This window comes from Phyllostomus discolor, chromosome 1 (genome assembly GCF_004126475.2).
Source record: "Phyllostomus discolor isolate MPI-MPIP mPhyDis1 chromosome 1, mPhyDis1.pri.v3, whole genome shotgun sequence".
Lineage (NCBI taxonomy): Eukaryota > Metazoa > Chordata > Mammalia > Chiroptera > Phyllostomidae > Phyllostomus > Phyllostomus discolor.
In genome coordinates, this window is record NC_040903.2 from 120,870,484 (window position 1) to 120,942,572 (window position 72,089).

General features: G+C 35.9%; 1 long non-coding RNA gene across 1 annotated transcript; it reads left to right on the forward strand.

The window, feature by feature from the left end:
* The first annotated feature begins 32,805 nt into the window (after positions 1-32,805).
* On the forward strand, positions 32,806-43,484 carry LOC118500417. The gene is made up of 3 exons (XR_004902979.1): positions 32,806-32,937; positions 36,239-36,243; positions 43,473-43,484. It is a non-coding gene; the product is annotated as an uncharacterized LOC118500417 (long non-coding RNA).
* The last annotated feature ends 28,605 nt before the right edge of the window (positions 43,485-72,089 follow it).

The window sequence follows — 72,089 nt, forward strand, 5'->3', positions numbered from 1 at the left end:
TGAACTGAGTTGAGAATAAAGTTTTTTTGTTGTTGCTTTTTTTGTTTTTGTTTTTGTTTTTTTTTTAAGATTTTATTTATTTATTTTTAGAGACGGAAGGGAGGGAGAAAGAGAGAGAGAGACAGAGACATGAATGTGTGGTTGCTGGGGGTCATGGCCTGCAACCTAGGCATGTGCCCTGACTGGGAATCAAACCTGCGATGCCTGATTCGCAGCCCGTACTCAATCCACTGGGCTACACCAGCCAGGGCAAGAGAATAAAGTTTTAAAATAAAAACAACCAAATCTTTATATGAAAATAACCAAATAGCTACTGAAATGAGGTTGTTTCATTAACACAAAGTGACAGACGTTTTGTAATGGAGCCAAGATATCTTGATGCTTTCCTAGTGTGAAAGCAGTATTTATCAGAATACATTTGGAAAAAGTTATTAAAAAATCAATTTCATACTCTCAAGAGTTAAGACTGCCTACCAAATTCAAGAAAACAGACAGCCTTTCCCCTCACTCAGCTTGGGACACTATGGAATGGAACTCACTTCTTTGGCTTTAAGCCACAGAATATATTTTTAATTTCCCAGTTTCTCACAGCTGCCCAAAATTCTGCATCTAAGTAGAAAAATTCAGAGAGAAGGAAGGGTATGAATGAGACACAGATCATTTATTGTGGCATGGTAAAATTCCTTAATTTTAATTCTAAACCTAAGTAAATAATTCCTCCCTTCAGTTTCCTAGATATGTGCTTTCATTTCCAATTTTCCTGGCAACTAGGCAAGTGTGTGTGGTGTGTGACAATTTTGAAACAGCAGGTCTCGCATAGCAGGGAGCTTACCCATTGATTTATCATTGATTACACTTGTATTTTAAAAGTTAACTCTGTTTCCTTCTCATGCTAATGTTATACAAACTGACATCTGTATACTTTTAACTCATGCTCACTACCACACTTAGAGCCATTACTTGGTGTTTTTAAAGAATATTCTTTGGACAAATATAATGTAATTCACTGGTGCCCACAAGGAAAAAGGACTCAGGACATAGAAAAATGGCATTATTGACTGCTTCTTCAATCAATACAGCATCTCATATGCAACAATTTGAGTCTAAAGATTATAAGAAAATAATCAGAAACAAGAAACATACTACCTTAAATATACACAAATCTTAATAAAAACTTACTATTAACTAAAATTAGATACCCAGACAAGCTACAGAACTGAATCCAGGTGGGAAAAAAAATCCTTCAAACTAGATCAGCTGTATTAATGTTTGTAATCTGAATGAAGAAGTGACTAAAGTTAAGAAATTATTTTAAGATAAAAATATTTCTGTGTGTTGTGGCTGTCATCACCTTGACTAGGTGAACTGAATTTTTTCCTATCTTAAATGTTAAAAATTTAAATCTCAGTTCTACCTTTTTCTAGCTGTTTGAACTTGAGGTTAGTCCCATTTCTGTCTAAATTATTTTCTAATTATTTACTACCAAATATGGCACATAGGAAATCAACAAAATTCATTGTAAATATTAGAATATCAGTAAGATGTGATTTAATAGATAATGTTCACATACACACAACCTGAGCACAGAATTCTCCCATGCTGTGTTTGTGTGTGGTTTGTGGCTTCAGTCGGAATATTAGAGGTAGGTGGATGTGTCCTAAAATTTTAAAGAGGAGAATTGAATTACTTATATTTCATAAACTCCTGACTTATTACAGTGCTTTCAGAAGAATTTTGTTGAAAAATCAGAGTGCTACCTATAAAAACGCCATTTGAAACAGAAGTACATTAATGTTTATGCTATAAACATTATAAGCAAATGTAGTGAATTAGTTTTCTCTGTATTTCTGACATTATGCCCTTGGCAGTTATATCCCTGGATTATTACTAATACAGTTTAAGGCTCTATTTATATTAAGTGAACACATTATGAAACAATTGGTTGGTTGAGAAATCATAAAATAGCAATAGCAACCTCTAAATGCACTATGCCTCTATTGTTAAGGTAGAGGTTAGGTGGCTGTAAAAATAGACTTAAAATTTTCAATAGCCTAACCAAAAGGCATTTGTTTCTCTCTCACGTAACCAGCAGGGAGTAAGCATGCCTATAATCATGGCTTTTGTATCTGGACCCAAGAGGGCAGGTCCAATTCCATCTCATATCCAGGAGGAAGAGGAAAGAATCATATAAGAAAATATTCAGTACTTCTGAGAGCAATTTTCCCATTTGATACATGCCACGTCATAGATATTCTGAAGACTAGAACTTAGGCACCTGTAGGCCACAAAACATTTTTTTTAACTGAGTGCTTGGTAATGCTAGCACTGAAGACAGTGATGGTGAAAATGTTGGCTTAAAATCTGTGTGCAAATAAATCTTGAGCTATGGTTACATTACTAAGAACTGATTGAAAACAAGATAAATTATAGAATGTCTGAGTTTTCAGAAGAATTATATTGCCAACCACACCAGAAATTTGGCACTTGATGTCCAATGGTTTCTACATCTAAAACAACCTCACGCCCCTAGCCCACAAAAACAATGTGTGAAACTTGTAATGTGGCAAAGAAGGTCATGTTGTATAATATCCAAGACATATGTGATATGTGAAACATAGAAAAGGAAGGAGTATCCAGATGGAAAGTCTAGTGTTACAAAGTGCAATGAATGAAAAGGTCCCGCTCTGAGAGCAGAACTCAGGTCTCAAAGAGGAACTTGTCTTCATGGCCACAGAATAAGGTCCTCACGGTTCTGCTCTATATGTTCTCAGCCAATGACAACCATTTGAAAGCCTTCTCTTTTCTAAAGAAGAAAAGTTTTGTTTTGTTTTTATTTATGGTTTTATTTTGCTGTTCTCTTTTGGTAGTTATCCTTTTTATTCCCCACCATCCCCTATCACTGGATGTGATAAATATTTAATTTATAACTCACTGGACCAGGAGGAGCCAAATCCAGATTGTAGGCAAGGGAGGCTGTGACTGAGCAGATTTCAGGATGACATGGCCTCATGACCAGCTTCCAACCCCTTAACTGTAGATATCATCTAGAGACCCATGTGATGTGTAAACAAACTTTAGCATTTTCCAAGAGTGAACTGCTTTTGACAAATGCAAACACCCAGGTGGATTTTCTGGGTAGATGGAGATAAGTCCGTTACCAAAGGAGCCTACCTTCTCTGATTTATTTTTATAGTGCTTTTAGTATTCACTGTGACCTGGGAAATGTCACAGTGACATTCATCCAGGAAACTTATTATAGACCATTGCTACATTTTGATCAGAGTCTACTGAAACCTTGAAGGTAGCATCTTTTTCACCTACATTTTTAGTTGCCTCACTATGGTCTTCATCGAATGTGGCTGTATCTTTGGTGTAGAACAGCACACATGACCTTGAATCTTCATAATCAGTCTGACTCCTTTTATCATACATAACATCAATTCCATTCATTTTTACGATTATTTCAGTTACCTATTTCTCACTCTAAGAAAATTCTGCCATCTGGCCACTTTATAAAGCCAATTTAACAGTTACAGCACTATGTTAAATTTAATAAAATATTCACTTTGTCTTTTCAAATTACTGTCACATACCTAATGTAACTGAGAAGATTGTCAGGAGAGCAAACTCCTTCAATACATATATTGAAAGCCATAAAATCTAACCTTAATTAGCACTTGGGAGTAATTGCTTCTCTGCATTACTAGGGAAATGCTGGGAGTTAGTTGTCTTCTTTGCAGGGTGGATAATCTAATGGTGTCTTATGCTGGACTCTTCTAAAGATAATGAGTTCATTATCTTTAAGTTTTTAACATTTAATTCAATCATTGATACACTTAATGCTCTATTGAATTTTTATTGAAAGCTTTAAAAAATAAATAGTACTGTACCATCTACAGTTTCTTCTGGTTGAGTTGTATTTCTTAGGCACACTGCCTTAGATTATGTAATAGCTGAAATTTTCCAACAAACAGTATCTGAAAGAACATGTTAAGGTCAGCAAACATAAAGAAAATTAATGAGTGAAAACTGGATATAAATCAGGTTGTATGGAAAGCACACACTGAATCCTTTTTTGAATTTTTGAAATTAAAAAAAAAATTAGATTTGGTCTCCATTTCTGTGCTAATACATCCTATTAAACTCAAAATGATTTAGGACACACTTCGGACAATTTTGCATATAATATATTTTATCAAAAATATTTTAAGCTTGATTCCTTAAAGCACATGTATTATACTTGAGTAACAGTTTGCAGTTTATATATTATTAAAATAACTTAATTTTTTTCTAAAAAGGTTTATGACCAGGACAAAATAACATAAAATATCCAAAAATAGCACCATTTACATTTTGACACTTGTCCTTTGAGACATTATAGGTATGAATATTTTAATATTTTTATTTACTTTTATTGTTGTTCAAGCACAGTTCTCTCTATTTTCTCCCCACTACTTCACCCTGCCCCACCCATCTCAGCATCCCAGCCTCAATTCTGCCCCCATTAGCTTTGTCCATGTGTCTTTTATATGTGTTTGTTGATGACCCTTCCCTTATTTTCTTCTGTTATCCCTCTCCCCTCTGGTTACTGTCGGTTTGTTCTTTATTTTAATGTCTCTGGTTATATTTTGCTTGCTTGTTTCTTTTGTTGATGAGGTTCCATTTAGAGGTGATATTATATAGTATCTGTCTTTCACAGCCTGGCTTATTTCACTTAGCATAATGATCTCCAGTTCCATCCATGCAGTCACAAAGAGTAGGAGCTCCTTCTTTCTTTCTGCTGTGTAGTATTCCATTGCTGCTATTAACATTGGGGTGCATAGGTTCTTTTGAATTAGTGTTTCAGGATTCTGAGGGTATAATCCCAGCAGTGGAATTATATTAGGCTGCATATATATTATACTTTTTCAATTTTCCTACATGATTAACACTTTCTTTTCTTCTTATAACATTGAGCTAAAAATAATACAAAAGATGCTTCGTTTATGCAGACCTGATGAGCATAGAATACTGGCAAGGTTAAGGAACTAGCTCAGTGATCAACAGATGCTGAGTAGTAAAGGTGGGCTTCAAAACTGTTCATCAGATGCCCCCACCTGCATTCATAACTACTGTCGTACTTGTTTTTCTTAACTTTAATTCTATATTCCCTTTTTCTTGTGAAGCATAGTTGACATATAACGTTACATTATTCTTAGGTGTACAACAGTCATTTGAAATTCATGAATCTCATGAATTATAACCTTTGTAAGTCAAAAAGCCATCTATCACCATACAAAGTTATTACAATATTAGTAACTATATTCTTTATGCTATACATTATATCCCAGTGATTTATTATTTTAAAACTGGAAGTTTGTACATTTTTAAAAATACTTTTTATTTTTCAATTATAGTTGATGTACAATATTATATTAGTTTCATATTATATTACTTTCAGGTATACAGGATAGTGATTAGACATTTATGTAACTTATGAAGGGATCAGCCTGATAAATCTAGTAGCCATCTGACACCATACATAGTTATTACAATATTACTGACTTGTTCCCTATGTTGTACTTTACATCCTGTGACTGATTTTATAACTGGAAATTTGTATATCTTTAACCCCTTCCCTCTTTTCACCTATCCCCCCAAACTTGTTCCCAATTTGACGACTATCAAATGTGCTTTGTAGCTATGACTTTATTTCTTTTTTGTCTGTTTATTTTTTTCAATTCCAAATATAAGTGAAATCATATGGTATTTGTCTTTATTTGATTTATTTTATTTAGTACTGTGTATTTTAGGTCCATCCATGTTGTTGCAAATGTCAAGATTTCATTATTTTTATGGCTGCATAATATTCCATGTGTATATGTATCACATCTTTCTCCTGTTTGGATAAATTTATTTATATTTGTTTTATTTTTTTTTGATGCAGTTGAAAATGGTATTTTTGATGCAGTTGTAAATGGTATTTTTTCTCTTTTTCTATCATCACTTTCATTTATTTTAAATTTTATTTACTTATTTTTTATTTTAATCATTGTTCAAATACAGTTTTCTCCTTTTTACTCCCAATCCAGTCCCCCCTCCCACCCTCCCCACTTCCCTCCCATTACCACCCTCCCCTTAGTTTATGACCATGTGCCCTTTAAGTTTGTTCCTGTGAACCCTTCCCACTGTCCCCTTAAATTCCCTCTTCTCCAGTCACCGTCAGCCTGTCGTCTATTTCAGTGTCTTTGGTTATATTTTGCTTGTTTCTTTGTTTTGTTATTTAGGTTCCTGTTAAAGGTGAGATCATATGGTATTTGTCTTTCACTGCCTGGCTTGTTTCGCTTAGCATAATGTTTTCCAGCTCCATCTACACTGTTGCAGAGGGTAGGAGCTCCTTCTTTCTTTCTGCTGCATAGAATTCCATTGTGTAAATGTACCATAGTTTTTTGATCCATTCATTTACTGATGGGCATCTTGGTTGCTTCCAGCATCTAGCTAAATTGTGCTGCTATGAACATTGGGATGCATAGGTTCTTTTGAATTGGTGTTTTAGTATTCTTAGGATAGAGTCTCAGCAGTGGAATTGCTGGGTCAAAAGGCAGATCCATTTTTAGTTTCCTGAGGAAGTTCCATACTGCTTTCCATAGTGGTTGTACCAGCCTGCAGTCCCACAAGCAGTGTACTAGGGTCCCAGTTTCTCCACAACCTTTCCAACACTTGTTGTTTGCTGCTTTGTTTATGATGGCCATTCTGTCTGGTGTGAAGTGGTATCTCATTGTGGTTTTAATTTGCATTTCTCTGATAGCTAGTGATATTGAACATTGTTTCATGTGTCCTTGGATTTTCTGTATGTCCTCCTTGGAGAAGTGTCTGTTCAAGTCCTTTGCCCATTTTTAATTGGATTCCTTCTCTTCTTACAGTGCAGTCGTGTAAATTCTTTATATATTTTGGAGATTAAACCCTTGTCTGAGGTATCATTGGCAAATATGTTTTCCCATACAGTTGGTTCTCTTTTAATTTTGATACTGTTTTCTTTAGCTGTGCAGAAGCTTTTAATTTTGATGAGGTCCCATTTGTTTATTCTTTCCTTTATGTCCCTTGCTCTAGGAGACACGTCAGTAAAGAAGTTTCTGTGTGAAATATCTGAGATTTTCCTACCTACGTTCTCCTCTAGGACTTTAATGGTGTCACGTTTTATATTTAAGTCTTTTATCCACCTTGAATTTATTTTTGTATATGGTGTAAGTTGGTGCTCAAGTTTCATTTTTTTGCACGTGGCTGTCCAGTTCTCCCAACACCATTTGTTGAAGAGGCTATTTTTATTCCATTTAATGTTGCTGCCTCCCTTGTCAAATATTAATTGACCATAGAGACTTGGGCTTATTTCTAAGCTCTCTGTTCTGTTCCATTGGTCTATGTGCCTGTTTTTATGCCAGTACCAGGCTGTTTTGATTACAGTGGCCTTGTAGTATAGTTTAGTGTCGGGTATTGTGATCCCTCCTATTTTACTCTTCTTTCTCAAAATTGCAGCAGCTATTCGGGGTTGTTTATGGTTCCATATAAATGTTGAAGTGTTTGTTCTATGTCTGTGAAATATGCCATTGGTACTTTAATAGGTATTGCATTGAATGTGTAAATTGCTTTGGGTAGTATGGACATTTTGATGATATTAATTCTTCCAATCCATGAACACGGTATATGTTTCCATTTGTTTGTGTCTTCCTTGGTTTCTTTCTTCAGTGTTGTGTAGTTTTCTGAATACAGGTCTTTTACCTCTTTGGGTAGGTTTATTCCTAGATACTTTATTTTTCTTTTTGCTATTTCAAATGGGATTTTTTCCTTGATCTCTGTTTCTGCTGTTTCATTGTTGATATACAGAAATGCCTTTGATTTCTGGATATTGACTTTGTATCCTGCTGTTTTGCCAAATTCAGTTTATTAGGTCAAGCAGTTTTTTGGTAGAGTCTATAGGATTTTCTATGTATACTATCATGTCATCTGCAAACAGTGACAGTTTTGTTTCCTCCTTTCTGATTTGAATGCCTTTTATTTCTTTTTCTTGTCTGATTGCTGTGGCTAAAACTTCCAGTACTATATTGAATAGAAGTGGTGAAAGTGGACAGCCTTGTCTTGTTCCTGATCTTAGTGGAAAAGATTTTAATTTTTGTCCATTGAGTATGATGTTGGCTGAAGGACTCTCATATATGGGCCTTTATTATGTTGAGGAATGCTCCCTCTATTCCCACTTTGCTGAGTGATTTTATCATGAATGGGTGCTGTACCTTATCAAATGCTTTTTCTCCATCAATTGATATGATCATGTGGTTTTTGTCTTTGCTTTTGTTTATGTGATGTATTACATTTACTGACTTGCAAATATTGAACCATCCTTGCATCCCTGGAATGAATCCCACTTGGTCATGGTGTATGATCTTTTTAATGTATTGTTGGATGTGGTTTGCCAGTATTTTGTTGAGGATTTTAGCGTCAATGTTCATCAGTGATATTGGCCTGAAGTTTTCTTTCTTTGTTGTGTCTTTATTTGGTTTTGGAATTAGGATGATGTTGGCCTCATAAAAAGAGTTTGGAAGACTCCCATCTTTTTGGATTTTTTGGAATAGTCTGTGAAGGATAGGGGTTAGCTCTTCCTTAAATGCTTTGTAGAATTCTCCTGTGAAACCATCTGGTCCAGGGCTTTTGTGTGTTGGGAGTTTTTTGATTACTGCTTCAATTTTTTGTTGTTGTTATTAGTCTGTTCAGGCTTTCTGCTTCTTTTTCATTGAGTTTTGGAAGATTATATTCTCTTAGAAAGTTGTCCATTTCACCTAAGTTTTCAATTTTCTTGGCATACAGCTCTTTGTAGTAATTTCTTACAATCCTTTGTATTTCTGTGGTATCTGTTGTAATCTCTCCTCTTTCATTTCTGATTGTGTTTATTTGGGTCTTCTCTCTTTTTTTCTTGATGAGTCTGCTTAAAGGCTTGTCGATTTTGTTTATCTTTTCAAAGAACCAGCTCTTGGATTCATTGATCCTTAGAATTGTGCTTTTAGTCTCTATGTCATTTAATTCTGCTCTGATCTCAGGTTATTTCCTTCCTTCTGCCTGCTCTGGGATGCCTTTGTTGTTGTTCCTCGAGTTCTTGTAGACGTAGGGTTAGGTTGTTTGTTTGGAATGTTTCTAACCTTTTTAGGTGGGCCTGTATCGCTATGAACTTCCCTCTCAGGACTGCCTTGGCTGTGTCCCATAAGTTTTGGGTTGTTGTGAGTTCGTTTTCATTTGTTTCAGAAACCTTTTGATTTCTTCCCTAATATCATTCTTGACCCATTCATTGTTTAATAGCATGCTATTCAATCTCCATGATTTTGAGTGTTTTTGTTTTTTTTCCTTCGGGTTGGTTTCTAGCTTCAGTCCCTTGTGGTCTGAGAAAATGCTTGGTATGATTTCAATTTTCTTGAAATTGTTGAGGCTTGTTTTGTGTCCTATCATGTGGTCTATCTTTGAGAATGTTCCATGTACATTTGAAAAGAATGTATATTTAGATTCTTTTGGGTGGAGGGCTCTGTGTATATCAGTAAAGCCCCTTTCATCAAGGGTATTGTTCAATGCCACCATATCTTTGTTGATATTTTGTTTAGAAGATCTGTCCATTTTTGATAGTGAGGTGTTAAAATCTCCCACTATAATTGTGTTGCTGTCCATATCTTTCTTGAAGTCCTCTAAGATTTTCTTTATGTATTTGGGTGCTCCTATGTTGGGTGCATATATATTTACAATATTTATGTCTTCTTGATGTATTCTTCCCTTGAGTATTATGAAGTGACCTTCTGGGTCTTTCTTTATGGACCTTTTTTGGAAGTCTATTTTGTCTGATATGAGTATTGCTACCCCGGCTTTTTTTTCCTGTCCATTTGCTTGGAAGATTTGTTTCCAGCCCTTCACTTTCAGCCTGTGTAGGTCTTTTATCCTGAGGTGGGTCTCTTGTAGACAGCAGATATGTGGGTCATTTTTTCTTATCCAATCAGCTATTCTATGTCTTTTGATTGGAGAATTTAATCCATTTACATTTAAGGTTATTATTGATAGGTACTTATTCATTGTCTTTTATGTACGTGTGTTCCTCTCTCTCTCTCTCTCTCTCTCTCTCTCTCTTTTCCCTCCCTTCCTTAAAGCAGTCCTTTTAGAATCTCTTGCACAACTGGTTTGGTGGAGGTGTATTCTTTTAGACTTCTTTTGTCTGGGAAGCTTCTTATTTGGCCTTCTGTCTTGATCGAGAGCCTTGCTGGATATAGTAGCCTTGGTTGCAGCCCTCTGGTTCTCATTACTTGGAGTATTTCTTGCCATTCTCTTCTGGCTTGAAGTGTTTCCATTGAGAAGTCAGCCGTTAGCCTTATTGGGGCTCCCTTGTATGTTACTTCCTTTTTCTCCCTTGCTGCCTTTAATATTCTCTTTTTGTCTTGAAATTTTGTCATTTTAATTATGATGTGCCTTGGGGTGGGTCTCTATGGGTTCCTCTTGATTGGAACTCTCTGTGTTTCCTGGATTTGTGTGACTTTTTCTCTCATCAAATTAGGGAAGTTCTCCTTCATTACTTGTTCAACTAGGTTTTCGATCCCTTGCTTTTCTTCTTCTCCTTTTGGTATCCCTATTATATGGATATTATTACATTTCATATTGTCTTGCATTTCTCTTAATCCCTCTTCATTCTTTCTGAGCTCTTTCCTTTTCCTGCTCTTTCTGGATGCTGTTTTCTACTTTGTCCTCCAGCTCGCTAATCCGATCTTCTACTTCATCAATCCTGCTTTTCATTCCTTTTACTGTGTTCTTCAGTTCAGAAATTGTATTCTTCATTTCCTCTTGACCTTTGTTGAGAGTTTCTATTTCCTTTTCATGGTTATGTAGTTTGCAGTGAGATTGATGTAGTTTCCCTCTAATTTCTGAAAGCTCATTGTGAGTTCATTGAACTTCCTGGTAATCATTGTTTTGAACTCACTATCTGATAGTTGAGTTGCCTCTGTTTCATTTAGCATTTTTCCTGAGGCTTCCTCGTTTCCCTTCATTTGGGGGTTGTTTCTTTGTTTTCTCATTGTTTGTGGGTTTCTTCTTTTTTCTTCTTGTTTGTTAATTTGATCTGTTCTGATTCCCTGTAATTATGGTGTGAACTTCTGTGGTAGAATACTTGTGAGATTCAGTGGTGCAATCTCCTTCGTGTATCCTGGTGCTCACAGCCTCCCCCTATTCTTTTTTGTGATCAGTTGGAGGAGTAAGGCAAAATGGTTTAAAACAGCAAGACAGTATACTATGATATTTACTTTAGCGGCCAGTAGAGAAGAGATAGGTTATCCTTTGGCTCCTTATAGTGTTAACCGTGACCCTCCACCCCACTATCCACGTTTTAGAAAGGATGGAAAGAAGGTAAGACTCTTATTGGGGACGAGAGGATTTTTAGTTGGATCTAGAAAGCTGTAAGGCTGTGGGAGGTCAGATTCTAAGGTAGGGTTTGACTAAAGATTAGTATATAGGAGTAGTGAGTAAAAGAATAGAGACTACCCCCACAATAGTATAGTTCAGAAAATTGCAAAGTGGGCTGAGATCAGGTAGGGGTATTGAGAAGCATTTACAATTGTATAGACTAGGTCTTACTAGCAGTAATAGTAAAGTGACAGTCCTGTGGCAGAATTGATGAGGTCTAGATAACAAGAATAAAGAGTATAGAACCTTGAGAGGTGTGTTAATGGAACACAGATGAAGGATAGTAACTTATCAACACCTTGTGACTGAGATACCAGGGGGAACCTATCAAATGACATTATAACCAGCCATGCAAAGAAGATTATACAGAAAGAAAAAGAATACCAAAATATTATTAAAATAAAAAATGTTGGAAGAGTGAGTAAAAGATAATACAAATTTACAGTACCTTGCAAGATTAAAAAAAAAAAGGAAAGAAAAGCAGAAGATGTAGTGCAGGAAAGATAAATTTGGAGTGGAAAGAATAATATTAGGATGAATGGAAGAGAAACATAAGGGATTGCCAGATAAAAATAATAAGAATTGAAAAATAAAATGTCACTTAAAACACAAGATAAAATCAATCAACCAACAACAGCCAGAGAAACCAAACAAATCCAAAACAAACAAACAAACAAACAAAAACCCTCTTGTTGGTTTCTAACTGGCCAGACCAGTTTTTCTGATCTTGCTGGCTTCAGCTGGCTGAGGGACCTTTGAAATGCTTCTCTCTCTCCCAGCCAAACCTCAGCAGGTCTGTCATGTAGCCTGGGTGCTCCAGAACACACTGGCTCTTTGGATCTCACTTCCAGGTTCTTCTGGACTCCGGGGTCCTGCAGGTTTCCAGCTCTATGATCTCAGGAGGCACCCACGATGTTTTGGGATTCACTGCGCCCTCCCTGGGGATCCTAAAAGGGCATGCCCCTTCCCCCAAACTTTTGAGATTCAGGGTCTAGGATCTCCCTAAGTGCCTCACCTGCAACCCTTCCGGGATCAAAGCTGCACAAGAGTCAGTCATCCTGACGGCGCGTGCCAAGCCATTTCCAGCTCCTGTTCCCCGCCGAACCGCACTCCGACTGGGTGTTGGCGCCTTTCCCTGCTCCCCTGGTTGGGCTGGCTGGAAATTTCTGAGCCACCACTGTAGGAACACACCAAGCGCCACGTCCCTCCCAGGATCGCAGCGCTTGATTCAGGCCTCCCTATGGAGCAGTGAGTGGAGCGCAGCCTGGTTCTGTACTCTCCACTGATCTGCATTTCCACTGGGCTAGGGTTGCAAGCACCCTTCCAGGCTGCCCCTGGTTCTGTTGGCTAGTGTCCCTCACTCCTCCCAGGCCTCTGGGTGGGTGTTCATAGTCCCTGGGCGATTTTTTCCCAGTCCAACTGGCCAATCTGTTCCTTCTAGCAACACGTTCTCCCCTGGAGTTGCTCACCCCCCGTATTGGGGGGGGAGGAGCAGCGACTTCCTCTCTCCGGGAGCCCTGAGGCAGACCTTGGAGCACCGGGCAGGCCTGGGGTCTGCACACCCCTAGACCCCGCGCTGATCCCTGGGCCCCTTTTGTCCTGTAGCAGACTCCTTACCGTCTGGTTTTCCAGTGAGTGCAATAATTTTTGATGTCCTGCTTTCAAAAGTGATTTGGTAATCTAGCCCACTTGCTCTGTTTCTCCACCGATCCGTGAGTTTCCCCCCTCTTCACAGAAGCCGAGAAAAACGCTGCCTAGGGTAAAGCTGCCATCTTCCCTCCTTATTTTTAATTTTATTGTTGTCCAGTTACAGTTGTCTCATCTTTTCTCCACTGCCCTCCCCTGTTCCATCCCCCTCCACTCCCATAGTCAATCCCCGCCACCATTGTCTGTGCCTATTAGTCCTCTGTTTGTGTTTCTTGGCTTGTCTCTTCCCCTTCTTCCCCCGTTATTCCCCTCACCCCTAATTTCTCTTTCTGCTAGTTCTTTATTAGGTGTACAGAAATGCAACAAGTTTTCATATATTACATTTTTGTCCTTTAACTTTACTGATGTTCATTAGTTTTAATTTTTTTTGGTGGAGTCTTTAGGGTTTGGTGGAGTCTTTAGGGTTTTCTATATCTAGTAACATGTCATCTGCAAGTGGTGACAGTTTTACATCTTCCTTTCCAACCTGAGTATCTTTTTATTAGTTTCCTGTCTGATTTCTGTGACTAGAATTTCTATACTAAGTTGAATAAAAGTGGTCAGAATGGGCATGTTTGTCTTGTTCCTGATCTTAGAGGAAAGTCTTTCAGCTTTTTATTGTTGAGTATGATGTTAGCTTTGGGTTTGTCATATACATCCTTCATTATGTTGAGGTATGTTTCCTCTATAAACATTTTATTGAGAGTTTTTATCATAAACCAGTGTTGAATTTTGTTAAATGGTTTTCTGCATGTATAGAGATGATCCTGTAAGTTTTACTTTTGCTTTGGTTATATGGTGTATCATGTTGATCAATTTGTGGATATTGAACCATCCTTGCATCTTTGGAATAAATCCCGCTTGATTATGGTCCATAATCTTTCTAATATATTTTTAAATTTGGTTTGCTAATATTTTGCTGAGGATTTATGCATCCATGTTTATCAGGATATTTTTTATCTAGTTTTTTTTATGTAGTCTTGTCTAGTTTTGGTATCAGGGTAATAGTGGCCACCTAGATAAGTTTGAAAGCATTTATTCCTTTTCAATTTGGGGGGCTAGTTTGAAAAGGATAAATATTGACTCTTCTTTAAATGTTTGGTATAATTCACCTGTGATGTTATCTCTTCCTGGACTTTTGTTTTTTTGGTAGGTTTTATATTACTGACTCAATTTTATTACTAAAAGTTGGTTGTTTATATTTTCTTTTTTTGTTAAGTATATGTTATTGATTATGCTCTTACAGTTGTCCCACTTCTCTGCTTTGCCCCCTATGCCCACTACACTTATCCCTCCCTTAGTTCATGTCCATGTGCTGTTCATATAAGTTCTTTGCTTTTTCCACTTCCTATACTATTCCCAATACCCTCTGTCTATTCTCTACCCTCCAACTATGCTTCTTATTTCCTGTACCTTCCCCCCCCCATTCTCCCACTACTCCCTACCTACTGACAACCCTCCATGTGATCTTCATCTCTATGACTCTGCTCTTGTTCTAGCTGCTTGCCCAGTTTGTTTTTGTTTTGTTTAGATTCCATTGTTGATAGTTGCAAGTTCATTGTCACTTTACTGTTCATGGTTTTGATCTTTTTTTTTCTTATATAAATCCCTTCAACATTTCATACAATGAAGGCTTGGTGATAATGAACTCCTTTAGCTTTACCTTATCTAGGAAGTGCTTAATCCGCCTTTCCATTCTAAATGATAGCTTTGCTGTGTAGAGTAATTTTGGATGTTAGTCCTTGTCTTTCATGACTTTGAATATTTCTTTCCAGCCCCTTCTTGCTTGCAAGGTTTCTTTGGAGAAATCAACTGACAGTCTTATGGGAACTCCTTTGTAGGTAACTCTCTTCTTTTCTCTTGCTGCTTTTAAGATTTTCTCTTTATCTTTAATCTTTGGCATTTTAATGATGATGTGTCTTTGTGTGGCTCCCTTTGGGTCCAACTTGTTTGGGACTCTCTGTGCTTCCTGGACTTTTATGTCTCTCTCCTCCACCACACCAGGGGAACTTTTTTTCATTATTATTACAAATAAGTTTTCAATTTCTTGCTCTTCCTTTTCTCCTTCTGGTTCCCCTATGATTCAGATGCAGGAACATTTAAAGTTGCCCCAGTGGTTCCAAAGCCTCCCATTTTTTTTCAATTCTTGTTTCTTCTTTCTATTGTAGTTGACTGTTTATTTCTTCCTTTTGTTTCAAATCATTGATTTGAATCACAGCTTCCTTCCCCTCATTGTTGGTTCCTTGTATATTTTCCTTTATTTCACTTTGTACAGACTTCACTTCTTCCTTTATTCTGTGACTGCACTCAGTCATTTCTCTGAGCATCCTGATGACCAGTGCCTTTAACTCTGCATCTGATAGGTTGGCTATCTCTGTGTCATCTACTTCGTTTCCTGGAGTTTTGATCCATTCCTTCATTTGGGCCATATATCCCTGTATCTTAATTTTGCAGTCTCCCAGTGTATCTGTGTATTAGGTCAAGCTGCTTTGATTCCCATGCTTGGCACCCTTACATTGTTACATTGTTACATTGTTACATTGTAACAATGTAAGGGACAGAGCCTTAAGTATTTACCAGGGCAGGGCACCTACTTCGCCACTTTTTGGCAGTATATTTTCTACTTCTAGTGTATTTCCTACTTCTTCCTGCCTTAGTCTTGGAAAATTGTAAGTTTCTAGGAATTTATTCCTTCTCTATTGTTCAGTCTGTTGACAAATAATTGTTTGTAGTATTCTCTAATTATTCTTTGTATTTCTGTGGTGTTGGTTGTAACTTTTCTAATTTCTGACTTCATTTATTGGATTGCATGCTTTTCTTTCTTGATGACTCTTACTAACAGTTTATCAATTTTGTTTATCTTTTCAAAGAGCCAGTGTTAGTTTCATCGATCATTTCCTTTGTTTTTAGTCTCTCACTTATTTTTACATGATATTTGTTATTTTTACTATGATCTTTGTTATTTTCTTTCTTATAACTGTGGGCATTGTATGTTCCATATTTTCCTAATTCCTTTATGTGTTAGGAAAGATTATTTTGAGGTTTTTCTTATTTCTTGAGATAGGCCTGTATTGCTCTAAACTTTCTTTTGAGAACTGGTTTTACTGCATCCCTTACATTTTCGATCATTGTGTTTCCATTTTAATTTGTCTCAAGGTGTTTTTGTTTTCCTCTTTGATTTCTCCATTTACCCATTGGCTGTTTAATAGCCTGTTGTTTAACCTACATGTGTTTGTATTTCTTCCAGTTTTCTTTATGTAATTGATTTCTAGTTTTATATAACTGTGGTCAGAAATGATGCCTGATATGATTTTAATCTTAAATTTATTGAAGCTTATTTTGTGATCTAATATGTGATCTATCTTTGAGAATCCTGAATGTACACTTGAAAAAAAGTGTACTCTGCTGTTTTAGATGACATGTTCTATATACATCTATTAAGTGCATTTGTTTTAATGTTATTCATTGTTTTTGGACAAGCCATTGATGTAAGTGGGACACTAAAGTCCTTTGCTATTATTGTTAAACTGTCCATTTCTTTCTTTTATGTATGTCAATATTTGCTTTATTGAAATAAATAGCCTATTTTTTTTAAAGTCTAGTGAATTGGTGTGTGAGCTCTGTAGTTCCATAATTTTCATGGACATATTCTACTTTGGTTTTCAAAGCCAGGTGTTTTGAGTGGATTACCTCTCCCATGCAGATTCACAGGGCCTTTTATAGAGCTCGAATCTCATTGCTCAGAGGAAATTTCCATACCCATAAGATACCTCTTGACAGTAAAATACCATAACTGAAGTGTGGCTATTTTTCTTAGAAGAATCACGTCTTTGCCTCTGCTACCCTTCTTAATGCTGTCCCTTTTGGGGGAGGCTCTGTTCATTCAGTTTCCAGGTTCTCTTTGGAGAAAATTAATCTACATGTAGTTGTAGCTTTCTTGTGTCTTAAGATGAGATGATCTCAGGATCTTCCTACACCACCATCCTAAACATCTTTCTGACATATGTTCTTTAACTTTAACCCAAAACTTGAATATTTTTTATATTATATAAAATGTTGGCATGAATTAATGAATACATTACATCATAGATATTTGCTTATGTTTCTTTTTAATACATTTTTGCATGTATGTTATTTTGTATACTTTCTGAAATAATATCAAAAGTCTAGTTATGATTAATAGTGTACATCAGTAAGATTCTCTACTCAAGATTTAAGAAAGTAATGTTCTAGCAAGGAACCTGGACTTGGTACTGATATTTATTGTATGATCCCTTAAAATGTAGACACAATGATGACCCTTTTGAAAATATTTTTTGCAATATTTATCTAACATTTGATTTAATATCTTAGCTGCAAAGGGCAGTTACAGAGACTTTCACTTGATATTTTCTACAATAATAGCTCTTATTCTAAACCCACAGGGAGTTCTTATAAAAAATACTCACTAAAATTAAGGTCAAAATATTGCATCTTGAAGTATTAACTATTAAAAAGCATAGGAGTACATGAACATTTATGGATTTTCAAAGCATATTTCAAGTGAATTTAAAGCTTGACAATTTAAGCTGTAACTTCAGTCAAGGGAAGCTTATTCAGTGAGGTCTAAGCTGTGGTGTAAGATTGCATTCAATCTTACAAGAAATATCCATGTTGAATAAGTATTCTCTGAAAAAACTCAACTGGAAAGTCACAACACAGATCTTCTAAGTTCTAGAAAAAGACCATGGCTTCTTCAAGAGAAAACTACTCACTATTTGAAACTACTTTCAGGCATGCTACTAAGCACAAATTGAGACTTAAACCCTGACCATTTGACATCAAGTGGCCATGTGATCAGGGTTACTCATTGAAAAGTGGCTATTGTAAGATTCATCAGGTAATCATTTTGGGCAGGAGCATAAACAATCCATTGTATGATGAAAATCTTGCTATTAGAATTAGATTCAAGCACTTACAGAGGACCCAGAATATTACATGCACAATGGGTTCAGAACTGCATTATTTCCACTGCAATGATCTTTCTTCCAAAATTTAAATCTATGACCTCATGGGGCAAAACCCAAACTTGATTTACAGAGAGGAGATATGGCCTCTTATAAGAATACACAGGGTAGTGCAAATGCCTGATTGCTCAGGACACAGAAGAGCAAAACTCAAAGATCAAGGAAAAGACATACTGGAGCAGAGGCATGTTATGGACTTGGTAGAGAGGATACAAATGCAAAAGGTCATTTGACAACATGGTGGACATATGACATATCCAATGGATACTGGTCATGTTCTATGCCCCACTACACTACTGATTATAAAATGAATTCATAAATAAATGAAGTAGCCACATTTGTATAGATGGAGACTATATGTATTGCCAACAGTGAGTGCTTCCTTTCATCACTGCTGATGTCACTACTGTTATATTGGATGTTTCATCAGCAGAGAGTCTGAAGGAGAACAACTAGTCATCTAGTGAGAAAGTTGAACATGTTAGGTCCCTTCCAGTCTGGCATGGTAGCAAATTTCTTTGTTAGAAATAATGCTTCACTACAAACATGATTTTTTCCTCTACTCCAAGTGTTTTTGCAGTGAGCACTATTCAAGAACTTAGACAATGGTAGATATATTGACGTGGAATCCAAACTAAGTCAGCCTCAGGCCAAAGGAGTAACTTTGTAGAAAAGTATGTGCAGTAATGGAAATAGGCCTAAACGATCCATTCTCTCTACCACATATTAAAATGCCAATAAATACCTTGGCTAAAACAGACATTCAAGTAGGGCATTAACTTAGGGATTGACCCTATGGATGCTGTCCTCTAGGGTGTTCCACATTCATTAAGGCAACTTCTAATATATTGTGCTATATCCTCTATATTTAGAAGACATGGCATGAAAACCAAATGATGGCATTAAGATTGGCTTCTTTATCTACCACTCTTAGTGACTGACTTGTAGAAATATGTTCTGTTTCTCTACAAACTGAGCTCTGCTGGTTAGGACTCTTAGTCCCCAGCACAGCAACGTTATAGTCAGTGAACACAAGTTTGAACCTGAGGTTTTGAATGTTTCTAATAACTCTTTTAGATCACTGAGGGAAGAGAGAGTTACACTGGTGGGAGTATTGGATTCCCATGATTATGACGGGGTAAAGTTGCTGCTACATAGTAGGGTCAGGGAAGATTAATTGTGAAACTTGGAGAATCCAATAGAGATTCGTTGGGTTATTCCATAGCTGTAATAATAGTGAATGAAAAATGTAGTAACCACAACTTGAGAGAGACAAGGCAATCAAAGCTCAGCTTCCTCAGAGATAAAGATGTGAGTTTCCTAGTCATGTAGCATACATTTCAGTTAGCTTACTCAATTGTGTTTTTATCTTTTTAAAAAAGTACTGTCTAATATTTATTGACAAAGATTTTTTTTGTTTCTGTTGGTGTAAGATACATAACTAAGTATGTTCTTAATTCATGTTATGGTGCCATAAATCTTAATCCTTTCAACAAATAAAGAATTAGAAAATTCATACTCATATATCATTTAAAAGAAGATATTTGGAGATAGCTCAGGTATCAGGTGATGCCTAGAATGATATTTATTCAATGCCATATGGATTACAATTCAATGGCACCCACACCCACACCTTTTGTTGGTGGACATTCATTTTTTGGAAAGTCATGTCTATAATTAATGTATTGACTATTATGATACTCTCATTGAGATTTTATTTTTTGCTCTCACATGCTTCGGTGAACTTTGCCCAATGTTAGCTAGGTAGACTCTCCAGAAGTACCACTTCACTTTTAAAGATATTTTATTGTTTGTACTATTACAGTTGTCCCTCTTTTTTCCCCCTTCACCCCTCCTCCCAACCCACTACCCACTTCCATATTCAGTCCCCTCACTATTGTCCATGTGCACGAGTCCTTCATGTATATTCTTTGACTAATCCCTTTACCTTCCTTCAGTGGATCCACATCTTCCCTCTCCCCTCTTACAACTGTTAGTCTGTTCCATGATTCTATTCCTCTGGTTCTCTTTTTCTCATTAGTTTATTTTGTTCATTATATTCCTCTTACAAGTGAGATCATATGGTATTTTTCTTTCACTTACTGGCTTATTTCACTTAGCATATTAGTCTCCAGTTCCACCCATGCTGTCACAAAGGTAAGGGCTCCTTCTTTCTTTCTGCTGCGTAGTATTCCATTATATAAATGTACCACAGTTTTTTAACCAGTCATTTACTGATGAGCACTTAGGCTGTTTCCATACTTCATTATTGTATATAGTGCTGCTATGAACATGGGAGTGCATTAGTCCTTTTGAATTGGTGTTTTGCGAATCTTCAGGCATATTCCCAGCAGTGGAATTGCTGGATCAAAAGGCAATTCCATTTTTAGTTTTTTGAGGAAATTCCATATTGCCTTCCACAGTGGCTGCAGCAGTCTGCATTCCCACCAACAGTGCACTAGGGTTCCCTTTTCTCCACATCCTTGCCAGCAGTTGTTTGTTGATTTATTGATGATGGCCATTTGGGCAGGTGTGAGTTGATATCTCATTGTGTTTTAATTTGCATTTCTTTGATGCTAGTGATGCTAGGCATTTTTTCATCTGTCTATTGATCATCTGTATGTCCTCTGTAGAGAGGTCTATTTAGGTCCTTTGCCTATTTTTTAAAAATGGATTATTTTTCTTCCTGGTTTTGAGTTGTATAAGTTCTTTTTTCTAAATATTTTATTTATTCATTTTTAGAAGGTAGGAAGGTAAGGAGAAAGAGAGAGAAATAGCAATGTGTGCTTGCCTCTCACATGACCCCCAACAGGGGGACCTGGCCTGCAACCCAGGCATGTGCCCTGGACTGGGAATCAAACTGGCAGCTACTCGATTCATAGGCCAGCACTCAACCACTGAGCCACACCAGCCAGGGCAAGTTCTTTATATATTTGAACTACCATCTTACACCATACATCAGAATAAAGTCAAAATGGATAAAAGACTTAAATATGTTGTGATACCATAAAAATCCTAGAGGAATACACAGGCAGTAAAATTTGGATATCTCATGTAGCAATATTTTTACCAATATATCTCCTAAGAGAAAGGAAATAAAGGAAAAAATAAACAAATGGGACTACATCAAATTAAAAAAGCTTCTTCATGGCTGAAGAAACCATCATCAAAACAAAAATAGGAACTGATTTTATGGGAGAATATATTTGCCACTTCAATTGTCTTTATTTCACAAATTCATAAATACTAAATCGTTGATTCTCTACTTCCCAACAAATTTTAAGTATCATTTGAATTGTCAATCTCAATATCCCTAAAATTGCTCTTCTTGCTTTATTTCAATTTATTCAATAACTCAAAATCTACATATTTTTAATATATGGCTCTCTTGAATTGTACTTATGTTCACATCTCTATTTATATAAATATGTTCCTGTCTCTAACCTCCAACTATTATCTAACATCATCCTAATTAAGATTTATCTTAAATATTTTCCAGAAGATTCTTCTTTTGTGAATCTGATTGAATATTATTCACCCTGGGTTTTATCTCTGTCACTTAGATTTTTATAGCCCTTAATAGAGGGCTATTAATAGCTGTTTATATAGCCCTTATCACAGAGTATGTTATTTCTGCTACAGTATATTGATAACCTATGAGAGGCTTTTTAATTTTATATTCTTTATTTTTAATATATGTTACATTCACAAGTCCAAGTTAACCACAATGTAACATGTATTATAGATTTCAATATTTGTTTCTTCTTTCATCCTACATAAATTCTAGATTATAAATTATTTGAAGGCATTTATGAATTTTGTTTCAATATTTTGTTGCTATGAAGAATCTTCGAAGTTTTATGTACATCTACTGAATCAATGTAGAATAAATGAGTCCTTAATGTTCATAAAGAGTTTGCTTTTGACAAATGGGTGTTAAAGTATGTTTCCATTACTTAACATAGTTATACTATGGGGGGACTCAAAAAATATTGAATTATCATCTGGAGGGTAGAGCCTTTGTAGTACAGTCTTCTTTTGTTAGGTGAAAGTTCTAGGAACCAGTCTGTATCAATGACCCAGCTGGTGTTGTGAGAGGCTGTATTTGGCTTCAGTAAATTTTTCTTGAAAACTCTTTCAACGTGTTTGCCCATTTCATGATGGGTCATTTAGGAGCACACCTGCCCCCACTGTGCTGAGTGTTTGGCAGTTTTTGACCAAAAATGGCATGACCCCCATGCCCCACCCTCCCTATTTACTGGATCTTGCCCCAAGACATTTTTTTTTGTTGTTTCTTCAGGTGAAAAAAATTCCTTCAAGGAAAACATTTTACCAATGGAGAAGAGGTAAAACAAAAAATGGAAGAAGCACTAAAAGACATTAAAACTGACAAGTTCAAAAACTGTTCTGAGCAGTGGAAAAAATGTCTCAATAGGTGTATTGCATCAAATGGAGAGTACTTTGAAGATGACTGAAGTTTAAACATGAAAGAATAAATACATATTTTTAAAAATAAATTCCAGTTTTCTGGGTCCCTCTCATATTAATATTATGCTACTATTATAATAGAACATAGTTCTTACTATATTTTTTCAAGGCTGCTTAGATATTGGTGTAGTGGAAATATAAAGGAGGAATTTATTATTTCTTGTAAAATAGTAAAAAATAGTAAGTGGAATAAGATATTAACTTATTCTAGACAATTACTTAACCGTGAAGAACAGATTTTTGTACACCATCAGAAATATGACAGAAAGCCTTCAAGAGTAATATGAAAATGTTGAAATCCATTAGTACTCAATTTGGAATACTAATTATGTCAAGTCTATTTGTTGCAATATAAATATAATTATGCATAGAGGATTTATGCATAATTTTAATATCCTTTAAATGTCATAAAATGTTCTTTTGAACAAGATTAAATTAATCAGATTTGAAAGTCAAGCAATGACATATATGTTAATGTAAGATTAATCATCTTAAATGGGATGATAACTTTTTATCTAAAAATAAAACAGCAAAGTCCAGCTAAAAGACAAATAAATGAGAAATGATATAAATGCTAGAAATTTTGAAAAGAAATACACAATATTTTGCTAGTTTGTTGAAATACATATCTTGAAAACTTTAAGCCATGTGTAACTGTATGTATGTCTGTAAATTATACTATCTATAAATAATTATTAAAATTTTAACATATTTTCCAAACCTGGGGTTATAATTTTTAAAAGCCTTTATTCTTATGAGCATGATAAATTTGAAAAAAGAAAAACGTAGCAACATAGAGGTTATTCATGCTCACTTGCAGACTGTGGATGGTGACATAAGAGTACTAGCCAACAGAAACTGCAGCTGGGAAGTAGGCCAGGTATAAACAAGTTTTGAAGATACATTAAATTAAATACATAGTTCAGTGGAGAAGCTCAGAAAAAAATAATTAAGGGCAGAAGGTAATTACATATGCTTACTCAACACTCAGGAAAAAAATTGAAGAATTAGCAAAATTAGTATGATGGTTGTGCGTTTTATGTGATACTGGCAGAATTTGAAGAGGAAATGGCAGAATTTCAAGATGGTGACCAAGTTTGAGAAGGATGTTACAAAACATCCAAGTGGAAATGCCCAATAAATAACCTAATATGTATCTGGAGTTCAGCTCAGATATTAGAGATGACCATCAGTATCTAAATGACAATTGAAGAAAAAGAAGACAATGGAGATCAGAAAATAATCAGAGCAAGAAGGTAAAATTAACTAGGTATAAAGAGTACCACTCTGTAAAGGAGGAAAGGGAAAGCTGAATCATGCACAAAAGAGATTGGGTAGGGCTAGCTACAGGAATCAGGAAAAAATTAGGAGCATGGAATATCAGAGAGGACAAAGCTCTATGTTTTTCAAGAAATGCTTAAGAGGGCAAAGCGTGTATATCATGATAAACAATGTAATGAACATAGGAGTAAAAAGACCTTGATGATCTTGGTGAGAATGATTTTAGTGAGGTGCCATGAACATGAAAGTGAGAACACAGTAGAGCAACATCTCTAAAGAATGGAAAAGAAAAAATGACAACATAAAATATGTACCTTTTTCAATATCTTTCAAAAGTTAAGATGAAATACAGATATTTTAAGACATCAAATCTGAAAGAATTTATCAAAAACATACTATTATCATACAAAAATTTAAGAATAGCATTTAGGCAGAAAGAAATGATGCCAGAAAAAAAATTTATCTCCACAAAGTAATGCAGAGCTCTAAAATGGCAGTTTTTTATTTTATTGATTATGTTATTATGGTTTTCCCAATTTTTTTCTCCCCTGTATCTCCCTCCTTCATGCACTGACCCCCTCACTCTCCACCATTCCCCCCTACACAGTTCATGTGGATGGGTCGTGAATGTAAGTTCTTTGGCTTCCCCATTTCCCATACTATTCTTAACCTCCCCCTGTCTGTTTTATGCCTACAAATTATGCTTCTTATTACTTGTATCTTTTCTCCCATTCTCCCCCAACCCGCTCCCCACTGATAACCCTCCATGTGATCTCTACTTCTGTGACTCTGTTCCTATTCTAGTTGTTTGCTTAGTTTGTTTTTATTTTTGTTTTTTTAGGTTCAGTTGTTGATAGTTGTGAGTTTGTTGTCATTTTTCTTTTGAGAAATCAGCTGATAGTCTTATGGGAACTCCTTTGTGGGTAACTGTCTCCTTTTCTCTTGCTGCTTTTAAGATTATCTCCTTATCTTTAATCTTGTGTAACCTAATTATGGTGTGTGCTGGCGTATTCCTCCTTGGCTCCAATTTCTTTGGGACTCTATGGGCTTCCTGGGCTTCCTGGAAGTCTATTTCTTTCACCAGATTGGGGAGGCTTTCCTTCATTATTTGTTCAGATAAGTTTTCAATATCCTGTTCTTCCTTTTTTCCTGCTGGCACCCCCCATGATTCAGATGTTGGAATCAAGTTTAAAGTTGTCCCAGAGGTTCCTAAGCCTCTCCTCATTTTTCACATTCTTGTTTCTTCATAATGTTCTAGTTGGATGCTTATTTCTTCCTTTTGATCCAAAGGAAGAAATAAATTTGATTTCTGGGACTCAAAATCATTAATTTGAGTCCCAGTTTCCTTCGCTTCACTGTTGGTTCCCTGTGTATTTTCCTTTATTTCACTTTGCGTAGCCTTCATTTCTTCTTCATTTTGTGACCGAGCTCAATAAGTTCTGTGAACATCTTGATTACCAGTTTTGAACTCTGCATCTGCAGGTTGTCTGTCTTCTTATCACTTAATGCTTTTTCTGGAGTTTTGATCTGTTCTTTCTTTTTGGCCATATTTCTTTGTCTCAGCACACTTTCTGGATGAATGTTTCTTTAACTCCTTGGTTGTTGGACTTCTGTGCAAATGTTCTTCTAGCAGTTCTGGTTGTTGTTTGTTTTTAAATTGGTTGTTATCCTTCTTCTCATTGTGCACTGAAGCAAAGTGTTTCTGCCTACATCTCCATCTTCTAAAATGGCAGTTTTGTATGTTTCAGCCATTGCACTCTTAGGTTTTTACTCAAGATGAAGTATATATACATACAAAGGGTTGTGCAGGAGTGTTCATAACATCTTTCTTTGTAATATCCTCAAACTTTAAATATTCCCAGTCACCATCAACAGGCAGATGTATAAACAACTTGTGGTATGGAACACTGCTCAGCAATACAAAAAAATGAACTATGATACATGCATCAACATATATTAATTTTAAAATAATGATTATGAATGAAAGGAACTAAATGGTAGAGAGTACAGATAATAAAATTTCATTTTTATAAATTCTATAAAGAGCAAACTAATCTATTGTATAGAAAACAAATAAATAGTTGCTCCCAAGGCCTGCATTATTAATTTCAACATCACATAAAGAATCATTAAAAAACATTTAACCAATAGAGAACAAAGACAGTTGTCTAATTAAAAGATGCCTTACAGTTTTAAGAGTGTAGGGCTTTGAAGTTCAAAACCTGAAGGAAAAGGGACTGCCATAGAGGAAGTTTCTTTGATAAAATGGGAGATTAAACACATCACCCCCAAAAAAGAATATAATTAAAACAAATATTTGGCTGCGAATGCATTTTATAAATAATTAAATCCTGTACAGATACAGGCATTGGAGCCTTTAATGAAATATTAATGTAATTTTACTTTAGCTAAAAGTTTACTAATTTCTGGGCTAGAAGTGCTTTTGATTCACTTCATCACTGTCTGTGCTGGTTGTCCAAATGAACTTTAAAATGACTTGTTTTTTCATGTGTTTCCCTGGCACACTGAAATTAATATGTATATCAAATGGGAAAATAATGTATTTCTAATTAATATCTTGTACTTGTAAAAAGTATCAGGAAGTAATGTAGTGAAAATGTAATTTCTATAATTTTAAATAGGTCATATAAAATGTGCCTTATATAAAATATAGATGTAATGGCTGCCCTATTACTTAGAATTTAAACTCAAAAATAATAAATAATCTAACATTAATTTCTTTCCATCCAATTTTAGAACATCTGAGTAATGATCCAGGTCTATTTTTAGATGCTTTCCTGATAGTACAATAAAGTATAAATATTATAGACTATTTTTTCATCTACTAATTCTTTCCATGAATGCCTCAGGGCAGGAACTCTGACTACAAACCACAAAATTATTTTCATTAATAAACTCACAGTGTGTCAAATCTCTTTATCCAGGTATCTGACAATTTCTTGAGTTTTTATGCACAAGGAAATCTCAGTGATATAATGACTTTTTAAAAATATATCAGGGGCCCTGGCTCATGTAGCTCAGTGGATTGAGCATGGGCCTGAGAACCAAAGGGTGACCAGTTCCATTCCCAGTCAGGGCACATGCCAGGGATTGCAGGTCAGGTCCTCAGAGGGGGCGTGAGAGAGGCAACCACACATTAATGTTTTCTCCCTCTCTTTCTCCTTCCCCTCTCTCTAAAAATAAATAAATAAAATCTATTAAAAATGTATTGGGATAGCATTGGTTAAAAAAATTATGTAGGTTTTAAGTGTATAATTCTAGAATACATCATCTACAATGTATTTTATATTTCATTGTTTACCACCCAAGGTCAGATCTCCTTCCATTGTCATATATTTGACCCATTTACCCATTCCTATCTCCCCACCCCCTTTCCGCACTGGTAACCACAATACTGTTTGGGTCTATAAGGGTTTTTTGTTTGTTTGTTTGTCAGTCTCATTCATTCATTTGTTGAGTTCAGTTTTATTGTCCATATATGAGTAAAATTAGATGATTTTTTATTTTTCTGTCTGACTTATTTTGCTTAGTATGACATTCTTACGACCCATCCATGTTGTTGCAAATGGCAGTATTTCATCTTTTCTTGTGACTGAATAATATTCCATTGTATATACATACCACATCTTCTTTATCTAATCATCTGTGAAAGGGCAATTCAGTTGTTTCCATGTCTTCTTGGCCATGTTCATATCAGTAGATTGGAAAAATCACATAGTCAAAATGGCCATATTACCCAAAGCAATATACAGATTTAATGCAATTCCCAACAAAATCTCAATAGTATTTTTTTAAAGACAGAACAAAAATAGTCATCATATTTGTGCAGAATCACTCTGAATAGCCAAATCAACCTTGAGAAAAGAAAAAAGCTAAAGTTATCACATTCCCTGACCTCAAATTATACTACAAAATGACAATAATCAAAGCAGCATGGTAATGACAGAAAAATAAACAAACCAATGGAACAAAATTGAGAACCTAGAAATAAACCCACATATATATGGGTAAATAATCTTTCATAAAGGAGCCAAAAACATACAGGAGAAAAAGAAAGCATCCTCAATAAGTGATACTGGAAAAATTGTAAAGCCACAAACAAAAGAATGAAACTAGACTGATATTTTCACCATATACAGAAATTAACTCAAAATGAATCAAGGATGTAAATATAAGACCTGAAACAATAAATTACATAGAAGAAAACATAAGTAGTAAGCTTATAGACCTTGGTCTTAGAGAGGATTTTATGATTATGACTTTAGAGGCGAGGGAAGCAAAAGTAAACAAATGGAACTATATCAAACTAAAAATCTTCTGCACAGTAAAGGAAATCATAAATAAAGCAATAAAGCAACCAATAAAATGAGAGAAGATAATTTGCAAGCAATACCTCTGTTAAGAGGTTAGTAATCATAATATATAAAGATTTCATGCAACTCAACAACAACGACAGTAACAACATCCAAACAATTCAATTAAAAGATGGGTTAGGACTTGAACAAACTCTTCTTCCAAGAAGACATACAAATGTCCAATAGATATATGAAAAGATGCTCAACTTCACCAGCTATTTGTGAAATTCAAGTAAAAACTATAATGAGATGAAACAACTTTTGACTTCCTCACTCTCCAGTTTCCCTTACTTGCTATTCAACCAAGGAGTGTAATAACTGTCTGCATGTGAAGCCAGATGTGATTGTAATGGATTCACTGCTCTATGTAGGGCTGAATCACATTATGCACAGAGACTATATAAATTAGCCAATATATTACCAGTCAGTGTTTCATCCTGAGAAAGCAACAGAAAGACTAGAGTGAGTATTAATATTATGGTATTTCACAGGAGCATGGGTGGTAAAACCTAGATATTCTCCAATAGTTTCACTGCTAGTGTGTCTGCTCCCCCCAACACACACACACACACACACACACACACACACACCAAAAAGAAGCATAGGAAGATACAGAAGGAACATAAATATACATGCTATATATTTTTAAAAGATGAGGGGAATGAAAAGAAATGCTTAGCTATCAGCTTTCCTACCAACTCCAGTTAAACTCTAGTATTATAATTTCTTCTGAGCCTTAGCCAGTGTGGCTAAGTTGTCTGGGGTGTTGTCCAGCTCTGGGCACCTATGAGTGGCAACCAATTTATGTTTCTGTCTCACTTTGATGTTTCTCTCTCTCCCTTCCTTTCTGACTTATTCTCCCTATAAGCAATGAAGAAATGTCTTCAAGTGAAGATGAAAAGAAAAAGAATTTCTTCTAATTCATTTAGTAGACTACCTCTTCAATAAAATAAGGCCAGGCTAATGAACACTCTGGAAAGAGCATCCCTTGGGTTTAGAAGTATTTCACAAAGTAAAAGATATTTTTTCAGGTGTTACATAAAGTGAATATTCTGACTTACAGAAAATCAGATTCTTTTTAAAATATATTTTATTGATTATGTTATTATAGTTGTTCCATCCCCCCCCCCTTTATTTCCCTGCATACTCCCTCCCATCCATACTCCCTCCATCTTTAGTTCATTTTCATGGGTCATACCTATAAGTTCTTTGGCTTCTACTTTTCCTATGCTATTCTTAACCTCCCCTCATCTATGTTCTACCTACCATTCATGCTACTTATTCTCTGTACCTTTTCCCCCTTTTTCCTCCTCTCACTCCCCTGTTCATAACTCTCCATGTGATCTCCATTTCTGTGATTCTGTTCCTGTTCTGGTTGTTTGCTTTTGTTTTTGTTTTAGGTGTGTTTGTTAATAACTGTGAGTTTGCTATCATTTTATTGTTCATATTTTTATCTTTCTCTTAGATAAATCCTTTTAACATTTCATATAATAAGGGCTTGGTGATGATGAACTCCTTTAACTCGACCTTATCTGAGAAGCACTTTATCTGCCCTTCCATTCTAGATGAAAGCTTTGCTGGATAGAATAATCTTGGATGTAGATCCTTGCCTTTCATGACTTGGAATACTTCTTTCCAGCCCCTTCTTGCCTGTAAGGTCTTTTTCGAGAAATCAGCTGGCAGTCTTATGGGAACTCTTTGTAGGTAATTGTCTCCTTTTCTTTTGATGCTTCTAAGATTCTCTCCTTATTTTTAATCTTGGGTAATGTTATTATGATGTACCTTGGTGTGTTCCTCCTTGGGTCCAACTTCTTTGGGACTCTCTGAGCTTCCTAGACTTCCTGGAAGTCTATTCCTTTGCCAGATTGAGGAAGTTCTCCTTCATTATTTTTTCAAATAAGTTTTCAATTTCTTGCTCTTCCTCTTCTCCTTCTGATACCCCTATAATTTGGATGTTGGAATGTTTAAACATGTCCTGGATGTTCCTAAGCCTCTCCTCATTTTTTTGAATTCTTGTTTCTTCATTCCTTTCTGTTTGATTGTTTCTTTCTTCCTTCTGGTCCACTCCATTGATTTGAGTCCCAGTTTCCTTATCACTATTGGTTTCCTGTACATTTTTCTTTATTTCACTTAGCATATCCTCCATTTTTTCATCTAATTTGTGACCAGATTCAACGAATTCTGTGAGCATCCTGATTACCAGTGTTTTGAACTGTGCACCTGATAGGTTGGCTCGCTATCTCTTCATCACAAAGTTTTACTTTTTCTGGGGCTTTGATCTGTCATTTCATTTGAGCCATTTTTTTTTTCTTAGAGCGCTTGCTATGTAGTTAGTTAGGGATGTCGGGACTTTAGATATGGTACCCCAGACTGGACAAAGGGGGAAAGGAAGGACTATGTGTGTTTGTGGGTGTTTTAAGGGACTTTGGGATTTTGATGAAGACACTAGGTCATTACTTTAAGTTTGTACAGCATTAAATAAACACTACCTTTTCATGAATCTCTGGCATTGAGAAATGTCTTTCCTTTAAGGTGGTGGACATAACAAACCTGGGGGGTTCCTTTCGGTAATAGTATATCGCCCTTGGACCCCTTTGTTCTGTAACACTACTGGTCTGGACTGAATGTTTCTTCTTTAACACATTGTTTGCTGGTAGTTTTTATCGCACTCTCTACTACTAGTCAATGTAAAATGTATAAATACGGTTCCCACATACAATGTGTTAACTCCTTGGTTGTCAGACTTCCATGCAGTTTGATTTCCTGTCAGTTCTAGTTGTTTTTTTAATTTTTAAATTGTTGTCCTTGTTTTGGTTGTGTGAGGAGGCACAGCATGTCTGCCTATGCCTCCATCTTGGCCAGAAGCCTCAGAAAATCAGATTATTTTAAAAATGCATTTCAGAGCACTACATGATATAGGAGACCCTTCTTGGAAACTCAAAATGTCACCATGCAGATAAATGCCTATCAGCTTTATGGTTTTCCAGAAAAGTCTAGAATTATTATTTTTTGATTCTGAAATGTAAGTTGTAAAATATAAGTTCATGAACTTTTGAAGATCCTCTTTCTTTTTTCTTTTTATTTTTTATTGTTGTTTGAGTACAGTTGTCTCCATTTTCACCCCACCACTCTCCCCCTCCCCACCTATCCCCGCCTGCCACCCTCATACCTAACCCTTTCGGCTTTGTCCATATGTCCTCCACACATGTTTCTTGATGGCCCTTTTCCTATTATCTCCTATTATCCTTCTCCTTCCTCCTCTCTGGTTACTCTCAGTCTGTTCTCCATTTAAATGGCTCTGGTTGTATTTTTTGCTTGCTTGTTTCTCTTGTTGATTAGGTTCCACTTACAGGTGAGATCATATGGTATTTGTTTTTCACCACCTGGCTTATTTCACTTAGCATAATGTTCTTCAGTTCCATCCATGCTGTCACAAAGAATAAGAGCTCCTTCTATCTTTTTGCTGCATAGTATTCCATTATGTAAATGCACCACAGTTTTTTGATCCACTCATTTACTGATGGGCACCTAGGATATTTCCAGCAGTTGGCTATTGTAAATAATGCTGCTATGAACATTGGGGTGCATAGGTTCTTTTGAATTGGTGTTTTGGGAATATTCAGACATATTCCCAGCAGTGGAATTGCTGGGTCAAAAGGCAGTTCCATTTTTAGTTTTCTGAGGAAATTCCTTACTGCCTTCCACAGTGGCTGCACCAGTCTGCATTCCCATCAACAGTGCATTAGGGTTCCCTTTTCTCCACAACCTTGCCAGCACTTTTTGTTTGTTGATTTGTTTATGATGGTGGTGTCAAGTGCTATCTCATTGTGGTTTTATTTTGCATCTCTCTGATAGCTAGTGATGCTAAGGATCTTTTCATATGTCTCTGGGCCCTTGGTATTTCCTCCTTGGAGAAGTGTCTATTCATGTTCTTTGTCCATTTTTAATTTGGGTTTTTTGTCTTCCTGGAGTGGAGTCATGTGAGTTCTTTATATATTTTGGAGATCAAACCCTTCTCTGAGGTATCATTGGCAAATATGTTTTCCCATATAGTTGGTTCTCTCTTTATTTTAATACTATTTTCTTTAGCCATGCAGAAGCTTTTTATTTTGATGAGGTCCCATTTGTTTATTCTTTCCTTTATGTCCCTTGCTCTAGGGGACATGTCAGTAAAAATGTTTCTGCATGAAATATCTGAGATTTTCCTACCTATGTTGTCCTCTAGGACTTTAATGGTGTCACAGTTTATATTTAAGTCTTTTATCCACCTTGAATTTATTTTTGTGTATGGTGGAAGTTGATAATTGAGTTTAATTTTTATGCATGTAGCTGTCCAGTTCTCCCAACACCATTTGTTGAAGAGGCTATTTTCACTCCATTTTATGCTTCTGCCCACTTTGTCAAATACCAGTTGACCATAGAGACTTCAGTTCACTTCTGGGCTCTCTATTCTATTCCATTGATTTATGTGTCTATTCTTATGCCAGTACCAGACTGTTTTGATTATAGTCGCCTTATAATATAGTTTGATATCAGGTATTGTGATCCCTCCTACTTTGTTCTTCTTTCTGGAAATTGCTGTGGGTATTTGGGGTTGTTTACAGTTCCATGTAAATTTTTGAAATGGTTGTTTTATATCTGTGAAATATGTCACTGAAGAACCTCTTTCAAATAAATTACTATATAGTGTAAAAACAATAAAAATTAGAATGTCAAACATATTCAAAATCTTTGGAAATTTAGTAACTTTTTCTATCTCACTATAAATCTTAATACTGAAAATTCTGCGACTCATTCAGTTTTAAAACTAAAATAATTATTTTAATGGAATTAAAATAATCATTAGTAGGCATGTTTCTAATATTTTTGCTCTGGAGTATCTTAATATTAAAAATTTTTAAATATTAATATTTTTAGATGAATTGTCTCTCATATAAAGGTTTACCACAAATGTTTTTACATACACATTGCAAATGTATATGAGTTTAACAGAATACAAAGTTATATTCAGATGAATTTGGAATACATAGTTCAAAAAATGGGAAAAATAACATTGCATTAAATCCATCTGCTAATGTATCTATTAAATTAGAAGTGTTATATTCTTTTTGTCTCACTCTCTTTTCTAAACCAATTCCAAAACAAAATGTACTAAATTGTTAAATCAATAGTTTGAAAAAGCACATTTCCATATAAAACAATACAAATGATGACTAGAGTAAATAAATCTCATTATGTTATTACTATAAAAATATCTCTGAGACCAGTAAGGCATACATTAATGACTAATTGCTTTTGCATATTTAAACAAAAATGTTTAATAATTCAGGAAGCTCATAAGAGTTATTTTATCACTAACAGATAGATAGTAAGGCAGAAAGTTTATTTCTGTATTTTCACCATCCTGGGAGTTACTACAAGCTAAAGTCCAATTATTTCAATGCATACATTTTGTGCACATAGCTACATTCCATTGAGTTGCAAGAATAAATAGATAGGCTAGGAAAATACCTCTTTTCTGAATTCTGAGAAAAATAACACAAGATTTTCAAGGCCAAATAATAAGGGCATGTCTGCTTAATTTAGGTATCACCAAAGATATATTACATTAAGATTGAGATACTTTTTGTTCTTATTTACTCTATTACAGTAGTCCTAATTTTTTTGTCCTCCTCTGTCCAACCCACCTCCCTGCTCCCACAGTCAATCCCCACACCATTGTCCATGTCCATGGGCCATTGATATATGCTGTTTGACTAATCCTTTCCCCTTCTTTCTACCATTCCCTCTACCCCCTTTTTCTCTAGCAACTTTTTAAGGATCTACTTGATTAGGGCAATGATACAAGCAAAAAATTGAAAAGGGCCTATCAAATATAGAGAAACTTACAATGTCATGAATTAAACACCAGATACAGAATCACATTCCTCTAAGCACTGTGATAATCATGACCAAAGCAAAAGTTTTGTTTGCCATGTTGAAAGAAAGGTTGAACCCAGCTATGGTGTTGAGTTTCCTACTAGCTCTGGGTGGTTTAATAATTCAAGAATTATTATTAGTTACATAATGTGAAAGTGAGTGGTGATTCTGTGACTGCTGATATGAAAGCTGTGGACAAATATTTGGAAACACTAGATAAACTGATTGTGGAGGAAATTACTTACCAGAGCAAATATTTAATATTGATAAAAACTGCCTCTTCTAGAAATGGATTCTCAGAGGTTTTTCATCTATAAAGAGCCCAAGTCCATGTAGATTCTAAGGCTTTCAAGGACAGGATAATACTTTTGCATAGGGGCAGTGTTGCAGACTGAAAATGATAACTCTTATGATCTGGAATGGTGAGCACCCCAGGGCCTTTAGGCATTGCCAGGGAACTCCAGGAATGATAAGAAGTCATGGGCGACTCCTCTATCTTCCAAGATGTCCTCCTGAATTGCTATGCCAGCAAAATGGAGTATTATCTGAAGAATAACATACTTTATAAGATTTCACTTATTATTTTTAATGCCCAGGACTTCCTTCATTTTTTGGTGATCTTTATCCCAATGTCAAGGTGGTACTTCTCCCTCCAAATAGTACCTCTTTGATCTAACCAAGAAATCATAAAGTTTTAGCAGCTTTTAAGACCTACTACCTGTGGGGGGGAACTTTGCCCAGACTATTGCTGGAACTGAAGAAGACACTGATACAAATCTGGAAGGATTACAACATCTACGATTGCATCAAGAAACTTTCTTGAACTTGGGGTGATATCATGAAGGAGTCTGTGAATGACATCTAGAAGAAGACACTCAGGAGGTTTGCCCATGACTTCAATGAATGTGCCAAGAATGAGGAGGTTGCAAAAATCAGTAAGGCTATGGTTGAGATGACAAACAATGTTAGCCTGGGTGTAAATGAGGGATGAGTTTGAGGAGCTCCTAGAGATGATTCCTGAGGAATTGACTAATGAGAGTTGTTGGAACTGGAACAGAAACACATGGCTGATGAAGAGGCAGGAGAAAAGGAAACTGCAGTGGAAGAAACAGAAGAACCCTCAGAAAACTCACAGTAGGGCATTAGCAAAAGAGTTTGCAAATCTAGATAAGCTCTTTAAAAAGTTTAAAAACAATGGTCCTAACACCAAAGGTTTTCATTAATAGAAATATTTATGGCGCATTATCTAAAAATCTACGATTAAAAAAAAAAAGAAGCAAACCACCATGGACATATTTCTGAAGAGTGATACCACCTCAACAAAGCCTTGGACAGGTCCTTCAGAAGGTTCTAGAATATGGAACATAAGACCTCCATGCATGTTGCTGTTCCTGAAGTCCTTTCAGTGGGACAAGATGTAGAGGTGGAAGATAGTGATATTGTAATGGGTGTGGAACAAGGTTCAGAATGGGGTGTTTGAGCTAGGGGTCTCCTCAAACTGGAGAAGACCCCCTTCCCCTGAGAATATAAAAAAATACAAAAAAAATCCCAAAGCCTCCACAGCTATGGCTTGGGGATGAGAAGTTGGAGAGGTACTTTGCATATCAATAATAGCTGGCCAGTGTTATAGTTATGTTAAATATGGCAGCAGGGCAGGCCAGGGAGATGGGCATGACTTTGATTTATGATGTATCCAGAAGAGTGTTCTGCACCTATGTGAGAGGCTTGAAGGAGGTTCCTCTGTGTCATGGGGCCCTGCCTGCCTGGAATAACAATGGCAGCTGGAAAAAGGTGGAAGATATTGGAGGACTAGAAGAAGACACTGGAGGACTGACAGATGTAGCCCTTTGTGGGAGGAGTCGGAAATGGGGTCACAGAGGACGTTCCATGCCAGGATGTAAACTCAAGTGCAGCAGCCATTCACGGTTGGCTATACAGGGAGTAGTAGTGAGAAGGAGCGAGCCATGATACAGCTTGTAGTGAGAAGGGAGAACAAAGCAAGCAACTATGTAGTTTATAGTGAGGAAGGAGGCCATGTGGCCTGGACTGATACGAAAAGAGATGCTGCTACTATGATCTTGTCTGCTCTGGATGACTCCAGAACAAAATACTACCTTGCAAGATCCTGATCTGCTATACCTGCATTTTACCTGGACTTTAAGACCTGTGACATTCCTGAGTTTTGCCCTGATCTAGAGTAACACGGCACATGGTTTTATGGACTATTACCTGGAGGCTGATGACAGACATACTCCAGATCCTGAGGAAGAGAGCTGTTGCATGACGATGGCGACTTTGGTAACTTCCAGAGGAACCAGAGAATGGTTTACACAGCCAGCTTATGATAAGTAAATGGAGCACTTCCACTTTCAGGGTTTCTGGCTTATTGCCTGGTGGGGAGCTTGGGAAGTGCTGGATCTCATGGGAAAACTGGACTCAGAACATGAATACTCTAGGCTCTCCCAAGCTCAGAATATTGTAAATAAAATCCATTTCTACCAGCATTAATTGTTGGATCATTCACCAGGCCACCATGTGGATGGGCCCCAGCAGTGCTTGGTAACAACGTTGATGATCCTGACCCTGTCTGTGTAGGCCTAGGCTAATGTGTGTGAGTCTTAGTTTATTTATTTTTTATTTTTTTAAAGATTTTATTTATCTATTTTTAGAGAGGGAAGGGAGGGAGAAAGAGAGAGAGAGAGAGAGAGAGAAACATCAATGTGCAGTTGCTGGGAGCCATGGCCTGCAACCCAGGCATGTGCCCTGACTGGGAATCGAACCTGCGGCACTTTGGTTCGCAGCCCGCGCTCAATCCACTGAGCTACGCCAGCCAGGGCTAGAGTCTTAGTTTATTTTTAACCAAACTATTTGAAAAGTAAAAAAAAATAAAATAGAAAAAGTTTACAAAATAAATATATAAAGAAAAACTATTTTTGTACAGCCATACAAAGTATGTTTTGAGCTAAGTGTTATTACAAAGGAAAGGATAATGATGGGGGGAGGGGAAATGGTTGTCAGGAACATGTGTAAAGGAGACATGGACAAAACCAAAGAGGGTAGGATCAAGGGTGGGAGGTGGGGATGGCTGGGGTGGGGGCAAGTGATGTGGGGAAAATAGAGACAACTGTACTTGAACAACAATAAAAAATGTGAAAAAAATAACACAAAAGAAAAGTACAAATTTTTAAAATTAAATAGTTTATAAAGTAAAAATATTGCAATAAGGCAAAGCTAATTTATTATTGAAGAAAGAAAAATATTTTTAATAAATTTAGTGTAGCCTGTGTATATAGTGTCTACAAAGTCTACAGGAATGTACAGTAATGTCCTAGGATTCGACATTCACTCACTACTCACTCACTGACTCACCCAGAGCAACCTCCATTCAGTTCTGTAAGCTCCATTCGTGGTAGCTGCTCTATGTGAGTATGTAATTTTTTATCTATTATATTTTTATTGTACCTTTTCTTTGTTTAAACATACAAATTCTTACAACTGCCTGTAGTATTCAGTACAATAACAAACTGGATGTTTGTAGCCTATGAGCAATAGGCTATACCATATAGTCTAGGTATATACTAGGTGTATGACTCTGTTTATACCAGTTAGCTTGTAGGAAAGGCATTGTGTGATGTTTGCACACTGACATAATTGCCTAATGGTGCATTTATCAGAATATATTCCCCATCATTAAATAGTGCATAACTGTACTTCCATATCTGTCTCAAAACACATACACACAAGCTTCTTTTCAGCATTTTCTATAATATAAAATATTACAAAATAATTTAAATGTACATCAACATGGTAGTAGTATAGTATATATATATACTACATATATAGTATATACTATTATAGTACATACTATACTATAGTATAGTATAGATATTCTATTCTATACTATAGAATATATATACTATATATACTATATAGATATTCTATATATTTATATATATTCTATATATTTATAGTCTATATCTATAGAATATCTATATCTATATAGATATTTATAGAATATTCTATATATTCTATATTATAGATATTCTATAGTATAGAATAGAATATCTATACTATTCTATAGAATAGAATACTATACTATACTATATCTATACTGTACTATAGAATAGTATAGTTTAGTATACTTTAGTATAGTTTAGTATAGTATAGAATATAGTTTGTATAGATTATCTATACTATAGAATTCTATACAAACATGAAGTATATATGTTATATATATGTATGCTGATATCAAACATTTAAAGATATGCTGATGAAGTAGAATAAAGTAGTTATCTATATTAAACAAATACACATATAGGTTTACTAACATTTTCAGATAAAACTTTTGGAACTTTGTATGACAGGTATTTATCAGTGGTTACTTCTTCAGGTGGAGAAATAAGGGAATGAGTCAAGGTTCAAATTTGGGTCTAAAATGAGAGACACTTTTTTAACACTAACCTTTTTTATATTTTTAAAATTTTTATATGCCATAGTCACATATTTTTTACTAATACTATTTTAAAATTTGGGCATATATACTTTGCCATAAATTATATAAAAACTGAAAGCGAGAGAGAGACAGAGAGAGAGAAAGAGAGAGAGGGAGACTTAGACAAAGTGAGACAAGGGCAGGGAAATGAAATAGGGAGAAAAAGGCAATAGATGGAAATAGCTTCTCTCTGACTCTGGACACACACCTGATTGCATTGATTCTGTGTCATATATACAGATACTATTAAAATTCCATTAGAAATCTGGAGAAAAAATGAACTTATCATTCTAAATAAAGAAGATGTGATCATCATTTTCATTAGGATACTAAGGTATCTTCATTGTACCTGAGTGAAGAATCTGTTTCTACCACATAGAATTGAATTCTAAAAATAGTCATGAAAGAAAACTAGTTATAATTTTCAGCATTTTACTAGAAAACAAATTATCCCTACAAAACCCTATTTCAATTCTGCTTCTATGTCTCCTCCAATGGATTATGTAATTATGTAGCAGACTGTACAATAAAGTTTTCAGCTGCTTCATGTTTAAAAAATCAATTTTTAATATTAAAGGTTTTAGAAATGAAATATATTTTTATGTGCCCAAAATACCAGTGTACTTATAAACAGAAGGAAAATTTTATAGATATATCAAAATAAACTATTCTTTCTATAATTCATGAATTAAATATTATTCTCACTTTATAGAATGATTAAACTATGAAGACTATTGCATTCCAAGGATAAGAATTTCCTGATGTAACCTAAGTACTGGCAGCAGATCATAGTATAAAACCAAATTAGAATTTTGTCTGGTGATTTTCTTGAGATTAAGAAGTACAGTGAAAAACCTAGATATCTATTAATCTCTGATTAAAATGTACTTAACAAGATTTTTTCCTTTAAAGTCATTTGCTTTGAAAATAATGTATTATCTACTGTTCTTGACATAAAATCAATCTACCCTTATTTCTACAAATGCTTTTCAAAGTACAATATGACAGTAAGCCATAAAATGGAAAAGGATTTACTCTGAATATCAGCATAAATCCATGTGCTTATTTTGCAAACACTCTTCCATTCTCCATTGCCATGAGATGTAAGATACTTTTTTATGCTAATGAACATCTCTGTTCTATTCTCTGTTGTAAAAAAATTCACTGTTCCTATGAGACAAAACAATGAGTGTGTGCAATATAGTTGCAGTGTCTGGAAATTATGTCAATGAGATAACAAATGCATGATGTTGATTAAGATAGTATTTCTTCTTAGTATCTGTTTATTCAAAATTGGGAAAAACCATGCTGGCAAATAAGATACTGCTAATGCATAGCCTCTCTGAATTTTCACTGTTCAAAGTAGTGAGGAAAAGCTTGGTGAACACTTTTATTTACCTTCATCTAGAACCAAAATAGATCCCAAATAGCCTCAGCAATCTTGAGACAGAAGAACAAAGTGGGAGGGATCACAATACCTGATATCAAACTATGTTACAAGGCCACTGTAATCAAAACAGTCTGCTACTGGCATAAGAACAGTCACATAGATCAATGGAACATAATAGAGAGCCCAGAAATTGATCCATGTCTCTATGGTCAATTAATATTTGACAAAAGGAACATGAGTTTACCAGAGATTATTGTGCTGGAGATTTCTTGCAGGATAGTGCTCCATGGTCAGGTAGACCACTTGAAGTTGATAGAGATTAAATTGAGACATTAATTGAAAACAATCAATGTTATACCACTCAGGAGAGAGCTGACATAATCCAAACATCCATTTCAAGCAATGGAAATCATTTGCAGCAGCTTGGCTATGTTAATCCCTTTGATGTTTGGGTTCCACGTAAGTTAAGTGAAAAAAAAAAAAAACCTTGTGACTATATTTCTGCATGTGATTCTCTACTTAAATGTAATTAAAATGTTCCATTTTAAAAACAATTTGTGATGAAAGATGAAAAGTGGATACATTACAATAATGTGGGATGCAAGAGATCATGGGGTAAGCAAAGTGAACCTCTACCAGCTACACCAAAACCTGGTCTCCATCCAAGGAAGGTATATATATGGTGGGACTGGAAGGCAGCCTTCCATTATGAACTTCTGGAAAACCAAATGATTAATTCCAACAAGTACTGCTCCCAATTAGACTAACTGAAAGCAGCACTTGACAAAAAGCTTCCAGAATTAGTTAACAGAAAACACATCATCTTCCATTAGGGCAATGAAAGACAGTGTGTTTGTGATGACCAGGCAAAAACTGCTAAAGCTTAGCTGAGAAGTTCTGATTTGTCTGCCATATTCACCAGACACTGCACCTTCAGATTTCCATTTATTTCAGTCTTTACAAAATTTTCTTAATGGAAAAATTTCAATTCCCCAGAAGACTGAAAGACCTTTGGAAGAGTTCTTTGATCAAAGAGATAAAAAAATTTTGGAGATGGAATTATGAAGTTTCCTGAAAGATGGCAGAAGTAGTGGAACAAAATGGTGAATATGTTGTTCAATAAACTTATTGGTGAAAATGAAAAATGTCCTTTATTTTCACTTAAAAACTGGATAAACGTTTTGGCCAAACCAATACGAGCACACCTGCCCATGTTGTGCTGAGTGTGCAGCAGTTTTTGACCAAAAACAGCAAGACCACTGTGCCCTGCCTCCCTGATCACCTGATCTCACCCTGAGAAACATTTTCCACAGATGAAAAAGGTCCTCAGAGAGAAATACTTTGCCAATGATATGGAAGCAGTGAAATAAATAGCAGAAACACTGAAAGCCGTCATAATTGATGAGTCTGAAAACCGTTTCAGCAGTGTGGAAAAAAAAGGTCTTGATAGGCTTTGATAGGTGTAGTGCTTCAGAGAGTACTTTGAAGGTGAATGAAGTTTAAACATGTAAGAATAAATATAAAGTTTTTTATAAATAAATTCCATTCTTGGCATCCCTTCTCATATTATCATGATTAAAGTTTTTAATATAAAATTTTAGGGTTAGTGGAAACTGAGTTGATGGTTTGAAATGAACCTCAAAGAATAAACAGTTGTTTGAGAAACATAGTTGAGTGACCTATAACTTGATAAAGAAGTCCTTTACCTTGATGAGGGCAATTTGAGTAAACTGTTTCTCAGTTTTAAAAGTTTTAGAAACTTAGAGCTATTTTTCTTCCTTGGAAAGCATTCCCTGGATTGTAAAATGATGGTTATAAAGCTAGTCTTTTTTTTTTTCTTGTCTTTTTATGCTCTGTGGCTTTTGTCACATGGTTTTAATTTTCACTCTGAGTTAAAGATGGGAAGTAAAAGGCAAGATTCTATATAATGCCCTGTAGAGCATGGTTTGGAACATATGGCCAGGGCATGAAGACATCATTGCTGTGTTTTAGTGAGAATAATGAACCTGCTTGCATTCTATAAATGTTGTTCTAGCTTTTGGGCAGAGAATGGATCAGTGTGAAAAAAAAAGTAACATTTTGCCCTCAGTCTAGTTCTACACTATGTTGACCATATTAAATTTCTCAACCTAAAAAGTTCCATATTTCTAAAAATATGTATTTTTAATTAAATTCATTGAGATGACATTGGTTAATGAGATTATATAGATTTCAAGTGTACATTTCTATGATCTATATATTGCATTGTATACCCACTACCCAAAGTCAAATCCTATTCCATCATCATATACATATTTTGGCCCCTTTACCATTTACTAATCCCTAACCCTTCCCTCTGGTAAGCACCATACTGTTGTCTGTCTGTCTCTGAGTTTTTGTAGTTTTTGTTTGTTTTCTTGTTTGTTCATTTGTTACTTTCAGTTTTTTTACCCCATATGTGAGTGAAATCATGAGTTTTGACTTTTTCTGACTAACTTATTTTATGTAGCATGATATTCTCAAAGTTCTACCCATGTTGTTGCAAATGGTAGTATTTTGTCCTTTCTTATGGCTGGGTAGTATTACATTGCATATATGTAATAAGAAGAGTTGGATAGGTTGTGGAGAAAAAGAAACCCTCATCCACTGCTGTTGAGAATCTAAAATGGTACAGCCACTATGGAAAACAGTATGGAGGTTCCTCAAAAAATTATGAATAGAGTTACAATATGACTCAGCAATCTCTCTTCTGGGTATCTACGTGAAAAATTTGAAAACATTTATTCATAAGTTATATGTGTCCCTATGTTCATTGCAGCATTATTCATGGTGGCCAAGACATGGAAACTTTTGTATCTCTAATAGGCCTACATTTTAAGATAATCCTAGAGTAGCAGAATCTTCCAAAAAGCAATCTTTAATTATAAATAAGTCTAAAATAAATTATAGTCTAAATTAAAGTCTAATTATAAATAAGTCCTTCATAAATAGCTGAAACCATGAGTTTTTAATAAACATTCTGAAAGCCTTACTTCTTGAAACCAGCATAAAGTAAGGATATTCCTGAATCCTGCAACTGAATATGGAGTCTTTTTCTTTGAAATCAGAACCTATACCAAATGGTATTCAATCAAAACTAGAGATCTATGTACCATTGGCTCCTTTGGATTTTTCTGCTTGAGAGACTCTGATTTTTTTTTCTTTTTCAGGATAGTTCCCCTGTGTGAAATTAATGATTTTTAAAGAGAAATTTTGTTTGTTTAAAATAGAAAGAAAAATGGGGCAACAAATAGATATGTTACTGTAATTGTGCAGACAAAATACTATGATGGCCCAGCCTACTTTGAAAAAGGTAATGGAAAGAAATGAATGTGGTGGCATGGCAGACATTAAAGTGTGAATAGTGGTACTTTAATTCTACCATTCATTATCTCCTTTGTCCATTTTTATAGATTAATGAATGCAAGGAATATTAAAAATGAGCCTGAAATCATGCAGAAATGATTCTTCTTTTAATTCTATTTAATTTTAACAATAAGCAAATTTATAAAATTTTCACACCTGCAAAAGTTCTCATTTACATCAGCACAGACAATACTTGTGTTAGTCCTGAGGCCAAATTTGAGTTCTTCTACTTGCTCTTGCCCGCAACTGTAAAAAAGGTAAACTGCCACACAGTGAGTTCCCCATTATTGTGGTTGTCACACTAAAGCAGGATGGCCACTTGATGAGGCTATTGCTCAATGAAGCATTGAAGTTCTTACCTTTCAAATATTATAAGCTACTACAAAAATATTTTTAAAAGCACCCATCTTAGGATTAATAACATCTTTTATTCTCTTTTATTTGCTATTACAGAGTTTAAAACAGATGGGCAAAATGACCTGAAGCCCATGATAACTTTGAGAAATTCAAGATTGTTATTGATTGTGCCTATGTCAATGGACAGGAATGTAAGTTACACCAACCCCAAATAGTAGTAAAGACAGAGGGGGTTGAGCAACTGCCAGAGGCTGGTGGCTTGTCCAAATGTCCTAGTATGTCACCATGTCACACAGTGTTACAGGTTGCCAACCCCTTAAGTTAGAGTAATCGTTTATATCAGCATGGTTTCCTGTCTATCTTTGCCATGAATACCTTCATTATAGATCTAGTAGAGACATACAGCTGCATAAATGTCTAAACTCATATTCAACTGATAGCTGGTGTTTGGGAGTTGGCATAATTTGAGATGTTTTAATGATCTTTTCCTTCTTTTTAGTTCAATATATGTACAATATTAATATTTATTAAACTATAAGTTTTAAATATTAAGAAATGTGTCTCATAAATCAACTCACATTAAAAGTTATTCAACATATTAAACAAAGAAGGAGAATGCAAGATATGTATTGAATAAATTAATGGAGAGCTGTTACATGGGAGGAACTCCGTCTAGCAGCATGCTCCTCCTGTCTTCTGTAGATGAGAGATAAGTCATCCCAGAAAGGGGGTGGAAATTCCTTCTAGTGGGGAATGACACAAACCCTTCTCCCAAGTGGCTTTTATTGGGAATGGTATGTGTAGGTATATACATCATAAGTGCATAGCTCATCAATCAATGTCAAAAGGCTATAGTCATATAAAAACAGGTATTATCTATAGATAACAACTGAAGGAACACAGAGAGTTGTCACAGATCAGGGTCTGTTAGTCATGCTGATGCTAGAGGATCTTTAAGATGCATTTCATGAGAATAAGGAGTTTACTCCTTATGCCTTGAACTTAAACATATGCTTTATATCACCAGGGCTATACAAAACAAAGCAGAGCAAGCTTCAAAGGATACAATGTATTTATTAAGCCTGGTTCCCAAGGGAACCCTTGGTATTAGAGTCCAGTCATGCTTGCCACCTGAGATTTTACCCAGTTTTCCAGGGAGACTTACTAGCCCCTGTCAGGGCTTGCTTTAATGGGGCTGCAATCTGGGAAACCACACAGAGTGGCCCCCAACACTGTCACTGTATGATTACTCCAATAGATACAAAATTGGAAGTCCAACAGGACATAACCTATAATCATTGGAATTACCTGTTCCATCTGACAGCAACTAATTGCTTTACTGAGGAAATCTCTATAAAATAGCCTGAAGCATTACCAAGTCTGGGACTATAACTCACTAGTAAATAATGTCATTCACAAGTCATTCTCCTAGATAATCCTTGAGTTGCCTAATATAAAATGTTTAAAAAAAATAATTTTTCTCTTTAAGTTTCAGAACTTTTTATTTTTTATCACCTTGTGTTATAAGTAATCTCAAAAGATTATTATTTTTAAAAATTTTATTATGTATTTTATTTTAGAGAGAGGGGAAGGCAGGGAGAAAGACAGGAAGAGAGATATCAATGTGTGGTTGACTTTGGGATACCCCCTACTGGGGACCTGACCCACAACCCAAGCCTGGGAATCTGACTGGGAATTGAACTGGCAACCCTTTGGTTCACAGGCTGATGCTTAATTCACTGAGCCACACCAGCCGGGGCCAAAGATTTTTCTTGTTCACAAAAATGTTTGTGGATTTATATTTGACCTTATTATTTATATAGGTGTTACAAGAGTATTCATTAACCATACAAGGCTTCTTGAGCTTGCTCTGTAAATCTACAACCATTTAATATTGAGCAACTGCAAATGCCAGAGAACTTAACTTCCATCTGGAAATTCTGATACTGAATCTCAGATTGGGTTTGGAAAAGCCTCTCATTTTCTCTCCAAAGCCAGAAAGCCAACCTCAACACACTTTCTGTGCCAGATTTCATGTGTAATACTCATGAATTTGGGTAAATTCCTCTTGAGGTCCCCCAAATATACAAACCATCCCTTACCTGCCAGGAAAGAACTTCTTTTACTGCTTGTGAAAATTGGACTCTGCAAACCAGGTATTAAGCCAGAGCTGAGACAATTTAATGACATTTCCATATACAAAGTGGCAAAATATTTCATAAAATTCTTTGTGAATAGAGATCAAAGCACCAGATCCACATATAAAGTCAACACATTTCTTACTAGTGGTATTGTCATGCCTGATTAAATGTAAATCATTCTCAAATGTGATACTTCTGATGCGGTGTTGGCTGTACAATTTGTCCAAGCATATAATGATAATAGGATGACAGGTTTTACTCAATGGACGAAAATTACTATATTTCTGTAACATGTAAGGAGGCTCAAAAAAGGTGTTTGTTTCTGAATTCTGAATAAGGGCAAGAGGAGGTAGAGGGTCAGTGACAATCAGATATCATTAAAAATTGTTTAATTCCAGTTAAAAAATAGTCTACTAAATTGAGGATTAGAGATAGTGAATTCATATATCCATAAAAATAGAATATTAAAAATATTATTCAATCTGGAGAAATTTATGCTAAGTGAAATAAGCGAGCCAGAGAAAGACAAGTACCATATGATCTCAGTTATATGTGGAATCTAGTGAATAGATTGAACTAACAAGCACAGTAGAGACAGACTCATAGAGAGGCTGACAGCTCTGAAGGGGCAGGAAGGGCTGGAGGGGTGAAGGGATTGAACAACAACAACAAAAAGCCCTGACTGGTGTGGCTCAGTTGGTTAAGGGTAATGCCATGATGAGAAAGATTGCCATGCCAGTTCATTTCTAGTCAGGGCACATGCCTGGAGTATGGGCTTGGTCCCGGTTGGGATGCACACTTGATATCAATTGATGTCTCTCCTGCACATCAATGTTTCTCTCCTGCTCTCTCTTCCTCTCTTCCCCTTTCTCTAAAAGTAAATAAATGAAATCTGAAAAAAGAAAGAACTCGTGAACACAGACAACAGTGTGGTGATGGGGGGAAGGAGTGTGGGTGGAGGTGGAAGAACACATATGGTGATGGATAAAAACAAAATGGAAATATTCCACATAAATAAACACAGTTAAATTGCATTTGTCAGTTATTTAGTCCTGGGTGATTAATTCTGCTGGATTGTGGGTTAGCAGTGTTCTTTCATTGAGTACATTTGTTTCTCGATAATGAAGAACTTTCTACATAACAGTTCAGTCAACTGTCACAGTCTGACTGTTGCCTATGCTGTGTCAGCTTGGAAGCCTGTAAAAAAAACAGTGCACTTTTTGTAGTGTCAGTGTTACAGAACACAACAAGGGGGGCCTGGGATGATATACTATTATTGAAAGAAGGCCCCGGGTCCGTTATGTCCGCCGCCAGAGGAAAGATGTCTCTCAATGCCAGAGATTCGTGAAAAGGAAAGGAAATGTTTATTTAATGCTATACTAACTTAAAGTAGTGACCTAGTGTCTTTACCAAAATCCCAAAGTCCCTTAAAACACCCACAAACAGACACAGTCCTTCCTTCCTTACCCCTTTGCCCAGTCCAGAGTACCGTATCTCAGGAAAGGAAATAGAAGTCCATGGCTCAGGCAGTCCTCTGGTTCTTCTCAGTTAGTACTCCCTCTCGACTGGGAGACCTCCCTGGATTCCCAGCACCCTCAGCTGAGTCACCGGGATCTCTGCTAAAACCAGGTGGTGGTTCCCCCTTCTAAAGCTGTGGGGGTCCCCACTCTGCCAGGCCGCATGGTTCCCTCTCTCTGGGCTGCAGGAGTCTACACTCCGTCAAGTCCGCGTGCTTCTCCTCCTAAAGCAGCATGGTTCTCCTCCTCAATGGCCGCCAAACCTGGGTTTTAAATCCCCGCAGCCAATCCTCCTCTGCAGCCTCATTTCCAACTCTTCCCACACTCGGCTTCACATGCCAGAACTCATATCCTTCCAGCTTTACTGGGCTGCCATTCTGAGTCTGGGCAGGCATGGCCCCATGTCCTGGAGCCAATCCTCTCTGAGCTCCCACGCAGGTGCTGTAACTTAGGGGACCCGCCCCCCCCCAGTTACATCTGGGTGGGGAAGTTACTTCCATTCCCCTGGCTTAGAGCTGATCACAGCTACTTAACATATCTATGCAACCAGTCAAAGGTTATAGATATGCCAAACGACCACGCCAGAGCTTAGCTGCAAGGCTGTTGCTATGCTAAACAGCTCTCAATGGCCCTGCTCCATTTGTCCCTTCCCCCAACCCACACCCTGGGTTGGGGGGGGGGGCGGGATGGAGACATCCCAAAATCTCCTGGACACCTTAAGTTCTGGATCCCATTTCAAATGCCCATTTGGGGTCCCCCCTCTTGGCTGCACCCTGTAACATCAGCTCAAAGTACCAAATACCATTCAGTATTGTGACTATACTTTCACTGTTTGATATACAAAGTCTAGATGTACCTTATAGTGGAGCCTTTAGGCACCATCAGAGGGAAGCAAAAACCTGTTTGATAATGATACTAAAAGACTGTGGTCAATTTATTATACTTGACAGCAATATAAAAACATAGAAGAATAAAATTTTATTGGGGTATAATGTTGGGAACCGCCCTGCCTGGTATCAGAAGCTGTAACCCCCACCTAGGCTAAGGCTAAGGGAACGCCCTTAGAACCGTAAGCCAGCAAGGAGGTAAGCTTATCTCCCCTGATAGGAATGCTGCTTCTGCTCCTTCATACCTCACCCTGCCTGGACCTCAAAGCTTGGTTGGTTAGCCAATGACAGGTAAGATTCCCCAAGCTGGGAACAACCTAAGACAGGAATGATCATGTGGGAGGCCCCCAAAAGAAGGACTTTGGGGGCTACAGCAAAAGGGGGTGATGGACTCTAGCCCTTTGGCTTTAACAAAGCCTGAGTCCTCCTTCTCTGCAAGAAAATCTCTTAATCTCTTGGCTGCCTTACTTCCCTTGCTCCACCTAAGCCTGAAACAATGACAAGGTGGTACCGCCCTGTGCTGGAAAGGGCGGATTCCCCAGGTGATCAGGCCTAAGAAAGAACATGTAAATTCCTGTGAAACCTCCTTTGTTTAGAATGCTCTCAGTCGAATGAGAAGGGTCCAAGGAGGAAGTTAGTTTGTTCCTTAAAGTCTTACAGCTCTTTGACCCTGACTCAAAATAGACCCTCAGAGTTCCTTGTTACCTATCAGTTGATCCTTACTTCCTTGAAATGAGTAATGTGCTTTACCTGATTTCTTATGCAAAATGAACCTAATAAAAGCCGGTTTGGACAGTAAATCGGCGTGCTCCCCACTAGAGGGGGTGACCGTTCATGTCCTTACTTCTCCACAGAAACTAGTCTGTCTCTATGCATGTTTTTTCTCGCATTTTGACGAGCAATCTGCAGCGTTCCATGATCACTGCTGGCCAGTGACCCACGCATCAGTATAGTATATTGCTGTTTCCTAAGAATTTGATCCATGTGTACCATGAAATTAAGAACGAAAATGGAATGCATTGACAAATCTTCAGATTATTTTTATAGAAATATTTCTATTAATAATATTTAACTCTACAATCTTAACTTATGGTAGAGTATGCACTTTCTCTGATTTGACAATTCCAAATGCATGTCTTAAACTGCATTTTATTAATTGAAAAACATGGAGGACAACAAATAAATCTATATCTGGTATCTATTTTTATAAAGTGAAACAATAGGTCTATATAATTTCCTAGGGGCTTTTGGGTAAACATAAAAGATGTTTAGGTATAAATATTTTCCTTGTAATTTTTATGTTTTTGAAAGTGGAGGGCCTGATCTTGGGACAATAAAATCAAAATATTTAACATAAAATGTCTGGCCAATGGATTAAGATAAGAATATGGATGCCTGGCCAGCAAATTAGAAGGAAGCTTAGCTCTTCCACATGTGAGGAAACTTTGTTCCATCTTTAAAGATGAAGAGAATGATGGAGTTTTGCTAAAAAAGATAAAATTATTTTGGTGGGCCATAGAATGTCTAATATTTCTGGGCAGATTGCACAGAAGGTAAAAGATGATTGTTTATCATTTTAACAGTGAGAAAGTTAAATTCCAGTTTGGCATTAACATTTGGCAGCAAATGCTTCATGGCATTTTTAAAATAAACACATCAAACTGAGCCAACTTTGGCAAAACTATTTACACAACCCTTGTGTCTTTACTGATCCAGCATTTGCAGATATTTTAAGCCAAGGCTAGTAAAAACCCACTTCTGCGAGCATTGGAAACATTTTTATAATCAATCAACTTTTTTTTTTCACTATCCTCTTTAAAATTATGGAATAACCAAACATATTAGATTACTTTTTTATACATATTAATTTACAAAAAGAAAAAACACATTTTATTACTTAGTCTATGCATTTATTCTTCTGGAACACCATTTTTCCCTAGGATAATCTCAAATATTCATGTTAATTATAATTTTTAACCAAAAGAAATCATATCAATTTCAGAGAATATGTTTAGAGATGCTTCATTGAGAAATGTCTATCATATTCAAGTACCTTAGTACACTATCAAAATCCATGAATATGTATAACATAATTTTGTACTGTTACATACATTTTAAAATATATTTTTAAGGTGGAAAATGAGCATCTAATTAAGATGACCCCAAAAGGATAGTCTCCTGAAATACAAAAAGAAGCAAAATTTGTGTTTATAATTATGCTTTGTAATCAATGTTTTAGTAATTATTATTACTGAGAAATTAAACAGATATCCAAATAATTTTTATATATTAACTATTTAATGATCATTCACATTTTTAGGTTATTTTAAATTTTAGAAACAATTTCAGTTATTAGCAACAAATATAATTATTACTATAAAATGCTTATCAGAATTGACATTCAATTTTTTTGAACAGTAATTTACCGATTCAAATTCTTAAGTGTTCTATAGGTAAATAATGTCTCATTTGGTAAATAAATTCACTTAAAATGTTTTGGAAGTTCGGTCTAAAGTGGATATGTTATGATAAAACACAGAAATCTTATAAATTTAAAACATATTCTTATGCTATATTTGATAATAAAGATGAGAAAAGACATGATGCTGCTATTTTTTTACTTTCTTAGACAAAAATTATAAAATAATTCTGGTTTGTTCAAAGATCCATTTAATTTTTAATCTGAATTCATATATTATTTCCTCTTTTAATTTTTAAAATTTAAAAAATTTCAGTTTTCAATCAGTATTATTTTGCATTAGTTTCCACATGGTGGTTAGATAATTGCATACTTTATGAAGCGTCCCCTGATATTTTCAGTACCTGCCCAGCATCACACAGTTATTACAGTGTCATTGACTATATTTCCTATGCTATACTTCACATCTTCCTGACTGTTTTACTATTTAAACACCAACATCAAATATTTCTGAGGAAGCAGTTTCCATATGAAAATTAATTTTTTTAGTCAAACATTTTATACTATTAAAAATTCTGTTTCTTTAATCTCTGCAAATTTTGAAAATGCTCTTTATTTGTCAATCTAGATACAGCTCTTAATTTAAAAGATATAATAGTCTACTACATTAATACTCTCCAGATTAAGCAAAATTCTTCACACTCTGCTCAAAAAAGGTACAGACTTTCCTCAATGACACACCAGAGAATTGCAGAGGGCTTGTGGCTTTGAGGTGCAGCTTCAACCACAAATTGAGGTAAACCTAGTCAAGACCTGAAATGACTGCTCCCCTTTCCAGTAGACAAGCAAATACAATCTAGATCCTCTGTCATCTTTCATGTTACAGAGATTTATCTCCATTATTTACCTAACAGAGATCACCAAATGGTCCACAATAATACTCAGTGTGTGTCTGTCTACCCATGGTTCCCACCAGCAGAAAACAAATTTTCAGTCTTCATGAATCAGAAACTAATAAACAAAAACCATAATATTAGTTAAAAAAAAACAAAGTTTGAGATTCCCAGAGTTGGCAAACTCAAAGAAAGATGTGCTCAAGCTTAAACAGCCCTGTTAGTGCATAAACTTTTCTAGCAAGGCAGTTTACCTGGCCCCACTAGGTTGGCCCACTTGCATATTTCAGTGGATGACCTACAAAAGTGCTAAACTACTTTTCAAAAGGTTAAATAACATGACTTCTATGTAAATATAAAATGAACATATTTCCCATATTTTTTAACCTTTAATTAATCAGGTAACCTTTAAGAATATATTAAAACTAGTTCAAATGAAATAAACCTGGAAGTGAAAGACAAATACCATATGATCTCATCTATAAGTGGAACCTATCAACAATACAAACAAGAAAGCAAAGTATAAACAGAGGCATTGACATAAAGAACAGACTGATGGTAATGGAAAGGGAAGGGGGACAGGGATAATGAGGGAAAGAAGGGGCAGAGTCATCAAGGAACATGTATAAAGGACCCAGTGACAAAGCCAAAGGGGGTAGGTTTGATGGTAGACAGTGGGGTTGGGTGGAGTAGGGGGAGGGGATGATAGGGGAAAATGGAGACAACTGTATTTGAAAAACAATAAAAAAAGTTTTTCAGTACCCCCCACCAAAAAAAGCAATCTAAAGAGTATCTGACAAGTTTAGATAGATTAGATAGATTAGATTAGATAGATAATAGATAGATGATAGACAGATAGATAGAACCATAGGTATATGAAATAGAGAAAAAGAAAGAAGAAAAGAAAATACAAGAATAGAAAAAAGAGAAGAAAAAATTAAAAGAAAAGGGCTAAAAGATAGAGATGTAAATGTACAAAAGTAATGTTTGGATATAATAGCTGGGTTAAATGCAACTATTTTATGTCAAATAGAACAAACTATAACTTTGGTACACATTGTGTGCTACTAGGTAGAAGTTATTTTCATCTTTACTAGACAAAAATTCTGCTAGTTGAGTTGTAACTTCACTAGGTATAGGACCTTCAATCAAGGCCTTTGCCCTTGTATGATGTTGGAGTAAAACAAAGTTTTCTCTATTCTCAAGTTACTTCTGGCTGTTCTATTAATCAAAGTCTATTAATCATAGACATGAGACATAATAGCAAGAGACAATAACCAAATTTAATATACACATATGTATGGGAACCCCCCATGCATGAAAGAGTCAGAGGCCTCACAGGCATGAGAGGTTCAGAGATGGAAATAGAACAAGGATATGTAAGAGGTGTTGATCTAGGCATGAGGTAAGGTGCCTTGGGGCATCAAAGGGTGACTGCAGGTGCTCAGTAAATAGACATTTTCCCTGTCCTACAGGTAGGTCAAAAGAACTTATCTCTGAAAATCGCTAATTATGGTCAATGCCCCTAATTCTCATTCTCCTAAGTGGTTAAGGGAGGGTTTCTATGGGGGCTGGAGCCAAAGTTGCTTTTAGCTCAAAAGAGTCTGCACACCACCAAGGCACATTGTGGGTGACTCATTCTGGGCCCCATAATGACTTCATAAAGAGCTGCTACCCACCTTTTTGCCTTATTGCTAAGTTTTTGACAATTCTTCTAAAAATGTTCAAATAGATTACAGAATTTAATATAATTTTATAGACTAAATTAAGCACAAATACTTAGAATTCCTTTATTCCTTTATTTTTCTTAGTCATCAATCACATAGCTGCTGAGTGGCCTGCTTGGTTCTCTGTGTATACTGATTAGTGTATGATGTGTCTAAGTGTGTGCGTGAGTATGCATTCATACTTTCACAAGAAAAATAATTTTAAGTCTGCAAATTAGGCTATGTTATTATCAGGTCTTTGAAGACCAGATATCACCAATATGGAGTATGTATTTAATACATTCATGAAGGACATATTCATTTCCTCAGTAAATCAGTGGAAAAGCATATTACTTGTTACTATAAGATATTTAAAAACTTGCTTTGCTCTGGCCTGACTGATGTGGCTCAGATGGTTGGGTGTCATCCCATACATCAAAGGTTGCTGGTTCAATTCTCAGTCAGGTGCATACCCAGGTTGCAGCTTTGGTACCCTGTTGAGGCACATTTGAGAGACAACCAATCAATTTTTTTTCTCACATTGATGTTTCTCTCACTTTCTTTCTCTATCTCTTCCCCACTCCCTAAACATTAATAAATAAAATCTTTAAAAAATAAAAATAAAATTTTTCTGTTCAGGCTCAAACATGTTTAAAAGATGCAGGGATGGAATAAGGCAAAGTTTCTTGGACAAAACACTTATCTTGTTACTATCAGTTTAATTATTGATTGCATTGGATAATTAATGCATTGTGTTCTTTAAAATTCATTTTAAAAGCAAAATAATCAGATATCTGAATCACATACAAATTTAGCTCCTGGATAATTTGGTTTTCTGAGCCACAGTGCCTTGGCTGTGTAATTCTGATGGGACTATTGCTCTCTGATGACAGCTGCCCCAAATGCAGGCGCAATTGAAAAATGAAGTGTTAAGAGGCCAACGTGGACAATTCATTCTTATTTCAGTCATACATATATAATCTCCAATGGTTTTACGTGAGTGTCAATTATATTGTTATTAAGGATTCCACACATAAGGAGTTTTTTTAGTTATTTATAAGCAAGCAAGCGAGTTTACTAAAATGAACAGGTATTTCTCTTGCCAGTCCATCAAGCTCTGTCTCCTTTCCCTATTGGAAATAGAAAAAATGTCTAGAATCTGAAGATGTTTGGTGTTAGAGTAACAGAGATTTAAACCGTTGTCTTTGTTCTTTATGGTGAAAATTGAAAGGACAGCAACTGTACTTCCTTAATGTTTCAGTTGCCACTTAGGGTAAGCGTGACAGTTATTTTTTGGTCTGAAGAACAATGGAAGAAGAATCCATCAAATTTTGCTCTTCCACCTCTAAAAGAAACATTAGCCCTAGAGTATATCAATGAACAGTATTTAGCAGTTGATATTTTCCTTTGGTCATTCCATAGCAAAGATGTATTTACCTGATTACAGACACCATGGAAAGGGAGAGTCTGTGGTGGCGCTTTTCTGTGGACTTGTCAGTGGGGTTTGGTTGTCCTTCAAATAGAGCTTAGTTAAGGCCTTTAAAAAATCTGTCCTGTACAATGAGTACACTCTGGCTATTGGGATTTAACTGTGCTTATTTTATTTAATCAATTTTTTTCAGTTATACTATTTTCTCAAAAGGAAGGTTAACCTTCACCAGATAGTTGGGAAGCTTTGGAAGGACATCAGAAAAACCTTGGATAATTTTTAAAGTCTGCACAAGGACAGGATAGTACTCAAAATACCATATTACCATGGTATTTAAGAAAAATACCATAAAGAGATAACAGAAGAATAGAATTTATGGTAACAAAGAATCAATGCTTGTGTATATATTTATTATAATAGCATTTTAAAAATAGAGTATGAGAACATCTTCATATACAGGTTTATGATTATTATACATTTAGCTCAGAAGATTTCTCTGTTAAGCCCCCTGCAATACTTATTGGTTATATTAGTTACTTGCTGCTTCTATTAAAAGCTACCCAAAGTTAGTGCATTAAAACACCAATTTATCATCTTAGCAATGCTGGACCTCAGAAGTCTAAACTGAATCTGCAGGACTTCATCCCTGTGCTGGTTCTAGGGGACAGACAGTCTGCCCCTTGCCTTTCCCAGCATCTGGAGGCCTCCTGCATTCCTTTGGCTCTTGGTCCTTTCTTCATCTGCAAAGCTGTCAGGACAACATTTTCAAATCTCTGCTTCTGCCTCCACTTATAAAGACCTTTGTGATTACACTGAGCATGCCTAGACAATTCAGGATAAGCTTCCCATGTCAAAAATGCTTATTTACTCACATTTATAAAATCTGTTTTGACATATAAGGTAACAAATACACAGGACACTGGGCATCTTTGGGGAGGCAGCTGGGATGTAGTTCTTGTCTGGGGGCTTCACTGAGGGAAAAATATTTCCATGTTCATTTGGATTATTGGCAGAATACATTTTCTTGTGACTATATGACTAAGGTTCCCTAATTCTAGGCTGTTTGAAGCCACCATCATACCTTAGAGGTCATCCACAGTTACCTGCCATGCAGCCTTTCCATATGAAGTTCACAATGTGACTATTTACTTATTAAAATCTAGGAGAATCACTACCTTCCAAGTTAGAGTCTTACCTAATTTAATACAACTGTGGTTATGGCATTCCTTCACCTTTGCTGCTTTGCTGTGTAATGTAACCTGCTCAAGGCAGAGACATCCCATCATTTTCTCTGAAAGACAGAGAGGCTTTCTGTCTCTCTCTCTCTCTCTCTCTCTCTCTCTCTCTCTCTCTCTCTCTCTCTCTCTAAGGTAGAAATAATGTATGGATTCTTAACCACCTTCATCAATCTTAAATAAAAGTACACTTGATTCTCAATAATAGTCTTCTGTTGTTATCAATGCAGTCATCTGTTTAAATGATCTGTTTAAATGATGCTTATTGAGTACTTAATTCTACTCCAGCTATCAAGTGTCCAAATACAAATATGAGTACAGTAAGAATCACTACCATCGAAAGGTGAGTCTGCTAAAATATGTAAGGGCATAGCTGTAATACAATGTCATAAATATTTTAATAAGTGTGTATTTGCACTTGTGCAACAGAGGAAGATACTAAACACCCTTGGTATCAAGAAAGGCCTCACTGGAAATGTTTGCTGTGGGCTGTGCTGGGTTCTTAAGGATAAATCAACATTATGTGGAGGTTAGGGAAAAGATTGTATTGCTGACAATGGAACTTTTTGCTGAGCAGAGAGAGCAGTATGCCTGAAGCATGGCAGCAAGTCCTAGGTTGTGATCCCCAAGACAGAAAGACTGAAATAGGGAATTTTTTGGAGGTATATTACTTAGGAAGTAATTCCAAGTTGCTTAAGTAACTGCTCTGGAAAATAAGAGCTTTATTCTGCCTCTCAGCCCTCTGACTGAGAGTTGCCCCAGTGCTGTTTAGTTCCCTCAAGTTCTTGCTGTGCTTCCTTGTGGCCTAAGGTGGCCCCCATGGCACTACAAAAAGTATAGAAGTGAAACAGAAAGATATCATTCACGATTGATCTGTAACAAGCCAGATGGATTCTCACAAAACTGTCCGTGGCACCTTCAGGTAAAATTGTAGGTGGGAAAAGGAACATAAAGCAGGGAACCAATGATGTCTACTACTGAGATTAAAACAATATGGTACATTCAGAAATCTAGGAATCCAGAATAATTTGGTCTAGCTGAAGCACTGGGTATGAGATAGATATAGTGTAGAAAAGGAGTTTCGAATGGCATTGTAAGTAAGATATAAAGGAACAGGGAATTTGGCTCAAAAATAAAACAGCAGAACTAGGAATTGAAAAAGCCATATTAACCTCTTATCAGATGTATTGGCAAAACGTTCTCGCATCCTGTGGATTGACTTTTTATTTTGTTTGTCTTTTTGTGATGCAAAAACTTTTTAGTTTGATGTAGTTCCATTTGTTTATTTTTCCTTTTGTTTTCCTTGCCTGGGGAAATATAGCTGATAAACTATTGCTGGGAGTAATGTCTGAGATTTTGCTGCCTGTTTTCTTCTGACTTTTATATTTTGGGGTATAACATTTAAGCCTTTAATGCATTTTGAATTTATTCTAGTGTGTGGTGTAAGAAGGTGATCTAGTTTCATTTTTCTACATGTATCTGTCCAATTTTCACAACTTTATTTATTGACTAAACTATCTTTAGCCCATTGTATGTGCTTGCTTCCTCTGTTGAATATTCATTGACTAAAATGTGTGGGTTTACCTCTGGGCTCTCTGTTTTGTTCCATTGATCTATGTGTGTATATTTATATCAACACCATGCTGTTTTGATTACCATGCCCTTATGTTTCAGTTTAATGTTAGGTAGCATATTCCTCCAACTTTGCTTTTTCTTAGGATCACTATTGCTATGCAGGGGTGTTTGTAGTTCCATGTAATTATTTTATTTATAGAATGGGAAAAATTACACCTACCTTATTTTCTTTTTTGTCCTTTTATTTTTTGTGTGTGTTTTTGTTGTTCAATTACAGCTCTCTCCATTTTTCCCCTATTACTCTACCCTGCCCTACCAACCACATCTCCCACATTCAATCTCTGCGCCCCTGCACCATTATCTATGTCCATGGGTCCTTTAATACATATTCATTGATCACCCTTCCCCTTCTTTCCCCTGTTATCTCATTCTCCTTTCCCCTCTGGTTACTGTCAGTTTGTTCTTTATTTCCATATTTCTAGTTCTATTTTGCTTATTTGTTTTCTTGATTAGGTACCACTTATAAGTGAGATCATATGGTATTTGTCTTTCACCACCTGGCTTATTTCACTTAGCATAATACTCTCCAGTTCTATCCATGCTGTTGCAAAGGGCAGGAGCTCCTTCTTTCTTTCTGCTGTATAGTATTTCATTGTGTAAATGTACCACACTTTTTTGATCCACTCATTTGCTGATGGGTACTTAGGCTGTTTCCAGCACTTGGGTATTGTAAATTGTGTTTCTATGAATATTGGGATGTATAGGTTCTTCTGAATTGGTGTTTTAAGATTCTTTGGGTACACTCCCAGCAGTGGAATTGCTGGGTCAAGAGGCAGTTCCATTTTTAGTTTTCTGTGGAAATTCCTTACTGTTTTCCACAGTGGATGCACCGGTCTGCATTCCCACCAACAGTGTACTAGGGTTCCCTTTTCTCTACAACCTAGCCAGCACTTCTTGTTTGTTGATTTGTTTATAATGGCCTTGCTCACCAGTATGAAGTGGTATCTCATTGTGGTTTTAATTTGCATGTTTCTGATGGCTAGTGATGCTGAGCATCCTTGCATTTGTCTCTAGGCCCTCTGTATGTCCTCCTTAGAGAAGTGTCTGTTCAGCTTCTTTGCCCATTTTTTAATTGGATTGTGTGTCTTCCTGGAGGGGAGTCATGTGAGTTCTTTATATATTTTGGAGATCAGACTCTTGCTCAATGTATCATTGGCAAATATGTTTTCCCATACAGTTGGTTCCCCTTTAATTTTGCTGATGTTTTTTCTAGCTGTGCAGATGCTTTTTAATTTGATGTTGTCCAATTTGCTTATTCTTCTCTTTATATCCATTGCTCTAGAGGACATATCAGTGAAAATATTACTGTGTGGAATATCTGAGATTTTCCTGCTTGTGTTCTCTTCTATGACTTTTATGGTGTCATGACTTACATTTAAGTCTTTTATTCATCTTAAGTTTATTTTTGTGTATAGTGTAAGTTGGTAGTCAAGTTTCATTTTTCTGCATGTAGCTGTCCAGATTTCCCAACACCATCTGTTGAAGAGGCTATTTTTACTCTATTTAATGCTTCTGCCTGCTTTGCCAAATATTAATTAACCATAATAACTTGGGTTTATTTCTCGGCTCTCTATTCTGTTCCATTGCTCTTTGTGTCTGTTCTTATGCCAATACCATACTATTTTGATTACAGTGGTCTTGTAATATAGTTTGATATCTGGTATTGTGATCCCTCCTACTTTATTCTTCCTCAAAATTGCTGCAGATATTAGGGATCATTTTGTTCTATACCTGTGAAATATGTCATTGGTATTTTAATAGGGATTGCATTGAATCTATAAATTGCTTTGGGTAATATAGGCACTTTGATAATGTTAATTTATGAGTTCATGAACTCATATATATTCCATGCATTTGTGTCTTCTTTGCTTTATCTTTCTTCAGTGTTGTGTATTTTTCTGAGTACAAGTCTTTTATGCCCTTAGTTAAATTTATTCCCAGGTACTTTATTTTTCTTGTTGCTATAGTAAATGGGATTTTCATCCTAGTTTTGCTATCTGAAAGTTCCTTGCTGGTGTACAAAATTGCCATTGTTTTTTTTTTAATTTTATTTTAATCATTGTTCAAGTATAGTTTTCTTTCTTTTACTCCCATTCCAGCCCACCCACCCAACCCTCCCCACTTCTCTCTCAGCCATTGGTTTTTGAATATTGACTTTGTATGCCATTACTTTTCCAAATTTACCCATTATGTTGAGTCTTTTTATAGTGGAAACTATAGGGTTTTCTTTGTACACTATCATTTTATATGCAAATAATGACAGTTTTACTTCCTCCTTCCCAATTTGGATCCTTAGCCATGGCTAGAACTTCCAGTATTATATTAAATACAAATGGTGAAAGTGGACACACTTGTCTTAATTCTGATCTTAAGATAGAAACTTTTAGTTTTTGCCCATTGAGTATGATGTTGGCAGTAGGTTTCTCATATCTGGGGCTTACTATGTTGATGTATGTTCATTCCCTCTATTCCCACCTGGCTAAGTGTTTTTATCATAAATGGGTGCTGGATTTTATCAAATGATTTTCAGCATCTACTGATATGGTCATGTGGTGTTTCATTTGTTTATGTGGTATGTTACATTTATTGATTTCTGATTATTGTGGTATCCTTGCATCCTTGGGATAAATCCCACTTGACCATTCTCTATGATGTTTTTAATGTATTGCTGGATTGGATTGGCAATATTTTGTTGAGGATTTTAGCATTTATGTTCATCAGAAATATTGGCCTGTATTTTTCTTTCTTTGCTGTGTCTTTACTTGGTTTTGGAATTAGGATAATATTGACCTCATAAAAAGAGTTGAGGGGCCTTCCCTCTTCTTGCTTTTTTTTTTTTTTTGAAAATTTTGAGAAAAATAGAAGGTAATTCTTCCTTGAATGTTGGGTAAAATTCATCTATGAAGCCATCTAGTGCTTTTGCGTGCCAGGGGTTTTTGATCACTGCTTCAGTTTTGCTAGTTGTTATCTGTCTTTCAGGATTTTTGCTTCTTCTTGATTCAGTTTTGGAAAATTGTATGTTTCTAGAAATGTATCCATTTCATCCAGATTGTCCAGTTTCTTGGGATATAGTTGTTCATAGGAATTTCTAACAATCCCTGTATTTTTGTAGTATTGGTTGTTACTTCTCTCTTGTTTCTGATTTTATTTATTTAGATTCTCTCTCTTTTTTTTCTTGATGAGTCTGTTTAAAGGTTTGTCAGTTTTGTTTATCTTTTCAAAGATCCAGTTCTGGGATTCACTGATCCTTTGCATCTTTTTATTATGTTCTTTTATTCTTCTCTGATCTGGATTTCCTTCCTTCTACTCACTCTGGGCTTTGTTTGTTATTGTCCCTCTATTCCATGTAGATGTAGGGTTAGGTTGTTTATTTAAGATTTTTCTACCTTCTTTAGGTAGGCCTGTATTGCTTTGAGCTTCCCATATAGGACTGCTTTCACTGTCTCCCATGGGTTTGGGGTTGTTGTGTGTTCATTTGCATTCATTTCCAGGTACTTTTTGATTTCTTCCTTGATCTCATTGTTAACCTATTCATTATTTAATAAAATGACACTCAGGCTCCATGTTTTTTAATATTTTTGAGATTTTTCCTTGAGGTTGGTTCCTAGTTTCAAACCATTGTGATCTGAGAAGATGCTTAATATGATTTCAATTTTCTTGCATTTGTAGAGGCCTTTTTGTGTGTGTTCTACCATGTGGTCTATCTTTAAAAATGAGCCATGTGCACTTGAAAAGAATGTATGTTGTGCTTCTTTGGGGTGAAATGATCTTTAAATATCAATTAAGTCCATCTGATATAAGATGTCTTTCAATCCCACAATATCCTTATTGATTTTTTGTTTGGACAATCTATCCATTATTATCAGTGGGGTGTTAAAATCCCCTACAATGACTCTATTGCTGTCCATGTCCTTAAATTCTTCCAAGACTCCCTTATGTATTTAGGTACTGCTATGTTGTGTGCATATATTTTTACAAATATTATATATCCTCTTCTTGCTCAACCCCCTTAAGTATTATGCAATGACCTTCTTAGTCTCCTGTTATGGCCTTTGTCTTGATGTGTATTTTGTCTGATATAATTATTGCTATGCCAGCTTTTTTTTGCATGCCCATTTGCTTGAAATATTTTTTTCATCCCTTCACTTTCAGCCTGTGTAGGTCTTTTGTTCTGAATTGAGTCTGTTGCAGACAGCATGCATGTGAGTTATGTTTTCTTATCAATTCAGGTACCCTTTATCTACAATTAAAGCATTTAGTACATGAACATTCAAGATTATTATTGATAGGTATTCATTCATTGCCATTTTTCCCTTTCTGCCTTTGTTCATCTCTCTCTCACTCTCTCCTTTCTTCATCTTGTTGAAGCAGTCCCTTCAGCATCTCTTCCAATGCTGGTTTGGTGAATATGTACTCCTTTAGTGTTTTTTATTTGTCTAGAATCCCCTTATCTTGCCTTTCATTTTAAATGAGAACTTAAATGATGGGTTGAGTAGTGTTTGTTACAGGTTTTTGCTTTTTATTTTTGGGAATATTTCATGTCATTCCTTTCTGACTTATACTGTTTCTCTTGAGAAATCAGCTGATAGCCTTGTCAGAGCACCCTTATACATTACCAGCTGCTTTTCCCTTGCTGCCTTTAAGATTCTCTCTTTGTCTTTAAATTTTGTCATTTTAATTATGATGTGTCTTGAAGTAGGCCTCTTTGGATTCATCTTAATTTGGTGGGTCTTTTGCACTTCCTGAACTTGCATGATTTTTTCCCTCATGAAGTTAAGGATGTTTCTGTCTTTATTTTTTTAAACAGGTTTTCTATCCCTTGCTCCTCTTCTTCTCCTTCTGGTATCCCTATGATGTAAATATTGTTGTGTTTCATGCTTTCCTGCAGCTTCCTTAAACTATCTTCATTTTTTAAAATCTTTTTTGTTTTGTTACTCTGACTGGGTTTTTTTCTTGTCTTCCAACTCACCAATTCAATCCTCTGTTTCATCTAGCCTGCTTTTAATTCCTTCTGGCATATTCTCCACTCTGTGTGTGTGTGTGTGTATAACATTATGTATAGTATTTTATAATATAAAATATATATTCTTCATTTCCTATTTACTATAGTATACTTATATACTATAGTAATAGTAATATACTAATATAATAGTAATAGTAATATTACTTTAGCTATTAATAGTAATAGGAATATTACTATAGTCCTTCTGGTATATTCTTCACTATATAAGTGTGTGTATATATATAGGATTATGTATAGTATACTATAGTATATTATAATATAGAATATATATATTCTTCATTTCCTATTGTTTCTTATTCATAATTTATATATGCTTTCCCATGCTGATGTAGTTCCTACTAAGTTCCTTTTTCTCACTGAGTTCCTTTAGTATCTTTATAACCATTACTTTGAACTTTGATAAATTGTTTGCCTTAATTTAATTTAGCACTATTTCTGAATATTCTTCCTTTTCTTTTGATAATGGTTTGTTTCTTTGTCTCCCCACTTTAGGTGACTCTTTTTGTTTATTTCTATCTATTACACTAATCTGCTTTGACTCCTTGTCTTCAGGGGGTGGAATTCTGTGGTAGGAGTACTATGGGACTCAGTGGTTCAGTCTCTTTGAACTCCTGAGCTTGATGCTCTATGGATGCCCTTTATGCAGTTTATATGGGCTCTATTGCTTTAATTAGGTTTTGCTTGTTGGCAGCCCACTCATTGGTGGGTTCTCCTCTCTGGCTGGATGACCAGGTGTCACAGCCCTTACCACATGTTGCATGCTATTGTACAGGAGTTTCCAGAACAAAACAAAATAACCCAACAAACAAAACCAGCCCCCAACCACTACCACGATATCAACAACAAATGAGCAAACATTAATAAAATTGGAAAAGAATAAGAATAACACATGAAAGGAAAAAAGAATATGAGGTGACTAATAGGAAGAAAAAACATTGAGAGAGAGGTGGGAGGAGAAATAATAATAGTAGAGAATAGAAATAAGGCAAAGACAATGAGAAAATAAGATTTACAACATAAATAAAGTAGGGAGAGAATAGGATAAAATGGATTAAGAAAAGGGAAGAGTACAATATGAGGTTTGGAAAAAAATAGTGGAAAAATAGGAACCAGACTGAAGGAAAATTAACCACCGAAGCAATATCCATGACAAATGAGCCAGATTTAATTAAGGTAGAAAGAGAATAATATTATAAGAAGGAAGAAAGCAAAAGAAAAAAGATTGGGTGATGTCTCAAGGAAAGAAAAATGATTCTGAGAGGATAGAGGCAGGAGAAATAATCAGTGTAAGGGTTAGAAACCAGGTTAAGAAAGGAGGAAAATAAAATTTAAAACAAAGACATGACAAGGCAGGAGAAAGTCAAAATGGAGCGGGGTAGGATAACAGTAAAATATGAGTTTTAAAATAAAAAAGCGGTGAACAACTAGGAATAAAATTGAAGGAATGCAACAACTGCAATAACAGTAGCAACTGAGCAAATATTAGTAAAGATGGAAGGAGAATAAGGAAAGGGAAAAAGAATGTGAGATGGCTGAAGGAAAGAAAGGTAGTTTTGAGAGGATGTAGAAATAGCATGAGTGAGGAATGGAAACAAGGTGTAGAAAGGAAAAAATAGAATTTAAAACAAAAATAAAAAGGATATGGATGAAGGAAAAATGGAATCAAGTAAGGGAATAGAAAGTATGAGATTTGAATGAAAACTAAAATAAAAATAAAAAATAATAATTAAAAATACAGGGTCTGGCACAAATAACACCCCTTTTATTACAAATTTTTTTTATTACAATTTCATAAGCATGTAATTCTGTAATGTAACAATATCATACTCAAGCACACCATATGACATTTTAGGTGAAATGTTCAAATTAGAACTATAAATTATTACACCCATGTTATTACCTTACCAACCACACTCAAGCAGGCATTATTCCTGTTATACCTTGCATATATAAAAAATAAAATAAAAAATAGTGAAATAATAGGAACAAAATTGAACATAAAGAAACGATGTTAAGGGAATAAACAATGCAAATAATGAAAAAGAATGAGGTGTAATTTGTCTCAGCACAGTCTAGTGTTTTTACCTACTCTTTCTCCTTCAGGATTTATCCCTGGTAATGCCAGCTGGTGTCCCATTTTAGTTTTAGGCATCCTGTTTGAGGCTACAAGTGATCTATAGTCTGTGGCTGTATCTTTCAGGCTTGGCTCATCCTTGTTCTGTCCTGCTGGCTTTTTATTAGCGCAAGTTCCAGGTGTGGTAGATGTAGTGTCTGACAGCACCACATGTACCACTTCACCTGCATTCAGAGGGGGCCTCTGGTGCAATTGTGAGGGTGGGATACCTGGGTCATCCCCCAGGAGGTGCTGTTCAGTCTTCAGGGAATATGAAGGGGTGTCTCCTGGATCCTGCACCACATGTCTTGGTCTGTCTCAGATTATTTCCAATAATGTACAGTTTCTGACGAATTAGCTGTTTCACGTGAGGGATCAATCTGTGTAAAAGGGTCAGGTCTTTCTTGCTTGGCATTGATGGCAGCTGTGTGTGAGACCCGAGGCTAGGAGGGGCATTGAATATCTCTTGCTGCACCAATTCCTAAACTCTCCACTCTGCTGTTTTTGGTGAAATAGGGCCTGAGGAGGAGCCAGCATAGTGTCCAATAAAAGTTCATAAAGGGCTCCTTTGGAGATTCTCTTTCTATCCCCTGCAGATATGTACCAGGCAGGGAGTTCTTGAGCCTGATCTTACTGCTTTGAAGTTTGCAATACTGCATATGGGGGTTGGGCATGCCTTCCACTTTCCAGTGGTTTGTACTCTGCAGTGTGAGTGGCCCTGCCTGACTGCAAAGAATCTCAGGCTCTCAGCTCTTGTCCACCCAGCTCCTAGCTCACTGCTTTCACAGGAGGCTGTGACCCAAACACTCTGTTCTGTTGCACAGTCCCTTGCTCACTAGCTGTGCTGGGTGGGACCCCACAATCCTTTCACCGAGCAGCATTCTACTTTTCCTGGTCAGCTGAACTCACTTGGCCTGAACGTGCTTTCAGTCTGACCTCTTTGCTGTCAGGGAAGCTGCATGTGCACTTGAGTTCCCTGCCCACTCATGCCTCCACTCCCTTCTTTAAAAAAAATCCCTATGTGGCACCCATTCTGCAGTGCCAAGCCACTGTCTGGCTCTCCGCCTACTCCACCTCTATAAAAGGCAAAATGTCTTTCTTGGTCATGGCTGACTGCAGCCTGCCAGTGCCTCCAACAGTTTTAGGAGATAGAATTTCTCTCTGGAACTCTCCCAGTTGGTGCTGCAGCTATGGATGTGCTGCTTGCTGTGTATGTGCAACCTGAGCCTCCAAGACCCCATATATCCTCCCAAGTCTCTCCCAGTTAAGGTTGGTGGTTCCCTCTATGGGTCCATAGCCCCTGCTCTTGGAGGGGCAGGAGCTACTCAGCTGCATTTTTCAGTCCTCTGTTCTCTCCTCTGTGGCAGAAACCTAGAGAAGGGTATTTCCCCTTTAATTTATAAAATGTCTTACTGGACAGGCAAAGCTTCCTATGTACTCCTTGACTTCAAAAATTCTTATCAGCTAAGACTCCATTGATTGTTCAGGACACTTATCAGGTGATCAGCTGGAAATCTGCACTGGTGGTATGGGCAGGTGGGCTCAGCTTCCACCTACTTGGCTACCATCATTGCTCCTTCCTTATAACTTTTTGAGATATTTGTTCTACTTTTGTGAAATATGTCACTGAAGTTTTTATACAAATCATGTTGAATTTACAGATTGCTTTGGGTAGCATGGACATTCTAATGATAATAATTATTCCTGTCCATGAACATGGTATGTGCTTTTGCTTGTTTGTGTCTTCTTCAATTTATTTAAGAACTTACAAAGCAACAAAAAAATCCAATTAAAAAATGGGCAAAGGACCTGAACAGACACTTCTCAAAGAGGAAATACACCTGGCCAATAGACATATAAAAAGATGCTCAACATCATTAACCATAAGAGAAATAAAAATTAAAACCGTAGTGAGATATCACCTCACTGTCAGAAAGACTAGGTCAATAAATCAATAAATGTCAAGTGCTAGTGAGGATGTGGAGAAAAGGGAACACTTTTTCACGGATGGTTGGAACGCAGACTGGTGCAACCACTGTGCAAAGCAGTATGGAAATACCTCAAAAAATTAAAAATGAATCTGCCTTTTGACCCAGCTACCTCACTTCTGGGAATATATCAGAAGAAACTCCAAACCCTAATTTGAAAGAACAAAAGCACCCCTGTGTTCATTTTAGCATTATTCACAATCTCCAAGATATAGAAGTAGTCCAAGTGTCCATTAGTAGATGAGTGGATAAAACAACTATGGGACATTTACACAATAGAATACTACTTGTCTATAAAAAAAAAAGAAGAAAATTTTAACCTTTGTTACAGTATGGATGGACCTGGAGAACATTATTCTAAGTGAAATAAGCCTGTCAGAGAAAGACAAATACCATATGATTTCATTCATATGTGGAAACTAGTGAACTGAACTAATAAGCAAAGTAGAGACAGACTCATAGATGGAGAGCAGGATGACAGCTAAGGATTAGGGGGGAGTTAGGGAGTGGAGGGACTGAGCAGAAAGGAAAAAGGAAGACTGGACATGGACAACAGTGTGGTGATTTCAGGGGGAAAGGCAATAATGGGTGGTTAAATGGTAATGGAAAATGATACAGTAAAATTTTTAAAACAATAAAAAATTAAATTAAAAAGAAAAATCTGTTAAAATACCTAATTCCACTAAATAATTTACCAATATTGATGTATTAATTTTTCCAGTATTCTCCAATGTATATGTTTCTTGATTTGTTCTAAATGCATCATTATATCATTCTAACGGTGTTCAGGGGTGTCCAGCCTGCAGCCTGTGGAGCCCAGGATATAGCCCAGGATGGCTATAAATGCATTCTAACATGTCATCATAAATTTACTTAAAACATTATGAGATTTTTTTTGTCACAGTTTATTTAATGTGTGGCCCAAGACAACTCTTCTTCTTCCAGTGTGGTACAGAGATGCCAAAACTTTGGACACCTCTAGATAGGATACATACATATATATATATACATACATATGTACATAATGTGGTGATAAAGCAGATTTTAAAATACCCTTTAAAACATCATTTCTAATGTTTACTTAATATTTTTCTTGAGTACATATTAATTTACTCAATTATTTTATTAAGTTATTCTCTTGTTTTTCTATTTTATATCTGAAGGGCAATTATTTCTATGAATAAATAACTTATCATTCTTTGGATTATTCACTTTGAATAGGTCACAGGAGTAGACCGATTAGCTACAGACAAAATAGTTTAAGCATTCTAATATTCCCCCTTACATTTTTCTCAAAAAGATTGAAATGAGTTGTACTTAAATCAATAATAGATGATGATAGTGATAACAATGTGGACAATGGTAATAGTGATTATAGAGAAAATAATCATAGCTTATTTCCAATGTTACCAAAACCTCTTGAATCACAGGCTCTAGTTTTCACAATCTTGTATAGTGTCTTCCCTTGATGGTAGGGTGGTTCCATGACTCATTTGTAACAAGGAGAATATATTTCATATGATGCTGTGTGATTTCAGTGGCTCATCAAAAATATCATGATAGTTTATTCCCTGGCCTCAGGTTACTGATTTCATGGGAAGCCAGCCTGAATTTGAGAAAACTGTTCATTTATCCTGAGATTACTATTTTGCAAGAAGTTCAAGCTGCCTAGTGAAAAGGTCAACTGGAGAGAGAAATGCCTGGCTAGTACCGAACTATCCTGATATTGTAGATGAGGTACAAGAATTGTGAATCTAGAAAAAATAATCTTAGATGGCCAACCCAGTGGAGGCTTCAGATAATTCCAGTTCAGCTACCAGCTGATTGCATGAGGGACATCAAGTGAGAACAGCCTCACTGAGCTCAGTGAACACACAGAGCCATGAGAGATAAAAAATAAATGACTGTTTTGAACCATCAAATTTGTTGTGTTTTGGTAAACACTAATACATAACCAGAAAATAATAATAGTAACACAATAAATATATATATGTATATTATTGAGGATTATTATATTCCAGACATTAAAAGAGCTTTGCAAACATTAATTAATTTCATTTCCAGAAACCTTATATACATCATAATTTTGTCTTTAATAAATAAAGAAATGTAGGCTTAAAAATTTTTGTAACATACTGAAAATCTTACAAACAATAAGTGAAAATGAGCTTTAACTCAGATCAATATGAATCTAACTTTGCTTTTAATCATGACTTAACTAGAGTATCTATAGCAGCAATTTTCATCCTTTTTCATCTTATGGCACACATAAACTAATTAGTAAAATTCTGCGGCACACCCAAAATATATTTTTTGCCAACCTCACCATAAAAATAGGTGTAATTTTGATTCATTTGCATGGGATCACTTTTGTTGTGTTGGGCATTGTCATTCTTTTATTTGACATCTAAGGAAAAAGAGGTCAGTGCCCCTGTCTCAGGTATTGGATGTTTTAAAATTTCTTGTGACACACCAGTTAAAAATCTCTGATCTATAGCAATGTCCCTTAACAACATTTATAATTTACAAAGTTTATTGGTGGAAAATGAATTCACATTATGGCATTATGTTTTATATCTTTATCTGACATTTTTATTAACATATAGTTAGCATACAATAGTATATTAGTTTCAGGTGTATAACAGTGATATGACATTTATATACCTTATGGTGTGATCTCCATATTAGATATGGTAACTATCTGACAGCACGCAGTTATTACAATATTGTTGATACTATTCTCTGTATTGTACACTACATATCCACAGCTTATTTAGTTTATAACTGTGGATTCATACTTCTCATTCACCTTCTCCTTTCTACCGCTTCCCCACTCCTTTGCTCTCTGACAACAATCAGAGAAAGTGAATAGACATTCCTCCAAAGAAGACATACAGATACCCAAAGGACATATAAAAAAGGTTCTCACCATCACTAGTCATCAGAAAAATGTAAATCAAAACCACAATGAGATGTCACCTCACACTTGTGTCTATTACCAAAAAAAATCAACAAATAACTGTTGATAAAGATGTGGAGAAGAGGAAAGTTTCATGGACTATTGGTGGGATTGTAAATTAGTGCAGTACTATGGAAAACATTATAGAGATTTCTCAAAAAGTTAAAAATGAAACTACCATGTGACCCAGGAATTTCACTTTTGGGTATTTATCCAAAGAAAAGAAAAACACTAATTTGGAAATATATATGCACTCCTATGTTCATAGTAGCATTATTTTCCATAGCCAAGATATGGAAGCAACCTAGGTTTCTATCCATAGATCAATTATTATTCACCAACAAAAAATAAAACAAAATCTATTTTTCTTGTGACAGCCTGGGTGGACTAGAAAGTACTATGGTAAGTGAAATAAGTCAGAGAAAGACAAATATGATATGATTTCACCATATGTGGAATATTAAAAACAAACAAATGAGTAAAGAACACAAAAACAAACTAATAGAAACAGAGAACATATTGATCATATATCTTTACTTTTTAAAGTGATACATTTTCTATTACAGGAGAATAGGAACTTAATCTATAGATGAGCAATATTATCAATAAAGTAATAATGGTGTTTATATAAATCACTTTTCTAAATGTTTTTGCATATCTCACTTAATTCTCCCAACACTCCTATGATAGGAACCATTTTTAGCCACATTTTAGAGGTAAGCATTTAAGGTGTAAAAGGATTTAGCATCCTGCTTAACTAATATGTGGCAGAGTCAGACTTTGCACAGAGGCAGTCTGGCTCTAGAATAGTTTGTATACTTAAGTAGTGTACACTCTACTACATAAATATATCATAATGTTAATTTTAAAAAATTATTATTTATTGGTTTTTAGAGAGAGAGACATTGGTTTGTTGTTTCACATTTGTATGCATTATTTGGTTGATTTGACATGTGCCCTGATGAGGGTATTGAACCCACAACCTTGGCTCATCAGGACAATGCTCTAACTGACTGAACTACTCACCCAGTGCTGTAATATTTAAAACAAAATTCTGGCTTTCTTACATTGATTGGACGGCATAGTGTGGCATGCCTGCTGCTGTGAAGACCGGCTGGTGCAGAGAGTGCCTGCTCAGGGAAAACAGGGCATGGGGCAGCCCCCTGCCTGTCAAACAAAAGCACATTTGTTCATGGGGAACCTGGTGCTAAACCATTCGTAGAGGGCCTGCTTCTGGATCAGGGTTTTGTAAGTAGCAGGGAAGTTTTCTTGCTACAATCTATTATGGAAAATGAACACCCGACACAAAGGTTTATAAATTGTAAACTATTTTTTAAAAAAGAAAAAAATATTGAGTTGATTGGAATCATCACAAAGTACTGGTATTAATTTTTGAGAATAAATGTACTCACTCTAGCCAAGATATGAAAACAACATAAATGATCATCAGGGGCTGAATGCATAAGGAAAATGTGAGATATGTATATATACTGAAATACTCTTCAGCCTTAGAAAAGAGGAAAACACTGTCAGGTGCAAGCAACAATATGGATGAATCTGGAGGACATTATGCAGATTGAAATAAGCCAGTCACGGAAGAACAAGTACTATGTTTCCATTTATATTGAGAAATGATAGTGAGAATCTGGGGAAATTACTTGATGAGTGGAAAAAGGAAACAGAGTCAGACAGCTCAACACAGTGGCCACGCAATTTACAGCCAGGTGCAGATTGTCAAGGAGGTGGAAGACCACCTGTGCCTGGCAGGGGGCAAAACTGGGAAAACAAAGACCTCATCTCCAGGGTAACCTCTTCTCCCATGACCTTTACACCCTGGAGATAACATCGAGGTCCCAGTTGTACTTCAGTTCCAGGCCCAGAAAAGCAACAAAAACAGGTGGGTGATGCCAGAACCAACTGCAATGACTAAAGACCCCCTGCCCTGTCACTGGCCAATCTGTGGAGGCTGCAACCCTGAAAGGGCACACATGGAGAACCGATGAATATTCTACTGAAACCCTCCCCTGAGGTTCCCTTCTTCAAGATAGAGATAAAAGCCACAAGACAAAGGACCTAGGGCACACACTCTCCCTCTGGGGAACAGCTGGTGGTATTTCTCTCCCTTCTCCCACTTCTTTCTTCACAGGCCCTCATATCCTAAACTCTAAGGCAATGGATAGCAGCCGGATTTTCCCAGGCTGAACCCCTAAACCTGTCTCCAAAGCCTGATGCAGACCCCGGCTTGTGGGGTCCACCATATTGTGGATGAGATACGAGACAAATTTACGTGAACTACCAAGTCCTGCGGAGGAAG